Consider the following 72,089-nt stretch of genomic DNA (forward strand, 5'->3'; position numbering starts at 1 on the left):
ATTTATATAATTCAAAGAAATTTGAAATTTTCGTAATTTCATACTCAATGATTGATACTTATTTTAATACATGGTCATTTAAAATTCTTTTAATTGGTTGGTCAGATAGAGTTGCACTGGTTAAGTAAAGTAGACATTATAGTATTTCCTTTACTACATCTAACCTAGGAATATTCTTTGAAGTCCATATACAATATAAATGATGAATATTTCTTTCTCAAGGAACGACTGGGCACGACCTTACAGCCACTGAGTTCAAGAGAATAATTTCTCCCGTTCATCTGTAGACAATTATTATGTATTCAGCGTGTATAATAGTTAATAACTATTATCTCGAAAAATAAAAAGGCTAGCTACCATATGTTCTTGAAATGTTTCATTTCCCTTATGTCAGTCGAGGTTGAGAGGGGATCAAAAATGCTATTAGTGATGAATTATGGAGAGCAACGTTGAGGATTTGTCGGGGAGTTATAGGTGTAAGTCCCTGTTGGACTCAAAGTAGGATCGTTGATCGAAAAGGAAGTTATTCGTGTCTATATTATTGCTTGATATAGAGTGGAACATGTGTTTATTTCCTTCCTCTCACGGCAAATTGCAGCTAACTCATTAAATAAACCTTCATGGGAGCTGCACGACTCTCCTCTCAAACATTCTTCAAATTGTCAGGGTTACCATGTTAATTTTTGGTGTCTTTTTATGTAACAAACCAAAAAAAAAGGCATACGATTTTTGACCCTATACCGGGCCGTGCAAAATTATTTACCGATGATGTAAATATACTTTTTAAGAGGTTTTGTGGCAACCAATCTGATTGTTTCGTATTTTTACTGTTAAAATAAACAAAAATCTTTCTGTGAGAGCGTAACAACTTCCACACATGAGACCATGTCCAATCAGGAAACAAAGAGGATCGAAATTGCAGCCCTCCTCCAAGCGGGAGTGCCTCATAACAACATTAAGGAACAGGTTGGGGCCTCGTTGAAGACAATTTACAACGTTTCCAAGCGCTTGGAGGCTGGAGGTGATCTCAAGCATTCCCCTGGGGCTGGCAGGAAGCCCACTGTCTCAACAAGGCAAGTAAAGGCAGTGTTCAAGAGGACTCCCAACAGGTCCATTGCCGACATGGCCAGAAAGATGGGAACGTCGAGATCAACTGTTTCAAGGGCATTGAAAAGGGCTGGAGGAAAGTCCCAGAGGCGTACTGAACGCCCTCTGCTAACTGAACGTCAGCGAGAAGTCAGACTTGAGCGTGCCAAGAAAATCTTGAATGATATCAAGAGCTCATCTGGACGCATCATCATTTTTTCAGATGAGAAAACTTTTACGGTCGATCCTGTTTTCAACAGGCAAAATAACCGTGTTGTGACCATTGGAGATGTGCAAGATAAGCACTGCTATGTGGCAACAACAAAACACCCTACTTCGGTGATGATGTTGGATCTCGTGGCCTCCAACGGAAGGCCATGAAGCCAAGGTCCTTCCGTGGATCAAATCCAAAATCGGCAACTCTCCTTGGGGTTTTCAACAAGATGGAGCACCCGCCCACGCTTCCAAGAAAGCTCAGGAGTGGCTCAAGGACAACATGAACTTTTGGACCAAGGACTACTAGCCCCCTCAGAGCCCAGATCTGAACCCACTAGACTTCTCTATCTAGGCGCACGTGGAGACCAAGGCCTGTAAAAAACGACACAAGAACATAAATGCCTGAAAGGCTGCTGTCAACAAGGCCTGGGCCTGCATGGACGCCGATTACATCCAGCAAGTCTGTGGCAGCTTCAGACGTCGCCTGACCAGTGTCATTGAGTCAAATGGTGGCTACATTGATTAATTTTGATCACAAACTATTTTATTATTCTAAAAATGTATGAATAAATTGTTTCTCAAGTCATTCGAAATGTCATTATTGTCCGCAATATGTTCTGAACAAAAATCGGTAAATAATTCTGCACGGCCCGGTATGTTGTCTCAATATAAATAAAATAAAATTGAAACAAAAGGAACAAATATACTATATTAGATCCTTTAGCATCAATTACTCTTTTCAAGTTAAAAGATTAAATACAAGTTTTTTCTGTATGATTATGCATGAAAAAAAAATAATGGGTGTCCTATTAATAGTACTTTTTGACCTTTACGTAGCTTTTCTTGTGATTTGATGATCCAAAATGAATTATATTTAAAAATAGCATTAAATTATAAAAAATATACCCATGCATTTCCAATAATTTTTACAAATCAGAAAGTAAATTATAAAAGGTTTAATAACCTGACCTGTTAGGAAGAAGTTAATTATAGTTTAATGACCAGCAATTAAAATATGTACTACCCATTTCAAATCCTATTTCAAAATATCTCATAATATGTAATCATAATTACCTTTCCTGTATCCATGATCATTCATATTTTTTTTCCTTCAAATTCTCTTATTAAAAATTAATTCTCGAGAATCTACTGGAGAAAACCATGAGAGACCCCAATAACTCTGGAGTTATAAAGTTTACCAAGATAAAAAAATAAATCAATGATTTTTATTTTAAATTTTAGGGAAGAACTTGAATATTAGGCGAAGAGGGTAATTTGGCGTTAATCAATTACTAACAAGTTTGGACGAGTTGTAAACCATTATCTTCTTGAAATACTCACCTGTTAGCATTGCTTTAGTTGCAGGTTTTTGAAGGAGTTGAGTACACCCATGAGCTGGAACTACGTAGCTCAATGGACAATGTACTTGGGATAAATTATTCTATTCAACTCAATGTGCGTAGATTCGTGCCTCGGTAGCTCTTTGAAAAGGAAATATACTTAATGTATATGGACTTCAAAGACAACTTCTATGTAAGATGGATTAAATCTAATACTATAATGTGAATTCATACTAAAACAATGCAATTCCATCTAACCAATGAAAGGAACATTTAAAAAAATCATAATTTGTGACAGATTTTTTTTTGACTAATTCACAACACTGCAGTTCTTTTGTTCATGTTAATCAATTTTCTTTCAAACCTCACGTTTTAGATTACATATTTAATCCCTTTTTGTTTTATGAAAATATAATCACTATTGATTGCTAAAGTATTTAGTGAGATATTACTATTAAGTAACGGAGAGACTGGTGTCAAGTTGAGGCAAAAAAAAAAGAACAACAAATTATCAACACAAAAGTTTCTAAAAAATAAAATTCAATTTGTAATATCACTTTAAATATTTGAAGTTCATGGAACTATTATTTATTTTCTAAACATATATAACATCAATTTATACAGGGTACAGAAACTTCCTAGTTCCAAAAGACAATAAAACAAGTGTTCAATTTAAAAAAAGTTATATTTTTGTCTTAAAAATTTCGTTTTATACCGAATAAATCCATTTTCAATTACTGAATTTAGACAAACTGCACCAATTTAGATTTTATGCATAATACCAAATCTGATGACGCCAATTTTAACTTTCTAGCATTTTTATTCGATGAGTTATTCACATTCAATGAATTTTCAAATTTTAAATTAAGAAAATAAATTGAAGAAATTGTTTTTGTATATTAAAAACTTAAAACAATTAACGGATTTTCATAAATTGCACCAATATAAACTATCGAGCTAAATTGAATTAGTCTCACTTTTATTAAATATGATGTCAAATCCTTTTTACAATAGTTATTTCAACGACAATAGTACGTTCCTCACTACTCAAACTCATGATATCGACTGGCTATGTTCCCAAGAAAATATTTGAATCTTGCCTAAAGAATGAAACCACACCTAATTCGCGACTAATTTTAGAGTCTGATTATCACACATTATAAAAGGGAAATAATGGAGTTGGACCCCAAATATATGCCTATAAGTTTATTAGACTATTATATATTTGGTTAAATTTAATCTTATTTCAATTATGAGAATGATAGGAGTCATAGATCGAGACCTCATAATAGTAGCCATACTTCTGATCATTTTCAAGAAAAGAAAGAAGGGAAAAAGTCAGCTATTGCGGAAACTATTGCCGCGATGTCTGAAATGAAGATGGGAGATAAAGAAAGAGAGGTACATAAATAATCGTAAGATAATGATAGTTCAAACCCCGTAAATGTTTTAAAAGATAATCCTTCAAATGTACAGTAAAAAAATAGCCATTCAAGAGGATCAAGATATATAAATGGACGTGGATACAATTGCATGGGCCAAAAACATATCAATCCAATGAACAATTTTGTAGTTCCTATAAGAGGGATTGAAGGGTTTTTACCATTTCATCAAGGCGTTTGTACTGGTTCTTACGCATCTAATTTGTATGGAACTCCTTCTTTACTTTTTGTCATTCCTGGTGGTAGCAACAGGGGCTATCGTAAATGTAATAATCTCTATAGAGGGCCTCCGCCTATCATGATAGGCTTACCCCATAGGTGACATCATGCTCAAGGTTTCCATTTCCCATTAAATATATCATGTACAAATGGAGGAATCAGGAGGTACAGTAGTGGCCGTGGAAGAAGTGTTAATCAACGAATCTACATGAGTCACCTACACCTCTTCCTTGAAGGATGAGGTTACCTTAAAAATGTAGTGGCTAATGAATCCAAGCCTTTTAAAGGGGAAAACCAGAATAGTGAAAATGATAGTACGGAAAGATGTTCTTCAGTATTGATTACCGATTAGTAGCTGGATCAATTTGTCATTTCTGCAGGGGTCCAAGATAAGCATTTTATTATCAAGGATTTCATTATAATACTTGAGCTAATTTCTGGAAACAAGTCTTACTCTGTATTTATTAATGAACGTCTGTTTAAATGTATTTCCGGTATTTCATAAGTTAAAAAAAATCATACGAGTTAACACTATTTTTAATCTTTAATTACAATGTTGAAGGAAACTTATACTTGGAAAAAAAAGAAATTACATTCTTATAAAAATATTTTTGTACATATATCAATAAGTTGTACATAATTATCAGAGAATAGTGTTCCAATAGATCTGCATTTGTATAGGATGTTCTGAACTTTTGTGGTAATAAATTTAATTTCTTTTTGATTGGGGGTTCCATAAAAATCTTTTGTTATTAATAATATTTTAAAATTTAAATCAAAAAATCCACTTTAAGTGATCCCACATATTTGCTATAACTTAGGATTGCCCCCAGACTACCTTTTGTTAGTGGTCATAAAGGCCAGGAGGCTCAAGAGGTCAATAGCAAAGGGGTATGGCTCCCTTTCTCGCCAGACTTTGTTGTGTGGCGGCACTAAGGACATGGAAACAAAAAAAACAAACTCCACAAGCAAATGTGGACTTACTGACTGATGAGTTTATCATTAACTTCTGCAAGACCTTCCGGTGACGGGTAAAGGCTGTGATTGATACTCAAGGTGACCAAGTTTGGAAATGGCTGGTGTACATGTTTTGTAGAATAATTTTGTTATGTTTGAAAATAATTAAGTATTTCTAAAACATCCTCTCGAGTCCACATTTTGCTGCCCAATCCTGTACAAATATTTGGTAAATACGGATTTCCTTTCTATTGATTAATCAAAAGATTTTCCTCGTTAGGCCTTTTCTATTCATAGGTAACCACAAAAGGAAAATAATTTAAGAAAAGTTTTTTTATGTACACGACTTGATTGTTAAAATTGTAATCATATTTCAAAAAAGCATCATGCCATAGTTAAATAAGCATTACACTCTCAACTGAATTGTGTCATACTCCCATAAACTCTTTTATTTATTTGTTGAATATTTTACTGATTGACCTATTTCTTTTAAAAAATTTAATTTATTTGATAACTTCATAGTAAGAGCAATAATAATAAAAACTAATTATAAAATACTATAAAAACTTATTAAAATGCAAAAACTATACATAAATCGATTTTTTAATTTTACATTATTTTTAAATATAGGAGTTATAAAAGGAAGTTTTAATTATTTGGGGTGTGATATTTACAATTCAAATAAAGTAGTGTATGAATGCAATTAATCAAAGTTTTTTGTTTTTTAATTAAAAATTTATAAATATTGACATCAGAACAAAAGGGAAAGTCATAAAGGCTGCTTGAGTGAGGCAGTTAAAAAGTGAATGGATTGACTTGATCATGGTCCCATCAAAAAAAAAAAAAAAAAAATACAGAATGGAATGATTGTTATGGAATTCCAATAATGTCTGAAATGGAAAGTACAAGTAAGACTTGCACAAAGTTTCCTTTTAAATCCTTGGATAGTCTACTACATGTAGCTTACACTTCGCTACATAGGTCTTCTCTAGAAATAGAAAGCCGTGTACTTTCTCGGCGTGTGTTGCTTCATTCATCGACGGATTTTGCCCAAATTCTCCTATGTTATAAGCATAGGTTTAGTCTTCGTCATATTTCCATTTAGTACACAATGTATAAAGTGTCTTCGCAGCTGAGTTGTAGTTATGGACCAGAATCCAAAACTGGACCGGTAAGATACCAATGCGATTCTCTTTTATTAGTTTTTGTTTTGTGAGACAAATCAAACCTTTTAAGCAAAGTAAAAGGCACACGTCACTCTAAAAAGAGTATTCAAAAATAAATATTTTAATTATTCTAATCTTACGGAAATGAGAATGTACATACTTCATGGGACAGTAGCCAATTTTTGAAGAGCTAAAAAAAGTAGCAGGGTAATTATATTTCCTCTTTTTTTCGTCCTCAAGGACATGCCAACTGTAACTGTGGGGGACAAAAGAATGACAAATGTAAAGATGGCCAATGGAGAGATTATTCAAGGTATTCGTCGAAACAAGGACGTTGGTCTCTTGCAACCCTCTGAGGATATTATGAATTGTGATGTTCCTGGACTTCGTCCCCTCCGTTACACCCCTGGATTAAATTGTGACGCTCACTTAGAGTCCCTCCGCCCTGAGCGTAGTTCAAATCATCCTACTCTACAAGGAGGTGACCAATGGAAAAAAAAGTTGATTCAACATCCCAAGACATATGAAGGCTCATTTGTTGATGCCAACATGCAGGATTTCCGCCCCAGTCCAAATGTTGAAGACAAATGGTACACATCTCGCCTTCCAGACCATGGCTCTGAAGGCCTAGAACGCCTTGCCATGCCTGCTTCACAATATTTTGGAAATACCGGGAGTCCCTATGATTCAATTTACCCACAAGACGAGCTTAGTCAAATCAAAATGAGGAATAGACGCTTCCAAAACTCTTGTTCATCAGTACCCTACGCTGGAGAACCCATGATGAGAGGTCAACCTATGTACGCACCTGTTGGGCCAGCTCTCATGTACCCACCTTATGCTCCTCCTATGATGATGATGCCACCTCCCCCCATGATGGGACAGTATCCCGGATATGCTCCTCCTACACATCAACAGGAACCATCTCCTCTCCATGATCTTTCCGTGAGTGCCAATGAATTCTATCACTGTGTCAATCAGATATTTTATTTATTCATTTATTTAGATGCTTGATCAAGAATTGAATATGACTAGAAGAGCAACCCGTCCTTTTGTACCCTCAGAGGGCGCTGACCTGTCAAAACTACAAAGGCATCTGGATGAATTGGAAGAAGAGCAATTGAAGATTCAAAGAAAGTCCAGGTGAGTCCCCCATTATTATTGGATTTATCATTTAGGCATTCTTTTTTCAAATGAATTGGTATGTTGCTAATAAAAAGAAAGGAATTTTCTTCTTCTTTTATTCCCCCCCGTCTCTCTCAAAAAAAAAAAAGGAAAGAATTGCTTTAAAGTAGTGAGTTGTTGACTCGCTTTTTCAAGAAGTAATGTGAAGTTTTCTTGGGCCGAGTCCAATATTATATATATATATTTTGACGTAAATATAAAATATTTTCCCCATTAAATATCTATATTTTCTATAATATGAACATACTACATGCATGGATATATATATATTCAAAAATCTACATATCTGTATCCCTTAACATCTTTTATGCAAGAAACCTGTATGAATAAAATATATAGTTAGACACATAATATATTCAGCTACAATATCTTATTTTCATACTCTCAATGCCTATAAATCTACAGGGTGCACAACCTATCTGTACCGCAAAAAGAAATATATATACAAATTCAATTTTTCTTTCGAAACCAGCTATCAAATTTAAAAAATAAAACTTGATTCTGAAAGCTTCATGGATTCTGATTTTTTTAATATAATAAAATCACATACAGCCACAATTACAATCTTTATACGACGCCAAAAGTGCGAGAAGACCTTCACCACTTGGTCCCTTAGGAAATTCTAGAATTTCTTTTAGATATGACTGATAGGGTCGTCTTTGATTTTGCACGAGTTTCGGTGGGTTAATCGTTCGATAGTGCCCAAGATAAAAAAATCCATCAGATTCAGATCTGGCGAGTTTAAAGGACAAAATTCCGGCGAGATGAAGTTGTCAAAATTATTTTCGAACCATTTTATTAATTTTTTCAAGGTGTGGCAAAGAGCCGAGTCCTGACGACTTGACTCTCAACTAGACTGGACTATGTCTAGAGCTGTATTTTGGTCACTAGCACGTTCAGGTAATTGTTAAGTAGTCGCTCCGGCTACAGATTCTAAGGAGGGCTCCGTATTTTTTTTCAAAAATTTTGGGACAACGAATTTGTCAATTGAAAACATTTTGTTGAACTGGTGAAATTTTGAAAAAACTCTCTAGAAAAAAAAAAATCACTTGCATATTGTCTCCAGGAGCACTACTGCTACGACTGATATCCAAGGATATTTGCCCCAGTGCTCCCCCGACCTGAACTCGATGAACTACCTTGAGCTACCTTTAGTCAAAATTCAACAAAGGTCCTCATACTATATAGAAGTCCCTGATTAACTTCATAGTACTGGAATGCATTCATTTATATCGGGCTCTAGTTTTCCAGAGCTAGCAATTGGTTCAGGACTAGAGTCTAGACCGTTGTAAAGTCCAACGGATGCTACATTGAGTTAGACATATTCTCAATGATTGTATCTACTGCTCAATGTTTTTTTTAATCAATCTTCAAGAATGATCCTTTTTTGTTACTCTTAAGTAAATAAATCAAAATTGCCGGATTTCCCTGTTATAACCCGAGTTGGGTAAGTGAAAGTTTATTAGATACGTTTTAAATAAATTGTTTAAATATCTTTATTTTAACTTTAACTTAAGTAGTTAATTTCTTACTTATCAAAATTAACTTTTAAACTAACTGTTTCATTTAACTCTTCATCTTAACTTTAACTCAACTTGTTATAGTCTAAGTAAAATTGTGTTTCATTCCACAAACCAAAAAGGTATTGCCCTATGGATCAACTACCAATCACCTTCTTCGAATGAAAAGATGATTCAATTTATAAAAAAACAACACCTGAAGGTACCTTGTTCAATTAGATGGCATTCATTGTATGATTCTTATTTGGATGTTCTAACTCATAAAGACTTCTTCGATGACTTTTTCCAGCCTGTAAATCTCTCTTCCCTCAAGAATGAAGATATAACAGTTCCTAAAAGAGTTGCTGGAAGACATGCCCCCAGTAACGGCGGGACTTAATATTCTTCAGGGTTAGGAAAATACCATGTTAGGACAACTGCGACCAACTCTATTCAAGACAAATCATCAGTTTCAATTAACTAGATACGGAGTGGAGTTTGTGTTTATTTACTTCCTGTCATACCTGTTTGGAGATGATTCAGTTAAACGTTTCTTTTATTTATAAGCAAAAATGCGTACGATTTACAAGCCTACTTATAATTATAAAGGGTGATGAGCGAATCAGAAGCTACGTCATTGTTTTAAAAACTTTTTTTTTTTTTAATTTTCATTCCTTCTAGACAAGTTTTTATTTCTATTTCTGACTTTTACTTTTTCTAAAATGAGATCATAGAGTACCTTCATCATAAAAGAAAAATCCATAAAGAACCTCATTTGTACAAATTAGTTATGGTTTTTTCTGACATATAAAGAAGATTCTAATGAATTAAAATTTAAAAATCAATATACATATATATATCTATAAATAAAAAGGGTTAATCAACATCATTTCATTTTCCTCATAAATTTTTTATAGTAATCATATTCAAATATTGACTTTGTTTTTCCTTCATTTTGGTAAAAGAATTGATTTCATCTCAATTGGAGCAGAAAATGGAGGGCTTTCTAAAAGAGGGGATAGGAAAAATATCAAATATATATACTGAAGAGGTTCTTTTTACACAGCCCATGCTGTTACTTCGCTAACACAAAAATACTCAAAAAAATTTCAATTCGTCTCACTGGATACATCGTGGCTATTTCATAGTTTATTCATTTCATAAATAAACGAAATAATTAGTTAAAATAAGTAATACAATATACTCAATATATTCAATATAAACTTATATATATAATTTGTTAACACATGACCATTTTATTATTTCTATAAAGAAATTTTGGCTATCATATAGAAATACAAATGTATAGCTACATTTTTAATAAAATATTACTACGCAATATTTTAATGTAGTATCGAATCAAATACTATGTTGGATTTTAATATTAATAGAGAAATATAGTATGACAATTATAGTCTGGGAGTACTAAAGAAATCTGTTGATATGATTGACTTATTTGGCTCATAACCAAATGATTTTACGTCTTTTATCTCCTTCTTTTTGGAGGACAGATTTAAAAACAAGAAACGACGTCTCAGATGTTCATTTTTTCTTCTTGCCCTGTTTTCATAATATTAGAAGGTAATGAAATTAAAAAATATCCTTTCACATGAAGAGTCGAATATTTTAATCCACCTAGGTACCTCACATTGGAATTTCATCATTTAAAGCAAAATTTGTGTATGAGTATATATGGGATTTTTTAAAAGCGCGAAGAGAAGAGGGAAGTCAAGTATGAATCATTACTGAAGGAAGACCCATATTTATAGCAAAATAAAAAAGTTAAAAAATATAACATTATTTTGCTTGTAGAGGTGATACTGAGAAGGTCCTTTGTACACAGGGGCGTCAGAACTAATTTGTAATTAAAATTACCCTTTTGATCTAATAACGACTTCAGATATTAATATCAGCATAATTACTGCTATTGAAAAAGCAGGGATTAACTACCAGTAACAGGTTTAAAAGGCAATTGCACCAGACCTAAGATTATTACAAAATTAATGACCCTGAAAGAGTAGTTTTTTTGCATTAATAAATAAGTTTATTTTAAAATATTATCGCTTGAAAAAAAAAAAAAAAAAACAAAAGTAAAAAGTTTCTAAATTTTTTTGTGAAGAAAAAAATTTGGAATTAAATTCAAATTTAGAAAAAGGAAAGAATATGGCCCACAACATTTATCTTTCTTAACAAAAAGATCTGGTTATATAATAGTCAAAATAGTCGTTTCCTTTATCCGAATTGGGCTGTACATAAAACCGATTTATTAACATTTTCCAATCACAAATTACAAATCACTAGACATTAACTACATTACTTACTCAAAACAGAAGATATACATGGAAAAATATATATTTAATATTGTATGTGTTAAAGTTTGACATTTCAAGATCATAACTTTCAATATAAATCTACAAAATCTAAAAGATTTCGAACCCTATTTATATATCTTTATAGAAAAATAGTTATACAATTTGTGAAAGGAAGTGAGCTTTCATCCCCTTCTGCATCTTTCTCTAACTAAATTATCTTATTTAAATATATATCTATGTATTTAAAAAAAAGTCAAAATATCAACTTAAATGTCAATTGATTTTTTATTCGTAATAGAAAACACCTTTAATAGATTTTTTTATTCAGAAAACCCAAATAAAAAAAAACCCTATTACTTTCAACTGAGAAGCCTTTGAATTTCCCTAGGGTATAGAAGAAGAAAAATTGGAAAAAATAAATGTTTTCATAGCTGTTTTACAAGGTATATACTATATAGTACAGCCAGTGTATATTAAATCCTATTTAAGAATCAAACACAAATAGACTCTACACACATTCACAACTACCTAAGTTTTTGGAACTTTTTAAAAAACAATTCATTCAAATCTATAGAGTGGGAACAAAACTTGTAGTAAAATTTAATGACGTTTTTTCCATCGTTATTTTTAATTACGAGATTTCATTACTCAGCCAAACGACAGCTGAAAAAAAAGCTTTGTTTATATCCCATGTCTGAAATTATAAAAATGTTCTAGCAATAAAAAAAATGCAATGCGTGTACGATCTTCTCCGCCCCAGTGTCAGAATCATGAAGGCTGCAGAGACTGTTGGAATCTACATCTGAACTCCCTACAACATCAGGTATTATATAAGTGACCTATACAACCAAGAAGAGAGAAAACTTCTGTGGCACCAATATGGCTGACTTCTGGCCTGAGTCCATTTGGCCCTCTTCTAGCCATGACCCCGACCCCCTTGTACTTTGCAGTCTGTGAATGTAATTTCATCCAAACTTGACTTCACTCCGAGCTTCCATAATCACAGCAGGGTACGCCATGGACAATGCCTTCATCGTCAAAAGCTGCCAATCTATTCGAAGACACTTTGAGACTGTTATTGCTTGTGAAGGAATCCACATTATTAGTAAGAATAAGTTGTTGATAGAGTTCTTCGAAGAGTACAACTGTTATCCAGCTTGCTATTGTGTTGACAGGCCACTTTTTCGTCTTTAATTTTTATTAATAAAAAAATACCGAGAAGATTCGAAATGTTGACATGAATTTTGGTACCGAAACTACTACGCAAAGTATTGGTATCGTGGCAACACTACAGTATAAAATTTCATTTCTCTCACCAAACTGAACGAGACTTGTGGTGCTCACTATCAAAACAACCTTAAACAAAAATGAAGAAAAGGAGAAAATCCCAATTTATTTTTCACCTCATATACTATGTATACATACAGACCAATATTTCATAGACAGATTTGGGTCAATTAAAGGCTTTTTACTCAAATCTGTAAGATGATTTATGATAGCTATGGTTTAGAACCTCTATTGGATTTAACATACTTATATTGCACCCGATATGGGTTAAGATATGTTGGATCTACATTTCTCGGATCCGGGTCAGTTCCGATATTTAGACTTAATTATTTGATTAAATTTCGGGTATCCAACTTTTGGATCTAGATCTTAAACTAAAATTAGACAGATACTTTTATGAGCATTTTACATGAAGTATTAACCTAAATAAAAGATGATGCGGATTGAGGGTATTTTTTACAGCTGACTGGTTCTGAAATAATGAATAACCCAATGTTATTACCATTACAACAAAATTATTAGTTATTATAAGAATGATTGTTATTATAACATTTGACATGTCCTTACCCTTATTATATCTCACAACCTCTCTCAGAGAAGAAACAAAAAACTCCCAAAATCAATTAAAAGTTAGAGCCAATTCTTCAACTATTAAAATATTTTCAATAATAATTGATATTGTTTCACAGATTGATGAAAACTAATTTGAATTCATCCAATCAGTATTTAGAACCCTGATTAGAGGAAAAGAGAGAGAAACCTTGAACGCTGATAAACAAGTGTTAGTGAGGTAACACCGGGTGAAAACTACAGGCCCGATGCAATTGTTTTTGCATATGTTACTCCATTCAATAATTAAGATAAAAGATTTCAATTGAGACAATATCTTTTTTTTAAAACTAGGGTTAAGAAATACTATGATCTTTTTAAGATCCGTAAAAGTAGAGTACCCGAAGCCAGTTTGGGTCTCGGATCTTTTCAACTAATACAAGTTCCCTCATACCATATCAGGGTTCACATTCTGTCTTATAACTAAATATGACCATTCAATATGAGTATTAGCTACTTTAAGCTCACTTTGCAGCGCACTCAAATGGGTAATAAGCTTACTTTGGTGTTGATGGCCAACTTATATATTTATATTTGTATTATTAGTCGCAAAGTATCGATACCAATTTTGGTACCCGAATTTTTGTATTGTGACATCACTACAGCGAAGATCGAATTGTTTAACAAGTCCGTTCCAGATCGAACTTGAGTTTGGTCTATCACCGTATAGTATCTAAGTTACATTGCACATAAATATACATATAAAAGTGTGTGGACTATGAATTTATTTTCCCTCTTGACTGTAGAAGTCTGTGTATGTATTTTTTTTATATCATTTGTATTTAATTTCAGCTCCAATGGCTTTGTACATATTATTTATTTATTTTTTAGAGATGCCTTTTTTTATTCTATGTTATATGTACAATAGAGCGGTTTGATTTCCAACTTTTTTCGAATTTCGATTACGGTTAGTGTCTAATAGTTGTCATTTCAAATTATAAATTTATCTTTGGGTCGAACATTTCGACTCAATTATGAAAAAAGGCAACACATTTTTACCTATTGAATAATGATACTAAGAAGACATTTTTATTATTTTCGTAAAATAATTTTCATAGGCATTGTTTTAACCCATAAAAAGAGTTTTCAAGGCTTTTCTAAAATCGTTCTAGAGGGAAAAAAGTTAGCAAAATTTGATGATCTGCATACAGCATGCAAACTTTTTTACATTTTCAGAAAGGGGGATAAACAATTTCTTATGTTATTCTCTATTCTTGCTCCATAAGGTAAATTTAGGGAAAAAACTAAAAATATTTTTTACAGGTTAGAATAATATCTATCATATTTAAGAAAAGCAAAATAATGCTTACTGCTGTATTTTAATCTTTATTGACAAATAAAGAACTTTTGTCTGCTTTCAAACTTACACCTAGATGACATCGTAGAAAAGTGAAACTTTGTATAGGTATTTTCTTACCATATCACACCATTTCTGAAATCGTCGTAATAGAAAAATGTTGAACCGCCCCCCCCACCTTATATACACTTTATGGGTGCTTTTTAGTTGTATCTATAGGGCTTTATTTGTCATATAACAATAACAAATCGGGCTATTATTACTACACAAATAATTATTACGCTTCTTAGAGTACCTTTAATTAATGTTATTATCATAATTATATATTTTGAAGCAAAAATCAATTAATAAATAGAGATGCACCGGGAGCCGGATCTTGTTGCTTTACACTTTTTGAGTTTCTCAAAAAAAAAAAACACTCTAGGAATTCCGTGCTAAACTCTTTTACTTGTTAACAAATTCCTCAATCAAAAAATCATATTTTTAAAAGAAAAAAATGATTGAAAAACTATCATTTTTTTTTTGATAATATATGTTCCACAATGTAAATTATCACTTAGCATAACTTATTTTAATTGTGACGATTATTTTTTTGCAATTTAAAAAATGAAATTTGTAAAATCTCTAAAATATAAATCGAAGTAATTGATCGATATAAATTGACGAATGTTTATGAAACAATTATAATGTACTCTAGTTGGGAAAAATAATTATAGTTTGCCTTTATATTGACGCACTGCATATACAATAAGATATTATAATTAATGTTCTGTTTTATATAATACAATAATAAGTAATTTACCAAGAAAGTTTATTAAGCAAAATAAACAGTTCTTGTATTTTGTCTTATCATTGATTAACTATGTAGTTTTGGAAAGAGGGGAGGGCCTAGGGGGGTTGTTGGAGAGAGAAAATTCATTAAGACTTCCCTCCACGGCTTTCTAAATTAATAATTTTTTATTATTGATTGATTTAAGCCTTGAAAAATGATTTTTTTTAAAGTAAAAGAAGCAATTTGTGTATTTCATACCATTTTTAAAAGCAATAAATAGATGTAATGTGTCAACATAAAGGTAATATTATATTATAATCAAGAAAAGTAGAAAATCCCAATTTAAAATATTACTTAATAAATACATACATCCCAATATATCATAGAAATATAAAAGATAATTATAGGCATATTTTTCAAATTTGTGGAATGAATTAAGAGAACGCAGATTTGAACTATATTCTAAAACCATTATTTGAGTTAACTTATATTGGCTTTTGAAATAACATCAGTCAATTTCTCATTTTATAATCAATTTTGTCTATTCAAGTCCAATTTGTAGCGCCTCCAAAAAGTGAAATTGAAAAATTTACAAATAAAAATTGAGAACAAATATTTTAGTTTTCTTTTGTTAACGCTAAAAATGATAGAAAATAAGTTTTAAATATATGGATTTGGACTTTTTTTTTATTGTTATAAAATTTCCTTAAACCCATAAAAATGATGAAGAAATTAAGAATTCAATTGATTGGAAATCTTTTTTGATACAAAAAAAATATTTATAGATTTGTAAGTAACACGTCAAGTAAAATGAAAATTAGATTTAATGCTTGATTTTTGTTATCAAGCAACTTGTACATAAATAAACGCAAAGTAATTTTATATTTTTAATTTGTTGTGTGTCAACATAAAAACAATTTTGATCAAATGTCAAGAAAAGGAAAAAACTCAATTTCTTTTTTATTTCATATATAGCCATTATTCCATAGATATATTTGAGTCTATTATTATGTTTTGTTTTTTTCAAATTTGTGGGATGAGCTATGATACACAAGAGTTGTTGCTATAGTTTAGAACCTATATTTGATTTAAAAGACTTATGTATATTGGCCCCCATTTGGTCTTTCAACCATAAAATCTGTCAATTCTTTCGTTGTGAATACCAACTTTGGATACTTTAAGCAAAATTTGTGACACATCCAAAGGATTAATAAGAATATTTTTTTTAGCAGAAATGGACAAATATTTTAACTCAATTTGAAAAAAATATCATGTAACATGCTTTTAAGATGACGATGCGTAGTAGATATCGTTATAATATTATGTAAATATTCCTTTATTTGAAAGCCTGTATGTACATTGTACATACAAGACAAAGATTCATAAATTTGTAGGATCTTGAATGTTGGGTAAGAAAAAAAAAAATTTAATTTATGGTCTTGTTCATATAAATCACCATTTTTTGCTTATTTCTTCTTTCTCGTTCACTCTTTTTACATCTCTCTTTTCTTTAAAATAAATACAAATAAAAGTTTTATTTATTTTGGTACCCTAGATTTTTTTTTCAAATATTTAATTTCAAATATATACAGAAAAATAAACTAATTTTATAGATGATATTTTAATAAAAATAAATACACAAAAACACTTCTTATGGTGAGCAAATTCAATCAGTATGCAAAAAGAATACAGTGTTACCTGCAATGATATCGGGCAATCTGCTATATCCACGTAACAAACTCTTTCCGGTAATGTTTTATTTATATAAAAATAGGGTTCTAGGAAAATTAACCTGAGAAAATTCCATTAAGAAAATTGTCATTGAGAAAATTTTCCATCATTTATTAGAAAAATCAGAATGCCTCGGTCCGAAACTTGTTTGTACAATAGCAGAGCCACCAAGAAAATAAAAAAACACCACCGCCAATCAATAGTATTTAGGACCCCTCCAAATACTTCAAAATGAACTCCGAGCCCATGGATTAATTGTGAAGTATTCAAAGGGTGCCTCAATGCTTTGTGAAGTGGTGGCTGTAATTTTTACCTAACTTGGTACCTCTGTCATTGAACAAAACAAGTTTTGGGCCAAGGTATTCTGATTTTATTAGTTAATGTTGGGAAATTTTCCTAAGGACAATTTTCTACACTGGTAATTATCTCCAGGGCAATTTTCCGTGCACGGAAGAGCGATATTTGTGTCAAGCAACATTACTCTCTATCTCTTAAAGATACTCCAAGGAATGAGACGACAGACCTATAATTGTAAAATAATATAACATAGATGTAGCCCGTCAACACATAAACAAGTTAGAATGATTTTTTTTCTTCAAAATTGCCCGTTGATCATAAATATATCCTTCAACAAATTATCGTCCATTTCTGTCAACAAATTATTCTGATTTTTGTTGAAGCTTTGTTGTACACTTCAAATACCATATAAATGCTTAATAATGCTGTGATTAGCTGAAAAATAGGTTGAAATGATTGTTTTGTATAAATTGATTTCTATAAAATAATTTTAAGCAACACAAAAGCAAGCTGGAATATTTTTTTTTTTTCAAAATAGAGTATGGATCATTTTTATCAACAAATTAATACTATTAATCAAATTAGACATAAAAAAATTAGATTTAAAGTAGACACAATTGATCGTCACAATATATTGACAGTTTTTATTTTAAATACAATATCGACAAGCCAAGACAAGTATTTTAAATAAAAAATGGGCATCGAACCGAGTCTCATCTCTAATATATACATTGTCGCCCAATAGCAAGTGGCTTCAACGTTGTACATCGTACAGTTATTTTTTCTGCTTCAATGGCCCTTTCCTGGACATCATATTATTAGAGGACATAAATACACATACAGTCTAATACTAAATTCTTTGTAATTTATTGTCTAAAATATTAGTTTTTCTTCTTCATCTTGCAGAAGTTGGTATACATACAAATGTATACAATGTGTATAGGTACAATGTTATATGAGAGCATTGCTACAAACAGTCATATATTTATATTGTATAAGAGAAAGGGGACTTTTACATACTCTCTGTTCCATTAATAAATTTATTCAGGATGCATGAAATTTAAGGTATTTTGTTAAGAAATACATAAATATATACAGGGTGCATAAGCCATCCTCCCCGCAAAAATATTTTTTCTAACGCAATTTTGTCTCCAACCAGTTATCAAATTAAAAAAATAAATCGGCTTCTGAGAATTGAATTTATTTTATTCGATAAAATCACCTCCAGCCACACTAACAAGCCCGAAAGCGTGAGCAGGCCTTCGCCACTTGGTACTTTGGCAAATCCAGGAATTATTTCTTGATCCGACTGATATGTTCGTCTTTAATGTTGCAGGGGTTTCGTTTGGCTTGTTGTTCAATCGTCACAAGAAAAAAAAACCGACAAGTAAAAGTTCGGCAAGATGAAGTTGTCAAAATTGTCTTGGAACAATTTGATACTATATTTTTAGGCCATCTGCCACATGTAGGGACTCCTATTGGCAACCATCTCGATCCATGAACTCACCTTGGTCTCTAGCACATCAATTTAGGCATTAGAGTTGATTCTGAGTCCTTGGGGGAACACATGAGGAGGCATGATGTGCCCTTCGGAGCTAGCCACCCCAAACACAATTACATGTGTTTGGGACTTCGTCTGCATGACCTTTAGAGGTCTCAAATTCCCTCCTAATCTTCTGAATTAACGTTTCACCCAGTCTCAGAGTTCGAACATTTGTTATATTGTCACTCCCGGCGCGGATTTGTAAAAGGTCTCCGTGCCTTTTAAAAATATTTGGTACGACGAATTTTTCAATTGAATCATTTTTTCCCAACTGGTGTAGGTTTGAATAAGCTATTCTACCAGAGAAATCGAAATCTGAATTGCCAACATATCCCGAAGACAGTTGGTCAAAGTGGTGTCATAGATAGCTTGCGCACCCTGTATGCACTTTCTGCCTACAATGTGGTTATCTATGTAGATTAATAGATATAGTCCTACCATACTCCGTTATAATCATATTCTCGTTACAAAAAAGATTTAACCGAGAAAGGAATGGGCTTGTGAATAATATCAGGTTTGAACGAATACGCGTAAATTAAAATTGTGCTGTATATGAATGTAAGACTTTCTATGAAATGACGTAGTACATGCAAAAATAAATATAGGACTTTAACAAATGCTATATGAGTAGAGTTATACATTGTAAGCATTTATAAACAATAAATATAGTAATAATATTTTTGATAAATAAACTAAACTTATTAAACAGTATTCCTTAGCCATTTTATAATACATACAGTGTTGAATAAAATACTATGTAGGATTTTGATATTATGAAATACTAACGGTATTACCTGGCATTTCACAGAGTAATGAGGCCTCGACTAAAATGCAATTTCCCTTTAATAATATAGAAGATAGCTCCCCGAAAAATTCTTCGTGTTATTCTACGTTTTTCATAAGCAATTTGTACGTAGCTACTCAATGCTCATCTCAATTAATATGCGTTCTCTCCTCAAGAAAGGAAGAATAAGGGTTTAATAAAAATAAAAATGATGTAATGACTGATAATCCAGATATTAATTTGGTCTCTAGTGCTCTCACAAATACTTTTTCCCCCTTTTATACACACTGGATGCTACATCAAGTAATATTCTACATCTCTTGTGTTATGTACAAAAAAGATCACACATTGGACCTACGAGAGGGTCTGAAAAGTCTACGACCTAATAAAGACACAAAACATTTTTTCTGAATTTTTTGTTTAATTTTTCAACACCACCTCCCACCGATGTTCCCATCTCTAGTAGCCATCCAAATAGTACCTTCCCTTTTTTTCGGCAAAATAATTGTTCCCGAGGCACTTTTTGTTTTTGGCTCAATTACTCCGAGAAGGATTGACTTAAACACATTAAATTTTAACTTAACAAACCTTTATATCTCGCTATTGTTAGGTATCTATTTAAAGCCTACACTTTCAAAAGCAAAAACTTTTCAGACTACCCTTGTATATTGATCATGTGTCCTTCTTTTCTCAACAACTTGATTCAAGGCTTTAGGAAGAAACAGTTAATAAGAGCGCTAATATTTAGGAGGTTACGAAAAAATACTTTAAAAAAAAAAGAAGGATTTCTCACAAAGATTTCAATCTCTTTCACATCTCTACATATGTATATTCTGAGTGATGCTCCTCAACTCTTCTTCATAGTAATATATAAGCATCTTATCTAAAATTTATTAATATTTTTTTCGTTCTAATCAAACAAAGTCTATTTTTTATTATTTGTAAATACAGATAAAAATATTTTGATTAATCAATATTCTCTACATCATTTTTTATTTATTTGGGTTCTCATATAAAAACTACATTTCTACCATAATATATAAATTTTAGCTCAAAAATATTAATGTAGGTAAATAAAAGCCCCCTAATTTGTTGAATAAACAATGTAATTTCATTTTCAAAATATTTATGCTAACAAACATGTAGATATATGTATCTATTTTTAATATTTTGATTATATTATTACTTTTTTTATTTTTCATAGTGAGCCCATTTACACCGTGGATCAACTTCCTCCACCAAAGAAAGTCGTTAGAGCACCTCTGACTGAAGGTATAGTCATTTTAATTATGTTCGTATATAAGTCAAAAAAATTGTGGTACTCCTTATAATTTATTTAGCTAACGCACCAAAGCTTCGACCAGAAGTTCGAATCGCCGATCAAATTGCTATCCGTTCCTATGTTCTCGGACACAACATGAGTAAAATCGGTGAGTACATATTATATCTGTTTACAGGGTGTGAGAACATCATGTCATTTTTTCAAAAGGAAATAAAACAAGTTTTATTAATCAAATAAGTTTTATTTGTCTTTCATTATGAAAGTCCACATTTAATGTTGAAGTTTTACACAATTTTGAAAATCATATCAGAGAGTGTATTTCCCTTATTGTCCATACACCGAACTGCGGTATTGTAATATCCTTTCATTTATTTATTTCTTGTTTCTCTTTAAATAACTTTTCATTTAAAGGTTTTAGAGAGATAGTTATTTTATACAAAAGGATCCTAAATGTAATAAACAACATATAAATCTGGCCGATCTGTTGATTAAATAATCACAAATTGAGGATTTGGTAAAGGGCTTAAAAATGTTTTTGTTTTTTTTCAGAATAAATCCGGTTTTAATTATCCCATTAATGTGTAACTTCAAATCTGATGATACAAACTTTTTCTCTCGAGCATAATTATTTCTGGAGTTATTTGCGTTCAAATTATGAAAATGAATTGAAAACAATAGTTTTATGTACATTATAAATTGGAACAATGAACGGATTTTCTTAAATTGTATCAATACAACTCAAGAGTTAAATTGAGATTTGTAATTCAAACGATTTTTTGGCAATATTTATTTTCGATGACAAACGCTCGTTCCTCACAACTCCAACACATGAAAGCCACCAACTGTATTTATAACTGATTCATATATAACAAATATAGTTTAATTACGTTTTAAGGGACATAACTTTATAAGTTTTAGGACTAATATGTAGGACGGGACTGCAATTTTCAGTTCTAAATAAGGGCTGAAGAGGCAGCACTACATACTTGAAGAAGTTGAATGAAGATATTGAAATGTTATTACGTACACAATTTTTTTTTTAGTTTGCTTCGCTATGATAATAAATCTTATCAAACATTTGGCTCTATTTCGTTTTATTTTGATAGATTTATTACTTGTCAGAGTATATAGTATGCATAATGCTCACTACATTAATATTTAGAAATTAAAAAAAGAAGAAGATATTTAAATATTATGAAAAATAGACATAAACTTTTATTTCAAAGCAACAATCCAAACAACCATTTAAGGCTACATGTATGTTTGTAGCTTAAACTATTAATCAAAATCTTTCCCCTCCATAAGCATACATATATGATCCATTTATCTCAAGAGAAACATTTCAAATATATATCAAATTTAAATTCATCATTTATCGGATGAAAAAAGATTCACCCTCCCACAAAATAATGTAAGACAATTTATCTTAGGTATTTATCAAATGATCTTCTGAAAAAATCGTTTGAAAGTCATATATTGTAGGATGGATTTTATTCTTCTAATTTTATACTGTAAAATTTAAGAAAATAATAAATGTCCAATTAATTGTTGTATGTACTTCATAAATATACAGAGTAATAAAGGTAATTTTTCACATCAGATACCTTATGTTAAAGTATACTAAGTGGGGGCTCAAAACAAGTAGTACTATGACTAAAAAAACCTTAATTTTTATGGAATATATAAAAAAGACAGCTCAAAAACAATTTGTCATATGTTTCATTACTACATTTAGCTATATTTTTTATTCACAAGCTATAAGAGTCTGAACACTCCGGCGAACAGATTACCGGCTCTTGACGATTAAGGCCATGTCAATTACACAACCCCACTTTCGTGATGGCCTTTCGAGGTGAATCCAAATTTGGATGAGATGTGCGGCACATATTCTCCTCCAAGACAACCCGAGATGAAAAATACATGGTTTTAAGGTCAGGACTGGAGGAGGGCCAAATTGAGATAGGCGAGAAGTCATCAATATTGTTGCTGCAGAAGTGATGATTCTTCTTGGCTGTATAGGGTTGTATGTACTATGTCCATCTCTATTAGACTTCAGATTTCAGCATATACAGGGAGCGGGGATCAAATTGTTGCCAAAATATTTTTCTACAAAAAACAACACAAAATATACATTTTTTAACTGTTTTATTGAAAATTAAAACTATGACGAGCATATAGGTATAGAGTAGCCATTCATTCAATATAATCACCGTTGGCATCAATAACGGCCTCAATACGGCCTCTGAACCGGTCGCAGGTTCTTCTGACCATCTCATTGTCCATGTTGCCGAATACCTCCTTGATGGAGTCATCATCAGGCTGGCTTTGGTGCTATGGGGGTGTCTGGGGCTATGTCGAGAGACATAGCCCCAGACAAAATAGTCCAAAGGATTAAGGTCGGGAGAGTTAGGAGGCCACAAATCTTCTTGGTTACGACGTCATAACAGTTCTCGTTTTTTTGGACACATGGCAGGGTGCTGAGTCCTGTTGCCACACCAGGGCCTGTCTCCCGCCACCCCTTGGATCCAGGGCAGAACCACCTTCTCCATAACATCCACGTAGACCTCTGTATTGACTTTTAGACCCGTTTCAAACATGTGGGGAGGCATAACATGACCTTCACTGCTGACCACCCCGAACACCATGACCATAGCAGGGAACTTGGTCTTCATTACCTTCCTCACATGGCTGGTGCAGGTGGCTATCCACCTGTTGTTCTGCTTGTTGACCTTATGATCTTGACAGAAATTCTTTTCATCAGAGAAAAACCACAGCATCTAAATCTTAACTAAATATAAATGGTATTAAAGGGTAATTTAATTCTACTTCAAGTTTTGAGGGCACACTGTGCATTAATTCCATTTTTTCATTGACTTATTAAAATCAATTATAAGCTGAACATTATAATTTATAGAATTGGTTGAGATAAATGGGAATATTAACGATAGTTTGAAGCTGTCTTTCGATTTATGATATTTGATTTATCTTTCCATAAGGGATGAATAATTACTGCAATCTTTCAGTGGAATTTGGAGCGCCTCTCGATGATGTATCTAAATAATTTATTAATGGAAATAGAAAATAATTAATTAGATTAAGAAAAGAAGATTCACTTTTGAAAAAAAAAAAAAACCCAATTTTGCTTTTATGTTGACAGGTCACATATAAAACTTTTTGAATAAAAACTTAAAAGCTTTGCTCTAGATTTATATTTGAATCATAGATATGTATATCAGCTGCTAGGACTCACAAAACATTTTTATTTATTTGAAGGAGCTTTTATTTTAACAAATAAAAAAAGTTGTACAAATTTATTATACAAAATAAATTGACAATCTCTATCTATATTCTTTATACTTACAGGTGGTTCAAAGGAGAAGAAAAACGGAGAATAATAGGTAATATTGAAGCAACATGGTGGAATGGAAACCGATTTTTCGATATATATATAAATATATTTATAACTGCATAATCCAAGGATTCTTGCATTCCAATAATATGGATATTACCATTTATCACTTTATTTTCTTGTTGTATAATAATAATATATATAAATATGCATTAGAGAGGTTTGTTTGTCAACTTTTTTTGAATTTCGATTACAACTAGTTCGGAAAATTTGCCATATGTTATGAACATACCCTATGCAAAATTGTATTGGCCTAAAAATGTCTTCTTTAGGACGCACATATCGATTAAATAATGAAAAAAGGGAAACATTCTTCACTAAGTGAATTTGAATTCTAAGAATACATTATTTTGCAAAAAAAAAATTTGATAGGCATTTTTCTAACCTATAAAAAATATTTTATAAAATTTTTTAAATCTTTTTTATTGAGCAAAAAAAGGAAATAAGTTAGGAAAATTTGATGATACGCATTTAGTATGCATCCTTTTATTACATTTTCAGAAACGAATGATGAATTTTTTTATGTTATTCTCTATTGGTGCTCCATAGGGTAGTTTTAGAAAAAAACTTTACCAATATTTTGTCTCCATTCAAACTTTGAGATGTGTTATCTACAGATGACAGATGCTGTTTTCTTACCACTTGAAAAAAATTGTACTAGACTTAATCGAAATTCAATAAGAGTTGAATTACAAACCAGCCTAATATACATGTTATATATGATATTTATTGAATAAAAATTACATTGCTGAAAAAAATATAAAAAAACATTACATAATAAATATTTTTAAATTGCTTAAACATTCAATATATTGAAAAATCTATATAAATTTGATATAATATATATTAAATGCTATTGTTAAACGCTTATTCTTTGTATTATTGAATATTCTATTTATACATGTAGATTGTATATATTTATATCCATATATCTTGTATAAAATAGAATGAATTATTTCCTAAAAGTTGAATATTTCACTGGAGAAAGGGTGAAAAAAAGCTAACAAAATAGGTTTTATACACACATAACGTCCCAACAAATCATCAGTGTTACTTTTTGTCAAGGGTTGTTCCCAATGTGAGTATTATTTTTCGAAAAAAAGAAGATAATTTAGATTTTGGTATCAAAAATTAAATAATGATGAATGTACATATTTTTTATTAGCCTCTTTTGGATAATTTTAAAAATTATTTCCTTGAAGATAGTGCTTCGCAAAAATATAACTGCATAGCCACTTTTTACTGCCACAGATAATGATGGGTCGTCTGACATGGAACATGAATTTATCAAAATTTCAACTGACCATACTATAAAAAACAGTTTTTAATTTTAAAACACTTGACAAATTCTGAATTTTTGTGATGAATGAGTACTCACTTCTGAGCAAAGCAGCTTTAGATCTACCTATACAGTTTGGCTCATTTTATTCATGTAAGAAAACCTTTTCTGTAATAAATTATATCTAAAATAAATAAATATTGCTGCTTAACGTGTAGAGTGATCTTGTAGTTGCTCTGTGTAAAATTGGATATCACGTTCACGTATATATTATATGTATATAATAGATCTGCTTTTCTCAATACAGAGTGCAAATCCGTCAAATTAAGACCTTGATTCGTTTTAAACTTATTTGCACATCCACAACCTGTAATGTGATTTTTTGTTTAGTCTCATTTTTGACTTTTGTAATCGCAAAAAATATAATTGATAATTAAAAAAAAATTAGTCCAATTAGTACATATTTTAGCTCATATTATATTTATAATATATTCAATTATTTCTTTGTTGTATTTCTTATTTTTTTCATATTAAAATTAAAATCTTTTTTGTTTGTTTAATATAGTCAAATAATTTATCTAATTTATCTCTGGGTTGAACTATACAGGGTTAATATAGCCGTTAAGTAATCTATTAGCATAAAATGCGGTCAAATGAAGGAATATTGGTATACTGCTCTAAATAAAAAATTTTCTTTAACCTTCGATTGGTGAATATCATTTTTATAACACTGTTAATGGACTGCGTAAAAAAAGAAACGCAAAAAATTAAAAGTATTTAATTACATGATAAACAGTTGAACAATTGCAATAATAAAGTCATTTCAATTTTGTATTATTTTTTTCCACCGCTATTTTATCCATTTTGGATTCGTAAGTATCAATTAGAATGGTAAAAATAATTTTATGAATATAAAACATTGAGAATAAAATAAATCCTAAATTTAAAATAATTAAAACGTACGAGTTATATAATTTGCGGTTTTTATGGTAAAAAAATTTCATTTTTTTAAATAAAAATTTCTATGAAATATGTATAATTTATTCCAAATTTTGTGAATTAAATTAGTACCAATCAGTTTCAATGAGGTTACGTGTCTATATAGGATAATAACTAGAATATTATCCTTGTGTATCAACTGTTGCACAACACAGTCCTTATATCCAAGAAATCAAAAGATAAAACAATGGAACAAATTTTAACTAAAAAACAAAAAAATGAAATTCACGAAACTTCTATTAAAAATTGCTAAATCGACAAAAAAATCCTAAACAAGGCATTATCAAGATAGATAAAGCATTGTTTATAATTTCTGGTTTTTCCATCTTAATGAAAGCTCTCAGGATGTTGATACCCAGTCTAACGTGATTTAAATATACGAAAAGGATCTTTAATGAGGGTAGTATGGTTGTCAAAAAAGGACGTTCATGCCACTAGACATCCCTTATGTTGACACACCCAGTATTCATGTCATGAAGACCTTGAATTTGTTGAAATCTCAAAGATATGTGTAGGATAAATTCGTCATAAAAGACTGCTAATGTTATCTCACAAATAACGGAATCCAATATCTCTGTTACTTCCTCCCCCTTCCCTCAGAGGTTGTATCATCTACTCTTAAGCGCTACGTCAAGGTTGAAGGCCGACCAAGAGCAGCCTCTTCCTCTAGATCCTATGATAAACCTTCTGAAGACGGTGACAGAGCTGCACATAGACGCAATCCAGTAAGTGGAAGCCCCAATGAGAACATTAGCGTAGCTGATGGTGGAATTCTGAGGAGGATATGGTCGGGTAAACCCGATTAATTTGTGCTATGTTTTTGCATCGAACTACATAAAATTAAAAGACTCAAACGAAAAATTAAATAATTACATATAATCAGATTTAATGTTTCAGAAAAATACCAAAAAGTTGTTAGTTAAAAATACAGTGTAGATTCAAAGGAATAAGAAGCATTTTTATAAATCTCGGGTCGTATAATACCCCAGATATTAAACAGAGGGTAATTTAAGGCATATATTAAAGATGTCTATATTTAAGGTTTATGGAGTTAAATATTGATACATTCCAAGAGTCTTGTTCCGCCATAAAGGTATCATTTGTGAAATCAAGTTGCAGGAGAGAGTTTGAACCTATTGTGTTACTAACAGTAATTTAGTATTGTTTGGTATACCAGTATTAAGATGGTAAAGGGATACTTACCAAATTACCATATACTAAGTACTAGGAAAAAACGTCAAAATTCAAAACATAGAACTACAAAACGTTGAACGGACAAAATTTCGAACGCTAAAAATGTAGAGCGTACAAAATGTGGAACAGACAATTTTTATAAAGATATTATGAAACAAAAAAATTATGGAACAAAGAAAAACAAAAAGATGACTTTTGGTTTTGGTGATTGAATTGTTTTTTGTAATGGTTTTGAATTGGATGGTATTTCAATTTTCTTTATTAAGTAGATATGCATACCCATCATGCAAAAGTCCACCTTTTTCAATCTGAATAATTTCCTAGATAGTTTGAATTCACAATAAAATCTACACATGAAAGCTCTAGTTATAACTGCTGCTCAATCTATAAATAGACTATATATATCCATAAATTTACTAGAAATACAGGGAGCGGGGATCAAATTGTCGCCTACTTTAAACCTTGATAACTTGAAGACGACATTATCAAATAAAAACCGGTTACCAAATAGGAAAGCTATTCTTGTCAGCTGACGATACGTAGTTCAGTTAGCATCATGCCGTCATCATATGAGGAGATAAAGAGCTTTAAGTGGAACGAGGAGCTTTCGAGGTCCGCTGTAGTCATGGCATTGGTTAATAATGGAGATGAAATTTCCAATTCAACGATTGCTTCAACCTTAGGAGTGAATTTACGGACTGTTCAGCGTATCTGTAAGAAGCTAGAGGACACCTGGGATGTTGATGCTACCATAAAGAGGGCACCCAAGGAGGAGGGCGCCGACAGGAAGGTCAGGGACACCGACTTTGTCGACAAGGTGAAGAAGATGGTTGAGGATGACCCTACCAGGTCCATGAAGGCCGGAGACAGGCCCTGGGTGTGGCAACAGGACTCAGCACCCTGCCATGACTCCAAAATTTCCATGCAGTGGTTAATCGAGAACTGTTATGACGTCGTAACCAAGGATTTGTGGCCTCCTAACTCTCCCGACCTTAATCCTTTGGACTATTTTGTCTGGGGCTAAGTCGAGAAACATACCAACAGACATCCCCATAACACCAAAGCCAGCCTGATGGACTCCATCAAAGAGGTATTCGGCAACATGGACAATGAGATGGTCAGAAGAGCCTGCGACCGGTTCAGAGGCCGTATTGAGGCCGTTATTGATGCCAACGGTGATTATATCGAATGAATGGCTACTCTATACCTATATGCTCGTCATATTTTTGATTTTAAATAAAAAAGTTAAAAAATGTATATTTTGTGTTGTTTTTTGTAGAAAAATATTTTGGCGACAATCCCTTTATATAGTTTATGCGAATAAGGGAATTTTCTAAACGTAAATATTCATTAGTTGGTTGCAATTTCATCATTTCCTCATATTTTCAACGTATGTACGAGCAACCCTATACTAAATTGGTATTGCAACCTGTACTTAAAGAGCCATTACGTCATAAAAATACGTACATGACGTATCCATCCAAATTTCCTTTATGATATTTTTTAACTAAGTATCCGAGCATTTCTGAGTAACATTTTTTTAAAAGTGTTATTAATTTAATTTTGAACGACCAACAATACTTAAACAGTTTTAAATTTCCAAGACTCCAAAATAAAAAGTAAAAAAATAAATTAGAAAAGCCATAAGGTATAACTACGATTAAATAAAGCAAGAGTGTGTGAGTAAATAAATAGCCTGTAATTAAATAAATAATAAAGGAAGGCAAAGTGAAGTATGTCTGAGAAGAAGGGCATCATAGGGGATGCAAAAATCGTCCAAATTCCCATGAGCATACACTTAAATAAAAGTCACTAATAATCATCACTAAAAAAGGGAGAATAAGGTAAAGGAAATAAACAAAGGCATTGACAAGAATTACTCCGATAGCGATCCCTAATTCTACTCAAAGTCTAACACGGACTTAGAATTATTACTCCGCAACAAAGCCTTAGTGTTACGCTCTGTTTTTATGATCACACTTGAATGTAAGAATATTCAATCAGGTTTGAATATAATTCAATATTTTTAGGAAAGGATGTTCACTACTCCGGAACTAAATAATAATTAAAATGTATAAGGAAATTAAAATTCATTCTTTAATCAATTAAAAAAAAAAAAAAAACCGGCCAACAAGAAAATACATAGGATGTACATCACTTCTCATCATGTTAATGTAATTTTCCAATGCTTTTACAAAGAAAGGCGCGGGAGTGCTACTGGTCTTTTTATATTGATAACTTGATAGTAGGAAATATGTTTTATGCAGTCCAACTACATATTATCATCCACTCCCGGTTACATCATTATGAGACAATCCCCTCTCAGATATCATCACTTCAAAGGTGCTGAAAACTAAACCGTCTGAAGCCTTAAGAAGGTTGACCAGCCTATGGTAATTAAAGAGAATTGACAAGAGGGCTCAACCTCAATTTTAACAAAGGTACAATTATGATAAAACATGATATATTAAGAAACTATAAAAAATTAAAGCCCTTAAGCCATAAGGTATCAAATATATTAAATGATATTTTAGCCGTTTTTTGTTGAAACAAACTTTTAGCCAATTTTAGAAATACATATAGCCGATTCTCAAATACTTATTATTTGAGTTCGCTCCGAGAAAAAATGTTATTGTGTTTACAAAATTGTAACTTACATGAGAATGCCTTAAAAGAAAAAAAAAATACAACACAAATTCTTAAATAATAAATGGGATCAGTTAATACAAAAGCAATCTTTAAAAAGATCAAGAAAAGGAGAAAATGTTAAATACCATATATACTTGGACATGCATAACATTGCATAGACGTATTATGGTCATTTATACTCAATTTTTTGGGATGAGTGGAGATATGTTAGAATGTCAACTATTGTTCAGAACTTTCATCTGATTTATGAGACTTAATTTGAACACAATCATACAGTATTTCGTATTATATTCATCATTTTTCATATTCTTTCATTGTGGTGATAAAATTAATATATAATAAAAATTGACCATAATTAGTCGAAGAGTTTACAAATTGAGAAAAATAATTCTAGTTTAGTTTTTATAGTCATAGATCACATATACATATTTAAAATTTACATACAATAGCGAGTAGAAAAATATATACAGGGTTGATTTTATCTAATGGTACACTCAATTTAAACTTTCAAAAATCGGAAATTTATTAGTTGATTGTTTTCAAATTGGGTAAAAGGTAGGTTTTGTGACTCAAGACTCCAATATGTGATGTTTTGACTCAATTAAAAACAAGAAACCCTTGTCTGAGGCGTTTGTGGACAGCACAAGTGAAGTCTCCTCTCCCATTTTTATGAAGAGGAAGGAACGGCTCAATGCAGATGCTTACTTCAAACTTCTGGATAAAAATGTGTAACCTTAGTCCAGAGAAAAGTTCGGGAGCAACTTTGATTTCACTCAAGACAAAGCTCCGTGCTATCGTACCACTAAGACCCAGACCTTTTTGAGAGACAACTTTCTGGACTTTTGAGAACTCAACATGTGACCAACGCCTCTACAGATGTGAATCCCTTGGACTACTTTATCTAAGCGGCACGTATGGAGGAGAGGTGTGTACTCCTCCTCACGGTTGTCCCGTCTCTAGGGGTTTCCATCAAGAAGAAATGGACTAAGCCCGAGTCTGACTACATAGTCAAGGTCTGCAAGGTATTTAGACCTCGTATTTAAGCAGTTATTAGAGCTGAGGCTCACATATTGAATAAAAGTTGTACTAAGAACTATTTTCAGATGATTTTTGTATAAAGTTTTTTACTATTGAAATTTGTACCACTACATTAAATCAACCCTGTAGATATCTTGGTACAAGTACAATGTTTGAGAGGAAAACAGCTTAAGTGTCATGACGTGTTATTAAATTCGCTGTAAGAGGATAGAAATAATTACAAGTCCGTATTTTTATCCTTTTCGATCCTCAATTCTCAACAAGAAATCAAGACGGATTATCACATTTATCAACTGTACACGGTTGCGTATATTGACAATTTATTTCTAAAACTTTTGCCTGTTATAATTTTCAGTGTTACCCTCTGTCATTAATAATACAACTCATTTGTGGCATCACTTTATATAATAAAGGTATATTAATGTTCTTTCCTTTAGGGTGAAAGAATAATTAAGAATAATAAAGGTTTAGAAAAAAACTATATAGATATATTCAGGTAGCAACTACAAAGAGCCAGGTGTTAACCCGTCCTTACAATTAAAACTCCTCGGCGTTACTCTACGACATTCATAAACAAAGACACTCGTGGTTATACTTAGCAATACAAATCGTTTGTGCCTTTTTAGGTGGTTTTTGTTTTTGGAATTGGTTATCAGAAGAATGAATATTTTTCCTTAACTCCTGATGAGTGACCTTCATTTCCTACCACATTGATTTATATTCAAAACCTGATTGAACATTCGTGTCTTATTATAAATGAGGGAGAGTAACTCTGAGGATTTGTTACAAATTTGATCGAAATTGGAGTAATTTTTGCAAATACCCTTGTTTATTTCCTTCTTCCTCTATTACCCTCCTCACAGCTGATTTAATTGATCTAATAAAACTATCCTAGAAATTATGCCTCAATAATTAAAACTGATTTATAACTGCCTTAGAAATATAAAACTAAAAACATTGTTAATGATACCAACAAAAAAAATTTGCATTCTCAAAGTGCTTAGGATTTACATCCAACCAAATAGATTTCACTATTCAGAAGAGAAAAAGTTGTCAAAAAAGTGAGTAGAAAGAGCCTTGTGAGGGTGGATATGCTACTAGACTTTGAAAAAAATTTAAATCCATCTCATGTGTTGCAAAACTCTTTTTTTGAATTGGGTTTTTGAGTTCTTTCGAACTCTTTTTTTTAAACTGCTGGCCTCCCTACAGTTCTTATGCCAACAAGATAATGTGGCCACAATACAGTCTGGATGTCAATCCCCTCGACTTAACTTTCTGGTTCTTGAGGAAGATGACCTGTAGCATCTGTTGCCCGAACGTTGAAGCCATGAATACTTCCATCTACAAGGACTGGGTTGCCATTGACCTGAAGAAGATAAATAAAGATTTTTGTCAAATTTATTATAAAAGAAGGTCAGACTATTTTCTTTCCCAGTGTGTAAGTTTCAAGTTTCCAGCCGGTTGGTGCATACATGTTGTCGATCTGATACTTTTTGACACATAGTTTATAAATCCTTTTATTGTCTTTCACACCGATTTAATATTCTATATTGCAAATATCTTCTTGATAAGTCTTTTATGAAAAATTGGGTTACTTCATTTGGAGCAGACAAATTACTCTTAGGTAATTTGAAAAATCAGTACGTCTGTTAAATTGGACTGGGATTGTATTTTTATCAGTTCTTAAAACAACTTAAATATTGAATGATTACAAAATGTAGATATTTTAAATTTCAAATGGGTGTTTATAAACAGTTATGTTTACCAGTTGCTTAAAAAAATATTTAATACTCCAATATCAGATTAATACTTGAGCGTAATTCAGCTTGATCAATTTAAACAGAGTTTATTTTTCTCAAAACTTATTTGACATATTAATAGGATCTACACTCCCTTCAATAATGACCTCCAAGGGAGGTTAGAAAGTCATACAAACTTTAAAATAAAGTCCTTGCCAATTTTCTCTATTCTTGTTGGCATATGATTTCAGACGTTATATATTTCATAGCCACTTCACTATATTTTTCATATCTTTTGCCATTCGCCTTTTTACAGTATTTGCAATAATAATTTTAATACATTGAAAACGGTTTCGTGAGGTTTTGGTTCCCTTGCTAATGAAAATGTTATGGAGGGCTCGAGAAATCTCTTTGGAAGCCCTTTTACAAGTCAAAAGGATACATGGTTCCGCTACAGGATGGCCACCTCTCTATTAATGACCAATAAATCTTTGAAATAGAATGAGATGAAAAATAGCTCCTTCTGTGGTGTGAAGGAAAACTCTTTTAATTTATTTTACAAAGGTCCGAAAGTAAGTCATGTGGTATGCACGAGTGTGGGGCACTTGGAGGCTTCGTTTTAAACATCAATCCCACAATTGATTGGTTTGTTGTTTCCTTCCTTTAAAAACTTCAAAAAAATTAAGTTAATAATCTCAAAAGTCCTATTTACTCTCTATTCTGCATGTTCAAATAAGGCTATGATTCCTACAGGCCTCAATAAGTTGGTAGGAAAATAACTTCATTTTTAAGAGAAGTTTGAGGAAAAGGGAGGAACCCTTGTTTTGTGTACGGATAGAATCTATGATCAACCTCTTGCATAGTCCTTGGTCCTTCTTAGACGTTGTTCAGTCGTGCGTCTGTAAGATATTTTTGTCGTTATGTTCGTAGATATGTTATTTTAGAAGTCGTGAAATAAATTATGATTGATTGATTGGAAAATAAAAGAAAATACTGCTTTGTGAGTTTTTATGACTATGGGAGAACCTTTTTCTCCAAGATTATCAAGTAGTCGGGCGCTGCTAATCATCATCCTTTATCAAACCAGATTGCTGGTATTTTGTACTAAAACACCAAGCATGATTCCTCATGTAGGGTATTTTGTCCTGTATATGTTGTGAATTTCATGAAGGTTGCACTTGATCCGACTATTTTGACGGTTTATAAACTGATAATATCAAATGTTTTCTCATCCAAGAAAAAGTAAACCAAATTTTTGTAATGCCTAATAAAATTCAAAAGACATTTAACAAGGAATTTTCTGTGCGTTTTTTAGCGCCTCAGGATCAAATTTGAGTGGTCGTTCTAATTTAGGATGATCTGGAAGGTTTTTACCCTTTTCTAAGAATTTACAGACATTGTAAGTCTTAAAGCAGACAATACTTAGCTGTTCGATGATGTCCGGCATTTTTACGTTAATATTTTTTTCTAAGTTAGTTATCAATGGATTTGTTTGAAGCGAAACACAGTGACTCTCTTTCTATTTAAACAACAATATCGCTGATGGTTGACTTAAGGGAGTTAGTGTTGTTGTGGTAGATATTGATGGACTTGTTCTTCAGAGTGCTCCACCAATAATGGTACAGAGGATGGGGATCAGAAGATGATTGGGGCCAGAAGTCTGTGGCCCCATAAACTTAAAAATGTTTACTTCAGACTGGCCTGGTTCTTCTTTGCTGTGTACAAATAATCTCCGTTCCGGTAATAGGCCTTCAAGCAGGGAAAGACAGGATACTTAAGCATCTTGTAGTAGGCGTCCGTATTGAAAGACTGTCTTTATTTAAGAAGTATTCTTCCAAATCACTACAGATAGTCCTAAAAACTATTATGTAAGGAGAACGCCTCTTTTTGACTCTTGATAATGTAGCAGTCATTCCTACGGATGTGAAGCTTATCTAAGCTTAAAAAAGGTCTTCTTGAAGGCCTAGCACCTGCTGCAGATGTAGTCCTCTGTCATGGTGTCTCATTGCTGGCTGACAGTGGACTTGAGAGCCACGGTGTTTGGATGACGGACACTGCAGGCCTATCCCTCGACATGCATCTAAAAGGTGTAATCGAGAGTGTTGCCATCAGGACAGTAAGGGGTGGGGGGCATATTGTTTTTTCCATCTCCCTTATTTTGATAGCTATCTGGAAAATCTGGTGTGAAATCCCAAGATCTCTTGCATGGACCCTCATGGACTTCTTATGTCATTAATTACTTAAGCTTTAATAAATCAAAATATTAAATTAACTTCAATTACTCAACCTATATTAATTATTGAATAAGTCAATGTACAGATTTATATGGACCACCCAGTATGTTTAATCTACAGATATAACTACCACAAATGTCAGTAACTGAAATTATGTGTAGCTTATAAAGCTAATTTGCAAAGGATCATTAATGGCTAATACCATTATTACCTCTTAAAATAGACAAATAACTGAGATTAGGTTTGACTAAAAATCATAGTAATGTTATAGTATTGATGTGATTATGATATTATATAATAATATAACAAGTAGAGAGGATACCCATGAACATATCTCCCATTTCTGTTATATGTATTTTCAAATGAATGTCAGAATTAAAATTATGGCATCATAAAACGAAATGACTATTAGTTCTCATATTATAAAGTATGAGAATGTAGCATTGAACAACGCAGAGGATATTAATAAAACTATATGTATACATTAGGTCGGTTTGTTTTCAAACTTTTTTAGAATTTAGATTCTTGGTAGTGCGAAAAAGTTGCAGGTCATATATGTTAAGAAAATAGCCTCATTGTTCAATAATGACATCATAGGTTGCACATCTCAAGCATAATTTGAAAAACAGGCTAAAATTCTTTATTTAATTAATAAAGCTTAAAATAAAGGATTATTCTTTATTGTAAATTCAATTATTTTGATATAGATTTTTCAAAAAAAAAATCCTAAATTCATCTTATAAAACAAAAAGAGAGAATAAAGTATGAAAATTTGGATGACTCATCTTTTTTTTTTTTTTTTTACATTTTCTAAGAGGAAAGATCGAAATACTCATACAGCGTATCCCAGTGAATCGTGAATGGAACTCTAGAAAGGCTTAATTGACGTACTAAATAATTTACTGTTTTTTTCTGTAATATCAAAGGATGATAGAGCAATAAAAAAATCACAATGATACTGAAACAAATATCTTTATTCGACCAAGGACAACATAGCTTAATAAATCGTTTGCCATATGAATGAGTTAAGAAAAGTTCTCCTGATCGTTCCCTGCTCCAAGGGTCTCATTACCAAGATAAAAAGCTGAATGAAAATAACAAGAGCCTTGAGAGGAAGCCTGGAAGCGGTGGACAAAAATGGAAAAGGCAAGTTAACTTCCTGGCCGACATCTCCAAAACATCAAGACTCTCAATCAATCAGCTTAAGGACCTTTGCCAAAGAGTTCAAAGTTGTAAAATGTACCATCATGATGTTAGTGGATGACTTTGGGAGGACCTCCTCCGTTCACCAACAGAAGCTCCTTGCATAAGGCAGCATGGAGTCCAGAGTCATCCAGGGTACGAAACTCTTCAACTGGATGAAGAGACATCCATCCACAATTGGATCTTCTCTGAAAGGGAGCTATGGACGGTGGATAAAGCCATGGACGACCGTTTTGTGAACCTCTGTGTTGAAGAAGGGTTTCATATCAATAGCATCAAACACCCATTCTCTGCCATGATGCTCGGTGTCGTTGTATCCGATATGAAAAGGAGGTCCCATTATTGGTCTCCAATGAGCCTCAAGATCGGCACTGACGTGTATGTGGTGGTGATGGTGGCATTGGTTTGTCCCTGGTGGAAGGCCATTTGCCTTAACAGCAATTATGTTTTCCATCAAGGCTCTGTCTCCAGGAAAAAGACCACAAAAAATTAAAAGTGATGGGAAAACAACTTGGGAATTTTTTGAACCTACTGAATGGGGCCTCTATTCTCACCAGACTGTAACATCTTGATTATGGTATCTGGGGCACTATTGATTGAAAGGCCTGTGTCACCCCCCATGTGAATATCTGAGAGGCTGGCGTGGAGAATGAGTGGCCTGACATTTCAGAGGAATAAGTGAAGATGACTTGCAAGGTCAAGCCTAGGATTGAGGCCATGGTGGATGCCAAAGGTAGCCAATTAGAGATATTGATAAAGTTAAGTATAGGTAAGTTTGTTTACGATTTGCACACAGTATAACATATGCTTCAAATTTCCTGACATCGATATTTGTGACCTAAAGATCACTAATATGGGTTACAATTTTGGCTGCAATTCATATTTTCTGATTCTATTTTGAAATTGGAGACATCTTTAGTGGAAAGTTGAAATTTAATCTACTCAATTTTTGAATAATACGGAAAGTACTTTACTAAGCAAAGCGACGCGAATCATATGTTATTGGAGACTAAGAGAATCGGACTTGAACGCTACGTCTCCTGTTTAAAATATTTATGAAAGTAAACACTACTACATTTTTATGGTTAAGATAGATACAAGAAAGAGACATGACATTCAAGCTACAAGTACAAGGCAATGAAAAGCGATCTACTCCACCTCTTGTATATCACCAGGACTGGAATGTATATGTAATTGGGAGGGGAGGGGGGGGGAGAAGGGCTGCGACTAGGATTTATGGAGGTGCATTTTTTTTAATTAAAGGATTGCAATGATTGAGTTTTAATTTTCCTTTTAAAGAGAATATATGACGTGCGGCAAAAATTGTAAATTATGACCAAGATAGCATCGTAGAAGAATGTAACTTTGCATAGTCTTACCATATGATAACTAATTTTCCTACCTAGCTGTCTGGAAATTCGAAAAAGTTGATAAATAAACCGCCCTAACCTTCATTTCTGTTATTATAATGTGGAGCTAATGTATACAGAGAAATGAGAATAAATAGAAATTAATATACACAATAGAATATATAAATAAATATATGAACATAGGTATACAATCTTACATACTTATATATAAGCAGTCATAAGAAAATGCAACAACGGTTGAACATAACTATTCTTCACTTTCAAGCATACACATATATATAAAGACGTACGGGGAAAAAGCGAAAAATGCATGAAAAAATATCCTTCAGTGCACAAAATATATCAGAATTAATTATTTTAACATAATATATGTACATACATACGTAGGTAACAATAAAGTTGCATGAAAAATTACTTTCATTTTCTTACCTTCTTCTCTTGTGTCGAGGAATAAAAATTCAAGCAATTTCTTAAGTCATTACCTGAATATAAATGATTATACCATATGTTGTCATAAGAAAATAATGTTTATCAAATATAAGTTTTAAGAAAGGATGTATTACCAATCAATGTGTGACAGTGGGTTATTTTTTCAATTATCCATAATTATAAAGCAAAGTTTGTCTGTAAATGCATCCTTTTCTAGTATGCGTATAATACCTTAAAAACTGCGCGACTAAAATAATCATGTTTAGTTATACATTAAATGCTAAAGAATTGATAGTAAAAAGCTTTTTAATACATGGGCTGAGAATTCCGGGGCTTCACACATAGATGGCGCTATTTTATTATAATTAACATTATTATCAGTGTGTACCAACCTTTAAAACACGGTGTTTAAAATGTTCTTTGGTTTGTGAATTATTGTGCTAAATGTTATACTTTTGTCATTTCCACATGAATAGATCAAAAACCATTTCCTGTTTTAATCTTATACTACTTCTTGATGGGGAAAAATACCGTTCAAGCTAAGCAATGGATTGAAATGTGTTATGGGGACTACTTTTCTTTGTCAAGCTCCGGACTTTTCAGCACATGTGTTATATGTATATGAGATGAAAATAATAAAACAAAATTGTTGTCTAGGAATGGGTTATTTTTTCAATAACTCTATCCAACAGCATTTTTGCTTGCTGGCTGAACCCCACATTTATTATTGTTATTTAAGCAAGAACGCGTGAATGACCATTCAAACATTCAATACGAGTAGGTTTGTCTTTAAAATAACTTCTTTTAATATAATTTCGATTCAATGCACATTTTAAAGGAAATAATTAGTGGTGTCGCTTGCTCCATTTTGGAGGGGCCAACCCCAAAGTTTCTGAGCTCAACATTTTTTTCTAACCCTAAATCCATATACATATAAATTTTACAAATATTTATAGGTTTTGCACTTTCAATGTGTCATAGCTAAGATATACGTTATAGTAAAAAAATGCCTTATTTTTTGTAGATTTTTTTTTTCAATTAATATTCATTTTCTTGGCAATCTAAACAGTTCTTAAATGACGGTCGGACTCGATAATTTTCATTATTTTATCTACATTTTCGAGAATTCGATTCATATCTATGAAATAAAAATTATCGAAACGGAATCATAGATACCAAAATTTTGCTTGATTGACTATTACAGTATCGAGATCATAAATACTCCTCACATTTTCAGCCGCTTGGCCTGCGTTTTGTCTTTTTTCAAAGAAAAACTATAAAATATGGCATATTTTCTCTTTGCTGGTGATCATTTATGACGACTATTCAATCATACCGAGTCAAAAATATAAATAACTTCTTCTTATTAAGAAATCTTGTCTTCTGCCAGTATCTAGCATAAACCGACCGCATTTATATAAAGCGAGATGCTCCTGACTATTAACATCTATTAGAAGAATAATTGATATATTTTTACTTCGCTTAATAAATAATGTCTAGAAGTAAATAAAATAACCCCGCAATTTATATACTTATCACTATATAATGACGTCACAGAGGTGTAAAGTTGATAATATATTTCAAACATAATCCGAAACAGAAGTGACAAAACTAAAATATCTCATGATTGACTGTTACAGTACCAAGACTATAAACACTTTACATTTTCAATCTTCGAAGAAAAACTGTGAAATATGGTCTATTTTCTTTTTGTTGGTGTCTGTTTTTCAAGATCCACTAAAATAAAAAAAATTCTGAGTCAAATAATCACAAAGCTGTCGATTAAGCTTTTTTTTAAATGAAATTTTGTCTTTCTATCACAGTCCTACGTAGACTGATACAACTCTTACAACGATCTCTTACAAATATACAGATTACTAAATCCATCCATAGAAAAATAATGAATTTCGTTTTACTTCACTTACTTAAAATTTGATTGATATTATAAATTAATTATCAGTATCATGAATTGGAGAAATGTACCTTGTCAGACTCCTTTTCTGGCTAATAAGAATTCTTGCTGTGAAGTATATCTATACCAATAAAGCAAAACTGGTCTCTTTGTTCCTTAGCCAATTCTTCATTTTTGAGAGTTACTACTTAATAGCTTAATAAAAAGTTGTTAAAAGAGAAAAATAGAAAAAATATCAACCAGTATTAAGTAAAACTTCGACATTAAATATGTATTATATTATTATAAAACGAAAATACAACATTTTGTTTTATTGTCTTTTTATAATGAAGTTATGTCTCTACACCGTGTATAAAAAAGAGTCTACCACAAAATTCCACTACATTTAAAATCCAATTTAAAAGGTTACTTTGAAATATGGAAGGAGTAGTTTCTTTGCATTTCTATTTCTCTAAGGTTTGCATATTATACCATGTATATAAATATCTACTGCAGATAACATAAAAGCCACATATGATTGATGTAACTTCAAATTATTTTATTTTATTTAAAAAAAAGGTAGATCAAAGTTTTTAAAAAAACCAAACAACTAACTATTCTCAATTTCAAAGAATGGAAAATTAATATGGAGTAATAATGTTACACATTAATTAAATGGAATGGTTTAATAAAGATATGTAAATAAATTGAACCGACAAAAAGAGAAACATAAGAAATCTAATGGAGAATGAAGTTTTTCCTGGTTTCTTAACAATATGACTTTTTTCCTTGGGGTTTTTTAAAATTATATTTAATATATAAGAAAATAAATTACATCATAATTAAGACTCCATATGGGCTTGTAAATGATTTTGATATCCTTTTAATTTGCCGTCTTCGGAACTGTGACTAGTAAACTCATTCTTAGAAAATTAATTCCCTGTCTAAAAACCTGTATTCTCAAGCCTTTCACAAACTTCTTCAAAGCTTCAGAAGCACTCTTCAAATAGTAAAGGGTTTTTGCTTTAAACGATCACAATTTTCTCAGGGCTCATCTCATCCCCCACAAATCACTTTTCATACAAACATATATTAATGGAGAGTAAGACGTGGTCTAATGTAAGTCTACCACGTCAGTTGCTCATTATGCTTCCTTACGACAACAAAACTCCAACTTATTAGGTCGTGGCTCTTTTATCATAGCTCCCAAGGTGGGATCTCAAAGTTAGGTTACTTTTCTCCACCCCACTGTTTGAGAGTTTATAATGATCTTATAGCATTAAAAAAATATTGTTGGATCAATACAATACATATTATTTCTCCATTTTCAAAGAGTCTAAACCATGTCACTTTTTCTAATCTAACATATGCAAAATATATTTCCTATCCATTTAAGAAGATGAACATTGTACATTTGAAAAATAGTATTTTTTTTTCTACGAAAGTTTCTGCTGTTGCACTGATTAGTTTGCTCAAAATTATATCACTTGAAACAAAACTTTATTTTTTAACCATATTCTTTTAACATTATGACGCATAATGAGATGATAGATTCAATTTGTCTCTATGTAAATATGTAGTGTTGAAATGTCAAATAAGAGTAAATAAAAATAAATAAAATAATTAAATACGTTGTGCGTCAACATACAAACAATCTTGAACAAAATCTAGAAAAGGAGGAAATACCAATTTATTTTTGTACCTCGTACATACATAAAGGCGAATATTTCATAGTCATATTTTAGTCAATTATAGAGTTATTAATCAAATTTGTGGGATTACTTAAGATTAACTGTAATGATAGATTTGGTTCCGAACCTTAATTTGATTTGAATACTTTATTTGTCCCGCTATTAAGGTCGTAGTATCAAATTGGAAATAATCTGCTGTATTATCAACAACACTAATCAAGGAAAGGATAAAATCCCAATTAATTTTTCTACTTCAAATATACATACAGCGAGTGGCATCGCCAGCTGACCCCCCCCCTTTGGGGATTTCACAAAAATGAGAAATGACTAGTAGGATTACAAACATTGATAGATAAATTTATCCGACTCGTAACAATGTCACAAGATCTTAAATTAATCAATTTCTTAGCTTATCTTAAATTATATTTATCCTTCAACTAAATAATTTCATTTTATACCGAGACAAATATAAACTTAATTTATATTACTTTTGATATTCTTTTTATTAGCAATTTTTTTTTACATTAAATAAAATATAGTTTTTATTCCGTATCTAATAATTAAAAAGTAGCTCTGGAAGTATAATCATCTGTTAGGTCGAATGAAGTTTGGCAATGTTTTAGTTGTTTTAATGATGATAGAAAATATTTATTCTTAAGTATGCAACGCAAAATTCTTCATCACAACGTTGAAAAGTTTATCGACTATTTTAAGAATACCTGTAGAGAAACCGTTACCAGATTTGCAAGTTGTAAATAATATTTCACAGGATATTGGATAACATAGGTACAGGGTTAATACTCAATTACTGTTACCTATTTAAAGCTATAATTATACCCTCAAATAAAAGTTAAGTGATTCCAAAATGTTACTACATTTATTGTCAACATATTTGTCAATTTTAAAGGAATCTTTGATAATTGTTAAAAGACTTGAACCTACCTCACTTCCAAATAACTTTATTTAATTTATGAACAAAGTTCATTTGGCGTTGAAGATATTATTATAACTAAAGGTCGTTGAGTATTTGCTTTTATTATTTTATTTGATTTAAGGTCATATTATAGTTATATATCTTGAGAGATGTGCAGATATAGCAAGTTTTTGAAAAAATATTGTTCTATTTATCCAACAATATAAACACTATTCTTTGCTGGTGTTGCAAATCCTCTAGAGAAAGTTATTAACGTGGAGATTTCCCCATAATGTTCTCAATTTGCATATCATATTGATCTATTTTGAGGGTAAACTTTTAGAAATTATTATTTTTTGCCTTTGTACGAATCGATTTGAACAAGTTGAATCCTGTTAAATAAGGAAACAAATTGCGTTTTAGTAGTATCCTTTGGATATTTGTTAAATAAAAGGGTTTTCACTGAAGTACAACTAAGTACATTCACTAAACTCTTTTTGTTGATAGGACATCACAAATTGAAAATAACTTTTTTTAATTTTTTTTTGGAAGACTAGAATCATTTTGTTATGTTTGAGGCAAATATCTTCAATTGAGGCATGTATCATGCTAACTATTTGTTGGTAACAGAAGTACATTCCTTTAAGTTGTGAACCATTAAGCAGTGTATAAGTTTAATTTTTATTTCTCTAGAATTTGATTTGTCAACAGACAATGTCACAACAGATAAACCTATTTACCAAAGAGTCCTTATGATGCGACGGTACTTATTAAACAAGAACTCCACTCTTAACTTTACCACTGAGATGAGAGCAATAACATCTATGTAATTCCCCGAAGCTGAATTGATCACGAGGGCGAGGACAGTTTTAGAAGTTTGATTATTTGTAGTTCCCACAAATTTTCCTGTTACAAACTCTACTCTTGGGGTCAATAAATCTCGTCCATCATTCGTGGTACATTTTTTCTCTACCTTCAAGCCTATAATTCGTGTTTTTAAGTAACTTTTTGTGGATGTAGGTAATCCTGTTTCTACCGTAATCATACTGAATATGGTCCTAAGATATCATAGAGACGAAAATGAGAGAGCATTGGATGTATATGGTTGCTCCTAGAGCCCTGAACTGACATTGTGTCATATCAAAGCAACAGAAATGAGTCAAGAAGAACATCTAAGATATTTAGACTGTTGGAAGAGATGAAACATTTGCTGTATTATGAATGAGAGGTTGGAAGATTTAATATGGTGTATTTTTGCTAAATTGAAAAACTTAAGAAGCTCTTTCTCTGTCTTACCGTCCGTGGTGCCCAAAAAGGCAGCAATGTTGATGTCTTCATTGACGGGAGTTAATTTTATTGTCTTAATTTATACAATGCAATACTACAATCTAATTTAGCTCGAGGCTGTAGAAAATTCTGAATAAGAGGTCTTCTTCCACCCCAGGCAAGAAACAATGTCTATCTCTTTCGTATCTGAATGCATGATTTTGACAAGTGCACCTTTTTGAATTTTAAGCAACAAGAACCCCGAGGGTATTGATTCCAAAGAGAGTTTGTCATAAAGATCGTATGCTGACAGAACCGTATCTCCCATAATAATCCAGAGCTTCTTGTCTTCCATTCTCCATATGCAATGGACCCTTTTTGGTGCTAGTTGATGCTTGTGTTGATCTTGAAGATGGTGATGAGAGGTAGCTTGCCAAAAACGTCCACTTTGATGGGATGGCATCATCTATCAACCGCCTGTGAATTTAATATCAGATATAATTATTATTGATTTCTAAAATTACAGTATTAAAGTGCATAATTTAGAATTTGAAGGGAATGCTTTTGAACTATGCTATAATTTCACTGTCCTGCCATTTGAAAAGCATACGAGAGTGCTTCTAAAAATAGTTGAAAGGAAATTAAGCAAAAAAGGAGCTGTTTCAGAGATTCACAAGCAATATTCAAAGTATTCGGGAGCATTGCTTTTATTCGTAGGAGGGATTTTCCTTTATGACAGGATTGATCTTCAGATTCAGAGATAAAATCCGTAACTTTATAATGCAGACTGCATAGTCTTGAATTAGCTTTTGGTGTCTACTCAATCGAACTTCTTGACATGGTCTTATGTCATTTGGTTAGGTTTTGCAGTATTTCATAAGGCATTTATGAAAGCTGACATGCGGAAACTTAGTAATGTCTTCATAGCCCTGCTTGCATCCAGGACAAGAACCCTTGCACACCATTATTAATTAAGTAATAACCAAAAAAATTACATCAACTTGTGTCAACCAATTTATATAACAAAGGAAGACTGTATCAGCATCTTCGTGTAGACAAAAAAGTGAGCGCGATTTTACACTTCCAGTTGTTTCAGTATTCATTGGTGAGTCTCACTCCGTAGGGGCGCCATACTATGTCCTCCATCACTCTTAACATAGATGAAACCCTTTGGCAAAATTTAAAAATGTAAAATAATATCTCCGGCTCCTTCTTAGAGAATTAATACCTTATATCTTCCGTACTCTCTCTCGTTTTATTGGTAAAAAGTGTGTCAGTGAAAGTATTCATTGAATTATTAATATATATATTTTGTTATACATATTAACTTATTTATTTTTCAGGTTTCTACTATTTGGTCTTTACATATATAAAAAGTTTATTTTACAAGATTTGTATAATATATATAAATGTACCTACATGATATAAATTGAAGCAAATATAATTTCTAATTGAGGAGTTTTTTGGGGGGTCCCATGTGTAAAAAAGATTCTATTTAACCATTTGAAAATGGTATATATGGAGGTTTGGGATTTTAAATTCCGCGCAATTTTATACATTAATCTCTTGAAATCCCTGAGATTTCATATTTATGAAAGTATTCTAATAATTTCACGTGACAAAACTACATATGAAAAAATACAAAATCCTTGAAATGTATTAAAATACGAAAACCTTGCGGCCATTTTTGTGCGCCTCCGTACGGATTGTCGCACAAGGACACAAATAACTCCATAGATAATAGTACTTGAGAGCGTAAATTGATCTGAACGACTCCAATGTTATGCTAGAATTTTAAATTGACACGGTTTGTCGCAAATCGAGTACTTGGACCATAATTTTTCCCGGAAACCAAAAATTTTAATATCTTTATGTTTTGGTAAAAGTAAATATTGCCTCCCCTAGCTCCCAACTTTCCCTAGAAGAAGTAATCCAATGGATTACAATCGGGAGAGTTGGAGGACCAGATTTTATGGCACCAGAAATCGTAAAAGTTGGTCCTGATGAACTCTTGGCTGATCTTGGACGTGTGGCAGGGGGTAGAGTTCTGTTGACAAACGTAGGACTCAGGGAAGTTTTCCTGCGACCATGGACGCACAGTGGACCTCAACTTACCCACTTACACAGTAAAATTGACCTTTCCTCCCTTCTTGAAGAAGAATGGTGGTGGCATGATCCTGTGCAGATGATGACGCCCAAAACCATGATGGAGCTAGAGTTCTTGGATTTGTACACATAGGGGACATTGTCTTTGGACGTGGAGAGCTATCTGTCTGCGGGTCACACTCTTCCTCCTTGGTAGTGTTGTCGGATTCAAGGATGGATCAGCGGTGACAGTCCTCTTCAGACCTGCCAGAAACCTTGGAGTGACTTTATGATCACTTCTTGGACTATATGGGGATCTTTCCTCATTTTTGAACCTGGTGTAGATGTTGTAGACAGTGCTTGTGGCGTATCCCGTGAGTTTCATGATAGCTACTGTTCCATGCCCAGCACGAACGAGTTCGATGACAGTGAATCTTTTGGTTTTCTCCAGGACTCTAAGTGTCTATTTTGATAAAAAATCGGAAGAATATTATACACAAGACTACAACCTCTTAATTGAGACACTCTGATGTGAACTTAGTGCAAGAATGCCAGTGTTATTATCCATTGAATTTTATCTGGATTTATCTAGGCAACCTTGTATATATATTAGATATTTATGTATACAGAAAACGTTCATATAAACCCTTATATATATATATATACATAATATGAAGCTATATTCCGCCTGTTTGAATATATACTTTTCTCTACGTTTGTATGTATACATAGAGACTAACACATTAAATTCACAATAAAATTACACATTAAATGCGAGTATGTTAAAGAAAGGTATTTTAATTAATGCTATTAATGCCTATAAAGTTTCATTATTTTTATTTTTTTGTATTATAAATAACAACGAACCTGCTACTCTCTATTAATTATGTTATACGTAGGCTATGTATAATGATCATATAGCACACACAGGGGCTTAATAGTAAACACTTCCTCATCAAATAAATTACACAAATTACTTGTTTATAAACATCGATTCAAAGTTAATTAGTTGTTGAAACGTTGTTTTATGCTTACCTATATTAAGACTCGCGGCAGATTTTAGAACGATATTAATACAAACAGTCTATGAAATAAATGGTTTTTCATTATATTGACCTTTATACTATCCACAGTTCGTATTGTGCCAGTCCTTATTTATTTGGTCAATCCTTAGGCCTATCGATTATTGAGATTGGCTTATAAGGGTCAGTCTTTGGAATTTTTCCTCGAAATGTCGATGGTTTATTAAGCTAAATAGGATATATGTAATATGAATTAAATATGCACATTATGCCAGTTTGTTTTTTAACCTTTTTTTGAATTTCGATTACAGGTAGTTTGGAAATGTTGGGATTTGGTTAAGAAATAACCTATGCAAAATATCATTTTCCTGCAATGTCGTCATCTGTAAGTAGCAATCTAGTTCAAAGTTTGAAAGCGGACAAAAGTTGATGATAGACATTATTCTAAGCTACCTACCCTATAGAGTAAAAAAAGAGAATAAAATAAGAAAAAATTGGCATTTACTTGCTCAAAATTTGTAAAAATGATGCAGGTTATTCGCGGATTATCAAATTTGCATAACTTTTTTCGATTTTTTTTTTTGCTCAAAAAACAATTTTATAAAAAAATATAAAGATACTTTTTAAAGGCTTGCAAAATTTCTATCAAAACAATATATTCTATATTTACTAAGTATAGAGTTTGTATATTTTTTCAAAAATTTGATGGAGATGTGCGACCTAAAGCTGATCTTGTACAACATTACAATTTTGCAGAGATCATTTTCTTATCACATGATAACTTTTCCTCACTACTTGTAATCGAACTTTGAAAAAAGTTGAAATTTAAACTGCTCTATTGCACATTTTTTGCAAATAGTATTATTTTTTTCATTATAATAGAATATAATACAAATATAGTTATGATTAAACTGTTACTTAACCATATTGTAATTAATTTTTATAAATAACATAATAGTTATTAAAAGGAAAAATGCAGTCAATGACGTCACGCGGGGTCGATTTTACCATCTCTATTGACAGAAAATGGAGACTGGACTGGATAGGACCGGACTAGACTAGACTGCAGTGCTCGGTCCTAAATAAGCACCAACACAATACTAGCCACCGGGGTGTAATCACGGTTTTGTTATTTGGAGGGGGTTAGTCTGACTGGAGGGACTATGGATGACTCACCATTAACTGGCCTTTATTGGAGATCAAGGTCCCTCTACTCCCCAGTGATTACATCCCTGTAGATATCATACTCAAATAACATATACTAAGGATGGATCAGGATCAATCAGAAGTAATAGGTTATCTAGCGGTAGTTTGAAAAGTGATGCTATGCTAAAGTATGTTGGTAGAGGAAGCTGTGATATTCGAACCAAAACAATATACCGTTGTCAAATGGTATCACAATAAGCCTGTAAATGTTGTTTCTGTTTATGTGGGTAAGAATTCAGTATGTACTGTGAAACGATGGTCAGTTGCTGGAAAAATATGTATAATGTTGTTCCTTTCCCTACAATTGTGAAAGTTCTTATTGTATTTTTTGACTATTGCTGTGGATACAGCAATAGTCAATTCTTGGCTACTGTACTTCATGACATTCCGAAAAACGTATCTTTAAAATACACTTTCCAAATGTAGGTATATGGTACATCAAAAAATAAATGTTTTAGATTGCCTTTCAATTATGCCATAGTATTTTCCTAATTATGTCATATGGACTCACTACCATTTCCTTTGATATGTTCCACATGATGCCACATGGAATAATTCTCGTTTTGTGCTATAAAACTCAAAATTTAATTTTGAAATGTGCATATATGTGTTATATGATGCCATTTCAATAAGATTTGATCGTTTATTATTTTTCACTCACAATTTAATTTGGGAAAGAAATGGTCTTTCAAAATACTAAAAGAGTCAATGTTGCTGATTTTTATCATTAAAATGAGAATTATGAGAGTATTCATAGAAGTAAAAAGAATAGGGGATTTTTATTCAGTTTCTTTAGGGAATGTTGTAGTAAAAGTTAAAGAGCGGTTCACAACCTTTCAGGTGCAGTGACCACTTGTTAACATTTGCCAAGTTGCGGTGACACAAAAATAAAATTAGTTGGGTTGATCCTCCTTTACATTTTCGGAACTAACTAGTACTAGCATTAAACTATAATTAAATTTGAGGCCTAAATATTTGAAAAATAATAGCCACAAGGGTTTTTATATAATTTTATCAATATAAAAGATTGTTATCTTTTTACAAATAAAAAATAAGTTCGGATTACAAATACCAAAAAGCGTCCGTGAGAAGGTTGTTATTCCTTCTTCCTTGCCAGATCTTAAATACATGGGGCAGTTTTTGCAAAATCAGGATGCAGATCATCTTCTGTAACACGTTTATTCCTGTATTTAGATTTGATAACCAAAAATCTAGGAAAGCCTCTTAACAAAGTTATGTTGTTGGAAAGGGAAAAATCAAGTGAAATGCTATCACAGACAGAAGACCTGCAAACAATAGTTTTGTTTCAAATGATATTTTGTGGCTTTTCAATTCCTTCTTCACCTGCCATGAAAGTGAATCCATACTTCAAAAATAAATCAATATCTTTTCTTTTCCTAATACAGGTCTCTCGATTCATCATGGACAATCTGAAATTTAATAAAATACATTTTAGTTAGTTGACTATTATAATGAAGAATATTGATATTAACACGATACTACAACACAAGAATATACGGTATCATGCAAAGACTTTTAGAAGGCCTAAGGTGACCCTGATGGGAGTCGCAACCCACAGGTTGGGAGCCACTGAGTTAGAGGAGTAGTGGATATTTATTCTCAAAGTTATAGAGTGGGAGAAAAATCATTTATGATTTTAGTAAGACTATTTTTTTTTATGAATAATGATGTTAATTTATACATTAAATTTTTTTCAGTAAATCTTAAGGTGGGACAGTCTTTGTTAAAGTCTTGCCTATGGGGTTGTTACTACAAAAACAGGGATGCTTCTACCAGGTGGTCCATTAAAATATCAACACTTTACATTTTAAATTTCAACAAAATATAATTGATTAAATAAGGATAGAGTTTCAATAAAATTAATACTATAAATAGATGTGCAGATGTAGTCTCTGTGACAGGGCCCCAGTAATGGCTGACAGTGGCTTTGAGGACCTCTGTTTGGTTTACAGGCACTCCATGCTTTCCCCTTAACATACAGTCAAAAGGAGTAGTCAAGGGGGGGTGGCTTGAGGTCTGTAAAGGGACCAAAAGTGTCAAAAAAGATGTGTTTCTTTCATTGATGGTGTCAAAAGTGGTCTTTTCAACCTCACAAGGTTCTTTCCACCCACTTTTTTTTGATGGCTCACTGGACATTCTGGTGCGCAATCCTGATATCTCTTGCATGGGCCCTCATAGACTTGAGAAAATTCGCGTGGGGTAATTTCTTTAGCTCTTCCGGGTCCAGTTTAACCTTTTTGACAGTGTCTTTCTTCCACTCCAACGTTTTGGAATTGCTGACGGAGTAGACAGTGGTCCTGGAGACTCCCAACTAATTGGAGTGTGCGAATGGAAATTCGTATATTACGTTCAAGTGACATTTTTATGACTTTTAAGTAAGCTTGACTGCTCAGTTTTGTTTTCAAACTTATTGTTTATACTTTAATCAATCGAAATATGATTTAATTTTAATCAATTATTGAATTAGTAAGCGTTCAGATTTTAATGGACCACCCGGTCATGCCGAAGGACTAACTTTGATAATAAATCAACTTGGTGACGTGGGTTAGTTTTTTATATTTTATTTATTGTTTAATTCAAGACACCAAATTATAGAAGATGTAAGAGTTTCATTTAGATAAAGTCTGTTGTTATTTTTTGTGGCTTGTACAAAAATGCCTCAATTATATTTTAGATCTTGACTTCCTGCTGCCATGACAAGATTTAATCTTCTCCTTAGTTACTGCTGGGGTTTATTTTCGGGAGGCTTAATTTTTGGACAAAATTCAAAATTATAATTTTTGGGCCAAGTCTGAATTTGAGCAATATACCTTTTTTTTTATTCCCTTCTTTTTTTAAATTTCATCTGTTGATGGTAAAATTTGGATATTTATTTATTGGGATTGACTTGTCTTTACACAGGCATTTGCCATTTATACAGCTGAGCAAAAACTATGGATAAATAATTTTTTTGCAATTAGAGAAGGAAACACTTTTGTGATGTGAGCTCTTTTTTCTTCTTGTGATAACATCTCCATCTACTATATAATTTATAGTTTGTCGCCTCCCTTTGTTTAATATAATATTATACGTGGAATGCCTAAAAAATCTTGAATGTTATTTGAAATATAGAAGATTATCATTTCTAAAGTAAAAACACTTCCTATTCTATTCTCCAAAATCGTAACATATATATTGTTCTATGATATGTCGCATTCCCGTTCTCTTATCGTGCTTAATTTTCTTGCCAGCCTTAATCATGTATAGGTATGCTTGTAAATCGTAACCATTTCGGATATACAAAAAAAAAAAAAAAAAAACGAAGATTATAATAGTAAATATGCCGCTTTGCTGCAATTTATTAGTGTTTTGAGATTAGAAAAAGAAAACGGTTGTTGTGTGTTCCTTTCTTCTTTCTTATTTATTAATAATTGTTGTAGAAGTTTATACAATATTCCCTTCTAATAAAAAATATAGTTCGCCGCTTGCTTAGTGTTGAATATAATCAATTTTATTAGTCAAGTGCCTTAGAAAAGTTCCCTCTCCGCCTGGATTGCAATTAATTGGATCTGTATCCGTTCATTTTCCCTTGGAGTTAATATTCTTCCATCTGGATAATTTTACTCTTATTCATGCTGGGAAAAGATACTGTTAAAGCTGAGCAATGGCTTGAAAAGTGTATTGGGGCCTCCGCTCTATAAAGCTAATTACATTTTGAACGAAAAAAACGTGTTTTCTTTGTTAAGCCTGGGACTTCTAGCCAATGTGATATTAAAAAAAAAACTATTCTTAATAAATACAACAATAAGATCAAACAAAATTATATATGCAGTAGAATTTGATAATTATCACTATTTGACTCTTAGCTAGTGAAACTTTGGCCAAAACAATAGTTATAAAACCTAGATAATAAAAAATAAAATATAATGTTTTTCACGAAATTAGGTACAAATTAAAAGACATAAGAACTGGCAAATAATACATTTATAATCAAGCATAAGTCCATCATTTATGCTTCATAACAAAACTACTAAATTCCCATTAAAATATTTTTTTTTAGTTAACAATTAAGTAGTAGTAGTATGGAAATTGCTCGAAGTTATTAGGTGAAAACTTACAGATACACTTTGCTTTATCAATTCGCTTGAATAATATAGAAGATAACCCTCCAACTTATCCTTTCCATTTTTCATGGGCTCAAGAATGAAAGAATAGCGATAACATCTAGAGAGAAGAAAAATTCATTCTCAGGTTACCAACAACAAAAACATGGCACGCTAATGAATGCTTTAAATTTGCAGCCCAAAATAAATCTATTTATCTTTACTTTTTAATACGAAGTGCTGAGCAATAGCCACACATACCCTTTGCTACTTTTTTTTTTAATGTTAATTTAATTGGTCAGATAGAGTTGCACTGATTAACTATAAGTACGTTTTAGAATATCATAACTTAGACCATCTTTACTAATAATTTTCTTTAAAGTCAATTTAGATAAATAAAATATATTTGTTACCTTGTTATTTCTTCCATCTAGTAGTGAAATCAAAAATAATGCCTTTCAAATATCCAAACAGACAAACTTTACTATATAGTAATAGAGATATACTGCGTTTTCACAACACTGGCCAAACCAATTTTTCTTGCATGTGTTTGTAAAGTGAATCTAACTGCATTTTGGCTGCTGATTCAAAATCTGTGATTAGTTTTTGCCTATCACATCAAGTCTTCATCCAGCTTTGACCTCTAGCCCTTAGTAGTTTAGATCGACTTTGAGAAGATTGTCTGCCGCACTTTTTATCCAAATTTGGATTTTCTCCTAGCTACCACCATTATAGCGTGGTACGCCATGAACACACCTTTTACTATCAAGAGCTGTCAATCTATTCGCCGGCGTGTTGAGACAGTTATTGATGTAGAGGAGAATATTGAATTAATAATTAAGCCAAATATATTATTGAAACAATTTGGTTTTGAGTTTTCTTTTCTTGATTCCATGTAAAAGTCGTTTTTGGTAATTTAGTCATGCTATTGCAAGTTGTGGGATCCCTCTCTGTATATTTGCAACCTCAAAGATATTAATGACAAGTCGTTGCTAAACCCTCCATTAGTGATCATCTTTTAAAAAAAAAATGTAATTAGTAATTTTAAAATGTGACACTTTAAATATAACTTATTTTATTGCATGATAAACAGTTGCCATGGATTCCAAATTACACTAATTACACAGTATAATATTTTTTAAATTATTGCATACTGCTTTACTGGCCAAGAACCAAATATTTTTCATATTTCAGCATCACCTTCTATTGAAAAAATAGTTAAAATTATCCTTTACGCTTTCAGACCCACCATATTTTTTAATTAATTCCCATTAATAAAGCTACAAATATCTACGAAAAAATAAAATAATATATTGTCTAGATCACCACCATGAGTGTCGTTAGCAAAAAATATATAAATCATGGATATATTTAATGTTTAAACTTGTATGAATAGTGATACGTTTAAGCACCTTATCTACACTGATGGATCAAGGTACGGCGTTACGTAACCAAAAGGGTTAGATACCGACCACCTTGCACTGGACGGCTAACTTGTTTTACTAGTCACGGCCTATTGTGGCTGCTGTGCCCTGCATACATCTCATAGACAAACTTTCTCTATAATATTGTATAACTAAAGAAAAGATCCGTGTGAAGAAAAAAACTAAGTATATCGATGAAAAAAGGAAGGACGGTTGTTGCGTGTGTTCTTTCTTCATTTTTGTTAATTATTTAATAAGTTGTAGGTACGTCAATATCTCCCTCTATAAGAAGAATTTTTGTCTATCTTTGCTGCAAATTGATTTAAAAAAATATTAATCAAATAAATATAAATGAATTTAAATATAATTATAACATTTTCGTTGTACCAATACTACTTTAAATGTAGAAGGTTCTTTTCTTTATAGCAGTAACTCATTTTCTCCCATCAAAATCATAAAACAAGTAGTTGATATGGAAAAGGGTCTTAATTCAGTAATACCATATATCTCACTTTTCCATTCTTTTAACCGCTCTTTCACAAATCTAATCTCTATGTCTAACATGAATATGTATGTCTTAAAAAAAGTAAATAATAATCTCCCTACAGTATGATAAAAAAGGTCATGGGTGCCATTTTTGAATTTGTTTTTATGACTATAACTGAAAATATTTATAATGAAAGTACTTTACATAACGTAGTATGATAATAAGGTAGTATCTAGATCATTATGACCACTTCAAATAAATTAATTAGTCACAGAGATATTTAATAGTTGAATTGGTTTAAATAGTGATGGAAAAAAAAAAAAATCTACACATGAGTGGTCTTAATGGGAACATTTCTTTAATAACCCTTAAATTAGTAAAATATAGTCAAACTTATAAAATAAAATAAATTTGTAGCTGCCTGTTTATGTTTCAGATAACTAATTTTAAGCAGGAAAAGTGATGGTTGAACATTTTTTTACCTTTTAAATAAAGACAAGAAGTAAATACCCAAAAGCAAATATTTATATAAAGTATATTAAATATTGGCTTATTTAATTGAATCAATCCTTGATTTTTTTTTTTTAAGAACAACGGAAATTAGAATCCTTATTCGTAAATAAAGTATTCTTCTCTAGGAAGAGATTAAATGAATTTTTGTACGAAAAATAAATAAATCATTAATCAAATAAAAGTATTAAAAAAAATGTAAACAAAATATGTTTCTTAAATAAAAAAGTAATTCATCAACTTAAAATATTATTATATCTGTCAAAGAAATCTTGAGAAAAGTAGCGACAAAAAAAAGTCAACATATGAATGAAAACTTAAATCTTTTATTTTTTTGTACAAAATATTTCCTTGTTATTTATTTTTTTTGAGATATTCAACACCATTCAACTTGTTCGGTGTTTATTCATATTGTAGCTTCACAAACAAGATATGGACACAAGAAGTAACCAACATACATATTTTCCTAGTGCAAGCTATAGATAAGAGGTGTGAAGTTGAGTGTTGTGTCTGATAAGGTTGGAATAATATATTTATGTACATATATTTAGGTATACAATCTATAATACTTTTTTATCTTGATGCTTTTAGAAAAAACAAAACAAAGAACAATAGACCTATATTATTTATTTCATTTTTAATCAATTCTTTTTTTTAGTTATTGTTAATACCGCTTTGTTTCAAGTCTCAAGTTGCTTCTACAGATGAAGAATAAGTACTACATCTCTCTATGTTATATTTGTTAATTTCTATTTTTTATTCATATTTGCCTCTGAAATTAACTCGATATAGGAATCAACCTCGGGTGTTTTATCAAATCCATATTTTTGCTAAAATAGAAAAAGAGATAGATTTCCTTTTTTATCGAAGTATCACCTAATCATGCTTCAAATGAATCCCCTTTACATTTGAAAAGAAGAAGACTAAGGTGGTATAATAACGCACACAAGAAATACCTTAAATAATGATAAATTTCCCCTCTCGACATTGTGATCCCATATAAAATTTAAGCCTATATTTGAAATATGCATTAAGTTTAAAAAAATATATAAATAAGATGACAAGCATTTTTTATAGGCAAGTTATGAAGATTCCATTGGGTCGGTTAAATAATTCCTGCACGTTTTTTCAGAGTTACTTTTTTACGCTAAGTTCTTTGTTAACATAAAATAATTATAATTTGTCAAATTTTAGTCGAATGAACTTTAATTTTAAGACACATGTGAAATGGTGACAACAAGATTCACTCCAGAAATTGTCGTCGAACAATACTTCATGTCTATACATTTACACTTTTCCTATCGTTCGGGGACAAGTTAATACAGTGTATATTTGTCCGAATGGACGGATGTTTCCAGTTCATGAAAACCAAGTGTGCTTTAAAATGTGCCACAGTTGTAATATCGTGTAATTATTGAATTATTTTAACAAATTTACATAGACAGTCATTATTTATTGTTTATAACTCAACATTATATTTGAACAAACAATAAAATCAGTTAATTACACATTGATAATACACTTGACAACATTTTAATGGGCTATAACTCCCTCAAAAGCACCTTTCACATCGTATTTTTCAAACTGTCCGACAGGACAGTTTAAGAAAATAACTAATGTAAAGGCCTGTGCTTTCAAAGTAGAAGTGATTTTCAGTAAAATTGAAAAAATAATTTACTCTGCCAGATTCCGGTTCTAATTCCAAAACATATGGAAAAAGTCGTAAAAAGGCAGTGGGATATTTTGGGACACTTAATGCAAAACGGACAACGTGTACTTTATCCCTTAGATTTTCAACATCCAAGAATCTAGAAACAGAATGAAAAATTCGAAGGTTTTTAATAACTAATACCACTTTATAATTTGGATATTAACATTTAGAATATTTTTAATACCAAGTTAATTAAATAAATTTAATTGATAATTTTTTTTTCTGTATGTTGGTATTAGTTTATTTAAAATACACATTTTTTTGTTTGAACTCATTGTTATTTTGTAATATTTAAGGTGAAGATATAATTTAATCCTTTCAAAGATCTCAAAATTGTATTGAAGATATTTTCAAGCTCTTTAGTAGTGGCAGATTAGAGAAAACTAACATCAAAACATCATTTTGTAAACGTAGCTTATGTAGACGTATTGTAGATTATGTACTTAATATAAGCCATAATGGTTTTGGAACAACCAAAATATAATCCAACACCTTTATCAGACATACTCTCTGCAAATTTATCAAATAAATCATGTTATATTTAAAAAAACAAAAACAACATACGTGACGATTTTCATATAAATTCATCGACAATAGTAGAAAAAAGTATCCGAGCAATACTTTCAAGTAAGTTTAAATTATAATAGATTCTATTTTTTGACAAAATTTATAATACATATATGAAATATAAATTAAACAATTATCTGCTGTATCGTTCTCATCAATATGATCAACCTCGACATTAATCACTAAATTTAAACACACACAGACTAAGCAGGCCTTTATTACATCTTTTTTGTTGAAGTTGGTCATGTTCCTCTTCACAGAAAAGTTCAGGGTTAGAGCTCAGCCAAAAAAACACACTTTATTAGAAAAACCAAAAAAACAAGTAGGTGTATTTCCGGATACTTCTGCCTATCCATGTAATCTTAAAAACTCTTAACAAATTGCATAATTACATAAAATAGATATTTTATGATTAGCACATAAATATGTACATTAGTTAGCAGTTAGTTTTTTTTTTTTTTTTTTTCAAAATCACCATTTCAAAGTATTTTACCGTTTGTCTCTTTGGCATATTCAATTATTAAATAAAGATTCATTCTTAGAATTATAACATAATTATAATACAATTTGAATTTTTTAATGATTGGTAGGTTTTTCAGAAATAATACATATTGAATGATGTTATTTTATGGTCGAATAAAATATAATAAATAGAAATAAAGTCTGCAAATAATGGTCTATTTGAATGAATTATGCATTTTATTCCTAATAATATAAAGAACTTATGACGAAAATGAGTAAGCACGACTACATATTAAAATGATAATATTGTATTGATAATTATACAGATGATTCCGATTTCATAATATTTGTCTATTCCTAATGATCATCTATTTTATGATAAGTACCTAGATTATGCTTTTTACATACATACTGACGAGTACAGTTTTAACGTTAATCTCGTAAACTTAATTGGGTGATAAAATTTGGCATAGTTATTTCGAGGTTACATCTTCCATGTACATTCCGGATGGCGAATAAGATTTCCACCACTTTTTGAATGGTATTTTTGAGAGGTGTAGAGAGTTTCAATCATAGAGTTGCGCGTATTAATATAAATCTATTGTTGGTATACTTTAAACGAGAAATTTCCAACAAATATATCTCATTTCCGAACAAAGATGAAAAACAAAAGGATGGGAGATTGCAAAATTTGATCCATGACTCCTCGGAAATCGTTATTCACCTTGGGGTCAACCACCACACCATTTCCAGCGTTCGTAAGGTCCAACCTCAAAGATCATCCTCTAAGTGGTACGCCAGTCAAGCAAATTTTAAGAGCAACCAGAATATATGCACACTCCTTTTTTAAAAGTTTGGTGATGAACATGACCAGTTAGGCATTAAAAGAATTGTCGACAGCTTGAAGGGTTATCTTGACTGGCATACTGCTCAATGACGATCTTTGATGCTGGGTTGTCTATTCAGTTGTTTTCGAACGCTGTAGATCGGTCCACCTTGCCAAAGGTCGTAAAGGGTCTGAGAGTAAGTGAAATACATTTAAAAAGAGGCATTTTTGAGTCAAAAGCATTCACCTTCTTAGTTGACTTCTGGCCTAGCCAGAGCCTGTAACTCAACCCGTTGTACTACAACCTCTGGTGTCAGGCATAGTCCATAGCCTACCATGTCCACCACTGTAACATTCGTGACCTCAAGTCCTCTGTGAATTAGGAGTGCAAGAAAAGTAGCTGCAACTACATATCATATGTGTGCACAACATTCCGATCATACTTGCAGGCTGACGATGGCATTACATTTCACAGATAATGTTCATGTGTACATATGGAATAAATCTCATTTTGATGTCTACCATGTCCGAGTTCATTTTCCTTCCTTCGGATTAAAATAAACTACAGCCTAGAAGGTGGAGAAAGACTTATTCACTATCCGGTAGATGTAGTTAGGATATTAAATATAAATAAGTTTTCCTTACTGGATGTATGAAATAATCAATCTACCTATTATAATTGAATAATTTATTGATTGTGTAAATATATATTTTCACCTAATGAAATAGTTTAGGGACCATTTTATGAAGGTCTTGTTGGCGACTCTTCAAAATATGGGTTTGTCTTGGCCTTGATTCCTTAAATGTTTTATTTTCTGTGTCATGAGTAATGACCAATATCAAAATAACTATATAGATCAAAACAGTCTATTCAAAAAACAAACAGTTTGGGTGATCAACATTGAGCAATTTACAGCAATTTTTATAAAATCCTCAACTTTCTTTATTTATTTTTTATTGTAAATAATTTAATTGTCAATGACAATATCTCTTCTTTGATAGCTGGGCTATTTGGTCCACGGGGTAACTTGAGTTTCCTCATTTTGTAGCAGCTACTTCAACACATGATATCAACTGACTGTATTTTCAAAACGACTTTATAATCTTGTCTCGAGAATGAAACCACGCCCATAGTGCTACTTCTTTTACAGCCAGATTGCCATCTGTTATATTTTTATTCTACCCAACTACAACTATATATCAACTTTTTATTATATCATGAATCACAAACAATATGCAGGTAAACTCGTACATAAAACCTAAAACACACACACACATAAAAAAAAGGAAATCACACTCCTATAAATTTTTAAATTATATCTATCAATAATTTGTACATAACTATCAGGCTATTTATTCTATCAGATGCTCTGAACTTTTGGGTTAACCAAATTAATAACTTTTGATTAGGGACAACATATAAATATGTAAAATCTTAGTATTTAATAACATTTTAAAATTCATATAAATACACCCCTTAAATAATCCCAGACATTTTCTATTTGCTCACATTCGAATAAAAAAATGCCTGTTGATGCTTTATAAAGAAAACAATTTTGTTCTTTATTATTTTCACCATAAACACTACCCTGATACAAGCTGTTGCTAACTATTTTATCCAAAATTGTGAATGATGGAGCAGTGGTTTTCCAGGTCTTTGACTATTACTTGAACTAAATTAACCAACTCAAAACCAGTTTTTTTTTCGATTTGATTAAAAAAAATGTTATCTTGTTTCTATTTCCAATAATAAATATATAAAAGTTTTAATCATACCCATCCTCAAAAAATTATGAAACAGTCCCTTTGTCCGGTTTGTCTTTTTTTTATAAAATATATATTTTTCAAAACTATCTCACTTTATAAAATCTCATTTTTGAAAAAAAAATCTCCTTATTGAATATTTTTCCTAAAAAAATATCTTTATTTTAATTGATGTGTCTGATAGATTTGTCAATCTTGTGTTTTCAGGGATGGGTTCCTGCCATTTTATTATAGAACCAGAAATATATTAGTTTATCGAAGTTATATAACGACAAAAAACAACGTATTTTTGGTTAAATTAATTTAACTTATTGATTGGGTAAAAATACTCAAAAATTTGCATTATGATAATTGATATTACATTAAAAGTACTCCGAGCTATATAATTAAATCTGTCCAAAAAGTTGTATATTGTATTGGACTATGCAAAAACAAACCTTTGATCTCAATATTTGAGTTACATTTCAAAAAGTGAAAAGTTCACTCACCCCATATTCGTTTTTAAATAAATCAACTACAAATTATAAATTTGCTACCTTTAAGTGTTCTATTTGATAAACCTCCCTATTCATACATTAAATTTATACTTGTATTCTCGCTAGACAGACAGACATAAATAATTCAAATTCGATACCCTAAATTTAATCAATGCAAAAAGTAATCATGTATGAAAGACATTGAAATATCGTTTTACTTGTTTATTGGTTTTTTTATTTTTTTACTTTGATAGATTTAATTTGAATCTATAATAATTCGAATCCAAGAAAATAAAATTATACGGCTCTATGATTAAACACATCCATCTTGACTGAATGTATTTTGTTCCTATTGAAAAAATTAATTCGTTTCAAAGAAAAATAAATGAATGAGGGACTAATAACTATTTTAGACACTAAATTAGATGTAAAACTCGTTTTAATTTTGGCTGAAAGAAACAAAGCAAAGTCGGTTGAGTTAGTTGATGTGAGTATTTTGTTAAAATAGACAACATTTGTTTTGTTTTTTGGTTCGGAAAGAACATAAATGTAAAGTAGTAAAAATGAGAATTTGTTGGGAAGACATATGAGTGAGTCCTTGATGGAGGATTGGTAGTGAAGTCATTTCAGCCTATATGTATTTGCTATATAAAGATTATATTTCGTTCGCCTCATAGCTCATTGCACTTTTTCACTCGCCCAGTTTTTTAGAGTTGTCAACCGGAAGAGTGAATTTTCTTTCCCGAAAATGCATTATTATTTCATTTTCATTATATTCCCTTTCAAGCTATGAATAATATATACGAAACGGGATTGAGCATTTGCATGTGCTCTTAAAAGGCAATTGTCAGGTTTACCATTATCATTTTTTGCTAACGATTAACATCATGGGTTATGACTTTGAAAAAACATGCTCTTTCAACACATGTCAGATATCTTAAATATTAAAGAGTAAATCTCCATGTTATTTTCATTAATTAGGTGTCTCATAATCTCAAATTACTGGGTTTTATTCAAATATTAAATTGAAAATGGTACAAGCCATCTAAAACGGCTCAATTTAGACATTATATTCATTTAAAATTGACAAAAATGGTTTAAGAGATCTGAAACTTTGGCAATATCTTTTAAGCAATGAATTATACCATAATAGAGTACCACTTCAAAAAAATTAAACTAGTTTTGTCACGATACTAAAATTTATTTTGTGTGTATGGTCTCTCTTTAAGAATAATGAGGACAGCCTTGTTAATGATAATATTATTTGAAAAAGTGGTATGTTTCACTAACATAGAGGACTTTGTCATAATTAATCTGAGCATGAACCATTTAAAAAAAAATCAAACTACAGACTGACACAAAATCTTATTAATAATAATTTTTTTAGTTTGCTGTTGCTATATTCAAAAATATAAAAAAAAAAAAACCGGCATAAATAAATAAAAGGAAGTAAATGTAAATAATTAAATCTAACTTGGTTAGGTACATAGTTTTTTGTTTTTTTACACTATTAATTAAACTTTACAAATTTAAACTATTTCCACTTTAACACTACAAAGACAGTGGTGTCATTTTTGATACTATTTTGACCTCGCAGTGAAATATAATCTAATGTTTCAACCTTAGACTTTTAAAAATAATTGTATTTTATTGAGTATGTAAACAATACGACTAGACGTTGTGAGTCTTAGCTAAACTTGCTCGATGTTAATTGCGAAATCCTTGCAAGAATTCATTAATATGACTACATTAAATTAAAGATATGTATAATATATACAGCAGGGAGCACCACATACACGCTCAATGTTACATGGGAAAGCCAGCAAGATTTATTTAATATGACTACATTCTTTTTTTTTTAGATAAAAATATGTATATGATATACATCGGGGAGTACTGTATATAATGTACCCTGCATACATACTCAATGATACATGCAAAACGTCTTCGAATCTTCATTAATATGGTTACATTGTTATGCCACAGATTAAAAGTTACCGTTTTTCATACAAATATACAAACCAACCTTGCTTTATTAATTCTCATAGGTGTGGTTATGAAGCACACTGTAATTTAAAGAATATTTCTAGTTAAGATACAATTAAGATACTATGATAGTCCTACTATGGTACAACTAAGTATATCATCAAATGATGTCTCTACTTAGTTTAAGATTCTTATGATATATTCTTTTTTTTATGGTAGAAACTCGTTGCGGAAATTTTTATTATTTCCGTATTTTTATTCAAATATAAATATATGTATATCCATCATTCCTACAACTGACAACTAAGACATAGCTTTTGAAAATGTGATCACGATGATATATGTGATCTATGGATATTAAATGATGAAAGAAATGAATGGAAATGTCATTTAAATATTTTATGTTGATATTAATTTAGAAAGAAGAAAATTTTTTTATATTAAAACAGGGATTTAGAAAAAATTCATTATTTGGAAGAAATAAATTTATTTGTACCCAATGATATTTAAAAAATAGAGGATTATTAAGTCATTCAGTTATTTTTATTTAATTTTATTCCTCAAATCTTTTGTATATGTATATACAGGCGGAGAGAACATAGCAAACTTTTTTCAAAAGGCCACTAAATTAATTTTATAAATTAAAAAATAAATCAAACCGGTATTTCAATATCCGGTGATTTATTCATTTTTTTTTATTTATCTTTAAATAAATTTTCTTTGAAAGATTGTTGAGGGATATTTTTCTTGATACAAAAATATACAAAAGTTAATTATCAATATAATTTATTCCATAATTGTGGCTAATTAGGGGATAAAGGAACTAGTTATTGGTGATTCTGAAAAAGGGTTAAAAATGTTGGTTTCAGAAATAAATCTGGTTCCAATTACCTGAATTAAACAAAACGTACGGATAAAACAATCTTGCATGACAATAGTTTTTATCTCTCTATAATTATTATTAATAGACTAATTTGCGTTCTAATAATCTTGTAAATTTCAAATTATGAAATAAATTGTTTTTTGAATATTAGAAATATAAATAGTTAACTGTTTTTCCTAAATAAGATATTCAGTTGATTTCCTCAATTTCTAATATACAATAGCAAATTTTTACAATTCACATTGACAGTTTGAAATTTGTCAAATTATTTGAAGGCGAATAACTCAACAAATAATAATGCTAACGAGTTAAAATTGATGTCACCAGATCTGTTGTTATGCAAAAAAAATTAATTAGTGCAGTTTGTCTAAATTGAGCTATTGAAACCAGATAGATTCAGGAAAATCAACATTTTTAAGACCTTTGTGGAATGCCATATACTAACTATTTGATCGTCTAATCATCTTCATTTATAAAAATAAGGTATGTTGCCGATATAATTATACAAATGTAAATAATAAAAAAGTGTCTTTTTAAAACCTTTTAAAAAAATTGATTTTTAAGAGAAACTAAAAAACCACCGAAAAAAACAGGTATTAAAATACCAAAGATATGTGCATGGACACTTATTTGATATGATTTTAAAACTATTTAAAACAAAACAGTTAATGTTTACTATTATCATGAAACAAAAAATAAAACTTTTTGATCTATAGAACTTATTTTTTTGTCTTTAATTCGATTATTTAATTTTAAAGTGATAGATTGGGTATTAATTTTAATTTAGTTTCGCAACTTTTAATTCAAAACAATTATCTACGATGGTGGATACCCTTAGGAACAACATCATCGAATTGACGTGCGTCGGACATATCCCAGCCTACATCAAGAAGATGCCCGGTTATCCAAAGAGCACATCCTATGACGTCTACATACACTGGAAGGGGGAGGGGGCATAAAAGAGAAAAGTCCCCGACTGATAAAAAACAAACTCTCAGATTCTTCGTAGGCTTGAAACAGTCCGTGAATGCATCTTTTGAGATTTTGATTAACGTTCTTGCCAAAAATGGCCAAGTTAGCCGAGCAACAGTCTCCAGGGCCATAACAACTTACCTGAGGATGAAGTCATACAGCTTCTACAGAAGACATATCCTTACAGAAAAAATGAAGGTATCTGGGCTGCCCACCGAAAAAAATAGCTGAAAATAATGAAGTCCGATGGTAATCGCATAATCTTTTATTTGGATTAGAAGCTATGGACTTTTAACAGATCTCACAACATCCAGAACGACAAATGGTTAGCCACAGCGAGATATAATGTTTCCGGCCTGCCTCATGCCCCTTGGGTTCATTGGGAGCAATGGCAGTGTCATGCCCCAATCTACTTTGAGCCAAAAGAGAGGTTGTGTGCCGACATGCCTGACTGGCCAATTGATGTCTTGGATGAAAGCTGAGGAGGCCAATGGTGTCGAGTTCCTATTTCAATAAGATTCAGCCCCTCTCACAAGGCTCGCAAGACCCAAACCTTGTTTGAAGAATAGAAGGTGTCATTTTGACACCCCCACACATGTCCTTCTAACTCCCTTAATATCTATCCCTTGGATTTTCTCTTTTAGGGAGAGTTAAAGAGGAAGTTTTCTGTCAACTCACACTACAGGATCGACTCCTTGAAGGCCTCCAAAATCAAGTATTTGGACAAAGTCTCCGGTGTGGACTTTGTTAAGGCCTCCAAATCCTTTAGGCCTCTTATAGAGCGAATGATTGGCGAAGATAGTAGAAATTTTCTGTGATTTTTTTATTTTGTATTATTAGAACTTGTAGATACAAATTTTAAACATACTTCTCTTATTGATTGGGATGCAGTAAAAGGTGGTCCGGATTTATCTGAACGACCCTCTTATTATGACAATCCTTACATACAACAAGTAAGGGTGTTCAAAATAGAAGTTATTATTTTATGAGTATTTTCCTATATATGTATTATTATATGTTATTATCAGTTCTATTTTAAACCCCATTTCTTCATAAAATAATTATTTTACGACTCATAGAATAATTCTGTCTGCCTTCATTCTTTCTACTTTTTATGTTTTTTGTCTCTTCATTTCTATATATATTTTGTAACATTTAATTCCATCACTTTATTTTTATTACTTTATGACATTTACCATTTTCGAAGTATGTGTATTTTATATACTATCAAAATAATCATGTCTACTTTGACTGTTTATTTTATAGAAGAAGGAAAAGTCTTTGAGTCCCATAACATTTTATGTGGTGTTCAAGTGGTATATTCATAAATACTTACAAATGGGGCAAAGGTGAGTTAGTAAACGGTTTATGATACTCATCTTTTGAAAAAGGCATTGGTATGCATTAAAAGTGCTGAAAGGGTTTTTATACTTAATCAAAAAAATATATATACATATATTTGTTGTAAATATAACATTGATGAATAAATTATAAGTCATTCATTATTTATATATGGGATTATATTTGCTATTTATACTAAATACTTAATATTTCACTTATTATTAATGAATTATGAGTGATTTAAATTAATTCATATTTCGATATATTAAATCATAAAAAATTAATTACAAAATTAAACTAACCTGAGCTCTCTAGCATATGTAAAAGTAGAGAAAATGACAATTGTACGTGATCGACGAATTTGTCGTGCGCGAGGAGAAGGCCTGAATTGTCCTTCATCCAAACACCAAGCCCTCATAGCCAATTTCAACCAGAACTGGGGCGCCATAATAGACGACTACATCCACAATTGGTGCCAGGCAGTTACATTAATGATTAAGAGATTTCAGGCACACATCTATTTATAGTATTAATTTTGTTGAAATTCTATTGTTAATTAATGTATTCTACCTTGTTGAAGTTTAAACTTGAAAGTCTTCAGATTTAAATGGTCCACTTGGTTTTTCCCTGATTATTACTTAAAAATGAAGTATTGGCATTATAATAGGCTGTCAAAAAGTATTGCTACCGTAAGATATTGCAATATATTTTATATATACAAAAATAAACTTTTAAATCTTCCTCCTCCTTCTGCTGTGCAGAAGATTTGCATATGGTAATATTTTTGTACAACACGCTATTATGATTAATAATGGAGTGTTTTTAATAATTTATTAAAAATAAAAAGTGAAGGGAAGATTGCAATAACCAGTTGATTTTTCTGGGATTGCTGTAATTCAAATGAACACTTATGATAATTCAATCTGATTTCAGTAGTAACACGAAGAGGAGAATACATTAATCAATTAATTTGTCTTGGATTGCTTAAATTCAAATGAACACTTATAAGAATTTAATCTGTTTAATAAAGCCAAATTGTATAACTAATTTGACATATTACTTTGACTATATTTTGAAGTACCTATGGACCATAAGTTTTTATTAGAAATAAGTGACAACACAGACATTTGATGTGACGTCATTATTTATGAGCTAGCCAACTCTGGTTACCCTAATTAGTAATATCAACAATAAAGGAAAATGGACTCCGATTGTTCTTATCATGGAAAATCTATATGCTAATTTTTCAAGTTTATGATATACTAGGTGAGTTTAGTGTTTATAAATCGTAGGCTTAATGAGGCTGTAGCTCCCAAATTGGATAATTATTCATTATACTTATGATATACTCTTTGTTTTTATCCTCGTGATGACATCCCCCTTGATGGGAATTCTATAGACACTCCTCCATTGACTGTCATTACAGATCCAAAAGAAAGACTCAAACTTGACCTAATGTAAACTGGGAAGAACCAATATTTATGAAATGTCCCAAGAAGAATTCAGTATAACAAGGGATCATCGAATAACCTATTTGATATTTCGATAGGAATATTAATTATTGAAAGTTCCATGGGCCATGGAGTTTACATTTTATAAATTGTTCAAATTTTTCAGCTTATTTAAAACCAGAAGCATGTATTTTGTATTGTTGTCTAGGTACATAAACATAGAACTTAATTAATTATTTGTAAATATTCATTTTTAAGTTCACAAAATACAATATGTAAATCCCTTTATATATTATGCATGATAGTACCCTTGTCATATTTACTGGATAATGCTCTATCCGTGAGGAAGGCTAAAAGGCTTAAGGAGGACGAATCTTTTCATATTATGAGAGTTCTCCAATATGAGACAAACTATTCATCTCTAGAAATTTTAATACATCTCGAGGAATGAAGACGAACAAGGAAGGAAAAAGTTACACATCCCTTCATACCAATCTATCTACTCATCAATATTATATATCACGTATAAATTATATCAAATCAATGTTACAATTGACCTTACGTACAACTTTTTATTAAAGTGGAGATGTTTTGTTATACATCAGTTTGTATTTTTCATTAGGTCAGTGCATGGCTACTCGAAGTCGGTAAAATGAAAACTCACATTGCAAAGAATAGTAAAAGGAATGGGAATCAGAAGCATGATAAATCGGACTCAATAAGCACCTTGGAAATTATTCATACTTTGAAATATTCTGCATCTTTTGCAGCAAAATTGGCTTTTCACCTTTTTTAATTTTCTATTCTATTCTCAATGAAGATATTATTTCGTTTTTCATCACTTTCAATCAATTATTATGGATATATATTACTTAATAATTTAATGGTTTATTTCCTTCTGTTCAAATTTATTAGCTTGATTAAATAATTTAATTCAACATTAATAATAGTTATTTTTAATAATTTTAGAATCTAATACATTGAGTATATTTAGGTTTTCATTTATACTTTGTCTATACAAATGTATCATCTATACAGAGTCTACTCTTAAGGAAATGAAAGATAATTGATCATAATCATTGATAAGTTTTTCATACACATCGGTTTTTCATTAGCTCGGTACAAGATTACTCGGAATTGGTAAAATGCAAACCCGTCTCGAACAGAATAGTCTTAGGATTGGACATAGAATAATGAGAAATCAGACTCAATAAAAACCTTATAGTATTTCACATCTTGAAACATTCAGCACCTGTCGCAGCAGATTTATCTTTTTTTATTTATTTTCTTTTTTAAATATAGTAGACAGAATCAACAAAATGAAAAAAATAATATAACGGAGAACATATAAATATGGAATCTTATGTTTTAATTTATATATTGTTTGTATATTCAATTCTGAAAAATGTATTATTATTTGTTAGATTTTCACTATTTTCTTAAATGAAACCACTTATATTAAGTAACTCTTTTGGAAAAGATTTATTTATTATTTGTAATTCATTAATTTGTGTGGAGATACTAGATCTTCATTAGTGTAACATTATAATATGGTGAAAAACAATTTAGTTATTTAGAAGACAACAATACACAATAAGTTTTAGAATTGCAACGACATTAAGATATACCTATATAAGTGTACAGAGGTTAAGAAGTCACATTTTTATCCCATAACCAGTGAATAGTTCCCAAGAACTATTTATGCACATCATAGTGGACCAGAGTATGATGTGCAGGCAAATATATCGAAAAAGAGAGTTTAAGATAGCTGTCCCCTTGTTTTCCATCCAAGACACGAATACAAGTGTGATAAAACTTGTAAGTGAGACTTGGAATTGAGAATTGTATACATAAACACTACAGCACGAAATTGAAATGAGTGTGATAGAGAGTAGTGATTCATGAAACATGCGTTATATGCATCAAGGAGACTGCAGGACTCTTATCCATGAAATATTTATCTTAGAGTCTGAGATGAATTAGAGTTGACTTACGGAGGGATGGACTTAAGAATTTCAATGTAGGAGCTGTGGATGGAAGATGAGAACTCTTTTGGCTCCTTATTGGGCTTTGTTTCGATTATCATTTTCTTATATTATCTTATATCAAAATATGTTTATGATATAAATCATGGCTCACTTTATAGAGTGTATCTGGATACTTGTTTTCATGTATACATACATTTGGACAGATAATCGACAAATTTCGCTTTATTAATATAGGTTATATATCGGAGTTGATATTGTTTTTTCTTGTAGGCCTTCTTCAAATATTCCTCCCACATATCAGCCCAATTCTTCTCCAAGGTAGTCTTTAGGGGATCCACATTCATATTGGAGGTAGATTCTTCCCAATGGCACTTCAAATCCAATAGTAAAGAGTATTGCAGTCTCGTGAGGTTTTCATTTGATTTTTTTTTGGCCTTGAGGCTTACTCTAAATGCTCTTGTTGTCGCCTTTCATGTTTTTTATATCGTTATTAAGACCCTTGGAGCAGGAAACAATGCGAGAGGTCTCTTCATAACTACTGTTTCCCAATCTTTATTTATTCTGTCCAATCCAGTTCAGTCATAGGACCTTTCCCAACAGTCTTTGAGACTGGTCCATCAGACAGAAAGTACTAGAACTGATTAAAATAATAAGGAATTGATTTAAGCCTTCAAGGACCGAACCTTATATGTTTTACAGGTGATATGCAGGACTGCACTGGACTGGGCTGAGACTGAACTGGATAAACCCGCAGCCTTCAGTCCTAAATAAGAACTGATGCAACACTAGCCATAACTCATTCTTGGTCAAGAAGCACGGAGACAATATTTATTTTGGCTTCAATGTTAGTTGTCCTCGGTCTGTTGAGTATTTTTTCTTTTTAATACTCTAGGAGTTCATATCATAGGAAACAAAATCAGCGAAATTTTTACCTAGTCAATGAATCTTTGCATTTACGATTCGCTGGGAAACCCTGTAAATATTTAGTTATTTGCCAGAGCATAGTTTATAAAATGTTAAAGTAAGTTGTGACCTAAAAAATCCAGACAAGTCTATAGTCATCTCCATAACATAGATAAAAAAATCATTCCTATAATAAAATAATTACCCTTATTAATTCTTATTGCAGACAAGTGTATCTGCATGTTTGATTATATTAAATTTCAATGTACCTATGTGCATATAAGGAAGTGGATATTAAATCTCAGATATTACTTCTATTATAGGTATGGATATAATGTGTATTGTTCAGGGTGTTGTAACAAATATTTCTTGTAGTTTAAAGGCAATAAAACAATTTTTATAAATCTGAAAAGTATTATTTTGTTTTATCATGATAATAAACATTTTAAGTTTTGTTTTACACAGCTTTAAAAATAAAATCAAATACCGGATGGTCCATTCAAATCTGAACAATTACTAATTCAATAAGTAATTAAGGTTGAGTGATTTAAATTGATTTATATTTTTGATATATTAATGTATAAACAATTACTTACAAAATAAATAAACCTGAGCTCTCTACCTGACGTACACGTCAAGAAAATGACAATTGAACGGGATCTATGAATTTCCATTTGTGCACTCCAAACAGTCCCACCGTTTACGTCGTTAGCAAGTCTGAAACGTTATAGAGGAAATAGGGACCTGTCAAAAAGGCCGAACTGAAGATAGATGAGTTAAAGAAAATAACCCAGGCCAATCCCCCCCCCCCAAGTCCATAATGGCCCATACAAGTGGTGATCTCGTGGTTTCACATCAGACTATCCAGAGAATTTCAAAAAAGTAGGAGGAAATAGCCTTGTTAGGGTAGACAGACCACTTTTGAGACCAGCAAATGAAAGAAACACATATTTTACGTTACAAGACTCTTTTAAATTAGTCTTTAGAAGTCTATTTTGAGATTTTTGGGCCTTATGGGTGCATGTCCAGGGGAAGGTAATCGAAACACCAATCCCTAGAATCCACTGTCTGCCAGCACTGGGATGCTATGATAGAAAACTATATCTGCAGTGGATGCGAGGCCTTCCGCCGCCACCAGGAAGCCATCTATTCCGCTAAGGATGGTTACATTAATGATTAAGAGAGCTCAGTTATACATCTATTTATAGTATTAATATTGTTGAAATTCTATTGTTAATTAATAAATTATATCTTTTGTTTTAAAAGATTTTAATGGATCACTCGCTAGGTGATGTGCATACACTGAATTAAAACGATCTTTAGTTAAAAGTCTTGTTTTTATAATTACAGGCTCCTTTGTGGAAATGTAATACTTTATGGAAATTAAAAAAAATGTTATATCTCCAAATATATTATTAAATTTGGAAAATTTAACTTTATAAATACAATCAAGGGGGCGTTTATTTACATTCTTAATCAATATAGGCACATATAATGACCAGCTCTGGCCTGGTGCTGAACTTTGCACAGCAGTTCTTCATAAAGCTCCGCTCTAGGTTGACTTATGCAGTGATGATGGTGGCCTCCAGTTGGG

At 31.4% G+C, this 72,089-nt stretch overlaps 1 protein-coding gene across 1 annotated transcript; it reads left to right on the forward strand.

Annotated features, from left to right (window-relative positions):
* Positions 1–6,206: 6,206 nt before the first annotated feature.
* Positions 6,207–25,398, forward strand: LOC121117452 (uncharacterized). The gene is made up of 6 exons (XM_040711888.2): positions 6,207–6,431; positions 6,667–7,371; positions 7,433–7,569; positions 20,947–21,014; positions 21,083–21,172; positions 24,388–25,398. Exons 1-6 carry the CDS (start codon positions 6,372–6,374, stop codon positions 24,417–24,419), a joined length of 1,092 nt encoding a protein of 363 aa, XP_040567822.1. The 5' UTR covers positions 6,207–6,371; the 3' UTR covers positions 24,420–25,398.
* Positions 25,399–72,089: the final 46,691 nt, after the last annotated feature.

The sequence above is a fragment of the Lepeophtheirus salmonis genome, chromosome 5 (genome assembly GCF_016086655.4).
Source record: "Lepeophtheirus salmonis chromosome 5, UVic_Lsal_1.4, whole genome shotgun sequence".
Lineage (NCBI taxonomy): Eukaryota > Metazoa > Arthropoda > Copepoda > Siphonostomatoida > Caligidae > Lepeophtheirus > Lepeophtheirus salmonis.

Bases quoted from the DNA above. Each gene is read 5' to 3' on its own strand.
- LOC121117452 (XM_040711888.2), top strand. From the start codon at position 6,372: ATGTATAAAGTGTCTTCGCAGCTGAGTTGTAGTTATGGACCAGAATCC. The intron at 6,432-6,666 runs GTAAGATACCAA...TTCGTCCTCAAG, and splicing joins CAGAATCCAAAACTGGACCG to GACATGCCAACTGTAACTGT. The intron at 7,570-20,946 runs GTGAGTCCCCCA...TATTTTTCATAG, and splicing joins AAGATTCAAAGAAAGTCCAG to TGAGCCCATTTACACCGTGG.